The sequence below is a fragment of the Drosophila grimshawi genome, unplaced genomic scaffold (genome assembly GCF_018153295.1).
Source record: "Drosophila grimshawi isolate 15287-2541.00 unplaced genomic scaffold, ASM1815329v1 contig_1377, whole genome shotgun sequence".
Classification (NCBI taxonomy): Eukaryota; Metazoa; Arthropoda; class Insecta; order Diptera; family Drosophilidae; genus Drosophila; species Drosophila grimshawi.
The window spans coordinates 8,434,778-8,506,866 of record NW_025062900.1 but is presented as its reverse complement, the minus strand read 5'-3'; the positions used below and the strand labels follow the sequence as shown (position 1 = coordinate 8,506,866).

Sequence of the window (72,089 nt, the reverse complement as noted above, 5' to 3'; positions counted from 1 at the left end):
TCCGATCCGGCATTTTGTAACCGCTGCAGCATGATACATGTATATGATTAATGGGGTGCATGAAATCCTTATATTTAGTAACAATATTTTAGCCATGCCTGTAAATATGGTTATAAACAAGGATTCAAGCTCAACATAAGCCAAAGAAGCTTATTGACGAACAAGCTTTTAGGTAGCTTTTACCGTTTCAAAACGTTTGAGCTTAAAGCTTAGCACGGTTAGGAAGTACCAAAAACAAGCAATTGATGGCACTTAAAAACGACCATTCAAAAGTTGAAGACATTTACAAGAAGGAAAAATTACATTTACAGCAAGTGCACCTGCGAAATTTAACAATGACGGGACTATTTAATAATATTAATTAATTAAAAAGCCGAACTTTCACATGTAATGAAAATGCAATGAGCAAATGTACCTGGAACAGCAAAAACAAAAGCGCATTATTCATCAAATATATCTCAATTAAATTGTCCTCGATGGGTGTAAAGATGGGTGTATGAGTGTGTATGTGCACTTATATACGTGTAATTGTAGTTCACATATATTCATATCAAATATTCGATTATTTCTCATTAAAGCAGCATTATTGATATAAATTAAACTCTTGGTATGCGTAATTAAATTGCTCTTTACAAGTGTGCGCTTCGCAAGCATATTAAAAGTAATTTATTGGCCGTTAAATCCATTATAATAAGATCCGTAATACGCATACACTGTTAATACCATATTTCAGTTAAATCAAGTAAAGGTTCGGCTTAAGCTCGTTGCGCCGTTAAAAATGTGGTTTAAAATTTGATTGATTTGGATTTAAATTGTATGGTGCCAGTCAGCATTAAGTCCCACGACAATTGCATTGGAGCGCACAATCATATTCATCATAAATTCCAACAATAGTCCTAAGGAAGCAAAATATTTTATAATAATAAACAACATTTTTTGCAAAAGAATTCAGAGCATGCAACACGTACTAAAGAAAATGCCATTGACGTTGGCCAGCGCACAACAATCAGCCAAAGTAGTCAGCCAGTTGGACAGGCCATAACAGACGAGTCAAGACCAAAACCAGTTCAGACAGTGCCCCGTCACTGAATGCACTCGAGTCATGGAGCGACAGACCCCAGCGATTATCTTCTATTTACAGGCGAATGCAGCCACGTACACACCGATACTACACACACATAAGCATAGTAAAAACTCATGGAATTCTACTAAGAAATGGCAACTGGACATACAGAACTTTTGGATTGGCAAAGAAGCGAGACGGAACATTTTTTGTGGTTTAAAAATTATTTATAATGAAGTTAATTGACATAGTCGTACAATTAATTCAATTAGAATTAGAATTTATCTCTAATCTCTACACTTAGAAATATAATGGAAATAGTTGTGAGCACAAAAAGTCAATTATTTCGTACTGCCTGGTAAAGATTTAGAAAATTATAATCGAAAGTCTATAAGAGAAATTAGGAAATCATCCAAATTTATTTTCCCGATAAACTTAATATTCGTTTTGCCGTCTGAAGTATATTGGCCATTTTATAACCACATTATAATATCATTTGTAAGGGTATACACAGGCAGCATACACACACACAGCCATTTGTGCCAACTTTGAGTTAAATAATTCTGTTGCATTTTCGAAATGAAATTCACATTTAAATTTGAAGTTTTTTTGATTTAACTACTTGAGAAGGGATTGTCTTATGTAGATATCATATATATCTTAACATACATAAATCAATTAAATATTAACCTCTTTTAAAACGTATATTACTCTTAAGCTTGCTTAACCAAAACTGCTAGATTCATAAGCATCAAATCATTTAACTATTTACTGGATTTAAATTATATTTGATATATTGTAACTAAAATTCATGGAACACGAAATTCTATTAAAGAAGTTAATTTATTTATGGAGCAAGAGTTGTATTGAAAAGGTTAATTTAATGCCATAACATTGTTGAAAAAATTCTATGGTGGTCAGCATTTAGCAGTGAGGAATTTCAGCAAGTCACGTAGGCGTTCTGACTATTTTATTGCAGCCAGACGCATGCGAACGGTGCAAGCCAATGCGACTGAAGCTCATTTGGCAAACTTTTTGGCATATATTTTAGCAATTTAATGCAGCTGATAGTAAAATTGTGGGCTGCAAAAATTGTGTGGGTGTTTTTGGTAATTTTTGCCTTTTTTTTATACTTTAGGAAGAAATATATATATATATTTTTGCAATGCAAATTATTCATAGGCCTAGGAGCGTTTGGTATAGAGTTGGTGTGGGCTAATAAGTCCAGTATGTGCATGGAGTGTGTGTGTGTGAAAGTGACATAAATGCGATCAAAAACTGTTGCAAATTGTAGTCGCAGGCACAGGCACAGGACATTTAAGGACATGCTTGCCGGCAACTCCTTACCGGGAACCAGCCTGGCGAGCTCAAATTTATGTGGCTTGCGTGACCTTCGTGCGCTTTTGCGTGATAAATCAATTTCATTGCAATTCGTAATTGTGTAAAATGTATTTTCAATTTGCGAGCAATGGAGACGGCACGAGAGTGGGAGAGGGAGACAGCAAGCGAGCGCATGGTAGATTCCTTTGCGGAAATGCATGATTTTGGTCACATTTCCAATTGTCAATGAGATTTCAAATGTGCTGAGATTTATGCGTGTGTTGTCCGAGCTGCACGCACACAATAACATTTTGTCCCGTTATGTCAAGCAATTTCTATGCCCATTATAAATGTTCAATTTTCATGCCCATGAGTAAGTATACATGTAGTTGTGTGCGTGAGTGCGTGTGTGTGTTTGTGTTTGTAAATTTCAGCTTTTGGTTTCATGATTTATGCATGCTACCAATGCCGCCAAAAGCCATAACGAACGAGCACTTCGTCTCTCAAGCAGTGTGGGGACAAAGCTAATTGCATTTGGTCATATCTGACTTGAGAAATTCATTCGATTTCAATTAAACAGTTGATGCATATGCACTAATCCTTAATTAAAGAGCCATTAAGCTAAATAATAAACAATTTTGGCATTGATTTTTCCATTGCATTTCTAATACAGTGCAGCTAAAGTGCATAACATATAAAAGTATATAATTTAAATACAATTTCTGGATGTGTGCAAGCAAAATCACTGAGAGTATTGTATCAAATTAAATGTATCCCAATTTGGTGAGCTGTTTTTTTTTTAGTATACTTTGGGAAATAAAACGATTTTTTTTTATAACTGAACTTTCTTATATACTTTTTAGTTCGGAACACAATCGAATTTCCTCCAGAATAAGTTGGACATACATTTATTTCAAAGAATTACACAACAGCTTTAATTAAAACTCAAATTTCATAAAATTTATCCACCATAAAAACACAATACCTTCGCATTTTTGTGCTTTACACAACATTAAATTAACGTTGTCTCATAAAAGCAGCTGTATAAATATTTTAAAGCCTTTTTTCGCCTCAGACAGGAGCAAGTGTAAGTCATTTAAACAGATATAACAAGACAAAAACACGTTTATTTTATGATTACATATTATTATGCTATTTCCATTTTACTTATACATTTAATTTGTTGACAGCCAGACAATTGAGAGAAATGTTCAATTATTTGAACTTAATTCAACATTAGATGTGAAATGCGCTCATTCCGCTAGTTAATTTTGTTTATGGCAATTATTTATTTGTGTGGTCCACAACAAACAGGCATTGCATTAATAGAACTGCCCATAAATTACCAAATAGCTATAGTTCAAACGAAATTATAGCGTTTCATTTAATCTGCATAAGTTATCAAAGGGCAAGTGCCTTAATTGTACAATATGATTGCATTCGAATCCAGGCAAACCCAGAGCAAAAGGTAATTTTATCTATGGCCATATGCATTTTGCAAAATAAAACAACCATGTATATGTGCTTATAAGCGGCCTAAATATATTAAATACCTGTTATTCGAGTAAATAAACAAAAGCTGACGCTAGTTGCACCTGATGTACACTAAATTACTCAACTCTAATTTACAACTTTTTGTGCACGCGATTGTCCTTTTTCCATCAAATGAGTTTTGCACCAAATATAAACAATTAAAATAATTATACATGGGCATAGGCTCATTCCATTTATAAATAGTAATTTGTGGCATAAAAAGACTGAAAATTGCAATGATTCGCAAATGGTAAAGTTTGATGAAATTTTAAATTAAATTTTGTAACATTTGTGCTAAGGTTTTTTGTAATTACTTAAAGCCTGATTCCACTATTAACATTACTTACATTCTCAAATGTGTATGGAATGTAAAGTTGTTGGTATAATATAAAGCATTCTATACTTTCCACATTCGTAAAGTATGTGGCGAATTTTAGAAGTTTGCTTCAAGTATTTAGATTTGTAGAATTTTGTAACGATTATGTGAAAAGTATGGCAATATTAATATAAAGATAATTTTATTTATTTATTATAATTTAATTTGAGCTTATGAGTGTAAAGAGTTGTTTGCGTTAAATATATATCATATATTTTATTTAATTGATTAATTAAAAATGTTGTTAAGCCGATCCGCTCTATTGTATTATTTAAGCGGCAATTTTGTCACTTAATGTTAACATTATGGAATTCCAAAATCGAACATATATAATATGAATTTAGTAATTGTTGGACATTGTGGATGAGTTATTTTAGTTTTGCTGAATCAATTGCTGTGTAATTCGCCTCGACTGCCTTTTTGATATATCTTCTTTTAAAAATATAATAGCCTCATAAATTATCAGCACTGAGAAGCTTAAATCGTCAACTAGTTGAAAAATGTTCACGTATACAGCCAACTATTTAAGAACATGCACACACCAGAAAGTATACCTCTTTTTCTTTTTTTTTCAAAGAAAAAGACAAATTGCAGTCTGGTTCAGGGTCGACAATGCCTGCGAGTAGATAAACTGCTTTCAAATACCTTTCAGGGCTACCAGGCACTGGCCGCGGCTAGCAAGAAAGACAAAAATGTCAATTGAGATGGTGCACACGAATATATAACATTACGTATACGTAGTTGGCTGTTGCTTGGTGACCTTTTGCATTGTGTGTGCTGCACAAAAATGTTTCGAAGCTGCAGTTCAGTGTCGAGTATCTGACATTGACGAGCGTCAAACTTTCAGTTCTGGGAAAAAGCAGAAACTCTTATGTAACAAAGAGTACCCAATTTGGGACCTCAACGCTTATACTTGAAATTATGTATAGCTTGAAACTTGATGTATAAATTTTAGTATATTTACTTGCTCCTTTAGTATAATTTGTCTGTTCATTATTTTTATGCATATCCATACATTTTAAATGCATTTAATAAATAAAGAAAAAGTGAACAAATTTTGTAGCAAATTTTACTGATGATTGCTGCAGTAAAATTTTGCTGCTAACATCAAATAAAAATTTTTAAGAAAACATTTCAAAAATATTTGCATAAGTGCTAATTTACTAACAAAAATTTCAAAAAGTAAATGCAAATCAACTGCCCAACAGAGAGAATGAATTTGGCAAAACTGGAGTGTGATTGCGTGTATACGATAAGGCTGCCAAGTAAAGTCAGTAGGAGTTGGGTAGATTTATGCCTGACTGGAATTCAATTTGCATAATTAAAATGAAATGCATTTGCAGCGTATTAAATATATATGTAGTACAACACACACTCAAACATAAACAAAGATCACACAGATACACGGCTATTGAAAGACAGCTGTATTTAGTTTACCAAAAAAGCATGTCGAAAATATAAAAGCTCGTTATGCTAAAATTATGCGATTGCTTGTAGACAGAATGAAAATCTATGGAAAATTCAATTTCATTGTCATAAGCCAAGTAAAAAATTATCTTCAATTGATAATTGATTCAGCACAGATATCATTGCGTATGTAAAATATTTCTTGTGCATCTGCTGCCGGTGCTAGCTTGTCCGTCTATCTATAGTTATTAGCTTTATAGTCTTCATAATGGGGTATCCCCTGCTATTAATATACTACGTGTCTTCCTTCATTTTTGGTTTGCTTGTCATAAACTTGTGCCATGTGTTGTTACCGGCCATCTCTGATTAAAACTTGGCACGTTTCGTGTCCCCAGCAGAAGTCATAAAAGAGTTATTAGTTTTAATGAGCCAGTGGATAAAGTGGGAACAGCAAAAAAAAAATGAGAGTGAAAGTACAAACACTTATAAAGCTTCTCCTACAGGTTTTTCAAAGTATCTCTGGAATGAATGAACAGATAAAGGGGTAAGCGATTGAGCTTATCGTTTATTAATAATTTGTATTATTTTTTAAAGCAAATAAATATATTAACGTCTTGAAAATACTGTGCAAACTGAAAACTTCTGTAAAGTTTAAATACTTTAAAATTATATCAATGTTGTGGTCAAGTCTATTCACGCAGAATCAGTAAATTAATTTAGTGGAAATCCATTGAAAATAAGAAATTAAATCAATATCGGATTAGCTAACGAAACCCATTAGCTATTAGTAAACAGTTCAGATATAAAAGCTGTCTAATTTGATTTTACGGTTAAGTAATGAAATCGATTTGTTAATGTGTGGAAACTACTTACTAAAAGATAGTTAGTTGAGAGCGTTATACTTTAATTAAATTTCTGGCAGAGACGATTGCATCGAGACATTTGATTTTCACAATATGATTTGTGTGTGTTGCATGTGGGTCGAATCAATAACTAAATCGGCAAAAGCAAGTAAAACCGATTTTACATGCTATCAAAGACTAGTAAATAAGATAAGCAATAAATACGATAATAAAATGCTTAAAAAAAAAATTAAATAAAAAAAATGAAATACAACATAAAATGGTTCACAAGAATAAGCACGTCTACAATGAACCCGCATCAAAACGAAACCAATGAGCCAAACAGGACCAGGACTTGTTTTTACTATGCGATTATGATAAAATGGCTTTAGATGAGAGAAAAGCAAGAGGCTAGTTGTGCTGGTTGGGGCTTGGGGGCCAGTTTATACCATACGAACAATTCAAAATAATAATCGTGCGCATAAATAAAACATTTCGAAATCAAGTGGTTTTCTCATACGAAACAAGCACACAAATCTAATGGAAAGGAAAGAAATGGAGAGGCAAGTAAAGAGAATCGAAGGCCAAGTAGAAATTGAAAGTCAGGGCATGAAATATTTATGTTGTTTGCTCTATGTGAGGTGTGTTGTGGGTGCGTTGCTTTCTTGGCATGTTTGCCATTTGTGGTTTATATGGCAATAAATAAAAAACCTTTGCCAGCAGTCGACAACAAATTTTAAAGTGTGTCCGTTTACAGGAACTAAGACAAACCCGAGACCCAAAAATCTCCAACTCTTATTCTAAAACAAAACCCTTGAGCAACTGCTTTAGCCAAACTACAGCTCCTAAATGACCAATACACACAATCACCCACACACTCAAGCACACACACACACACACATCTTAATCGTTAGCTGAACTTTGCTCTGTCCTGTTTCTGTTGATTGAGATGTTGGTTTTTGGGGTCTGCCTGGTCTACTTCCCGTTGGCTACGTATCCTTAGCTTAGCCCCAAAGTCCGCAAACTATTTGCACTTGGTTTTGGCTATAAAATTGCATAATAAATGTATAAACAGCTCTTTTCTTTTTGCTCCGCAGCGACCATAGAGCTGTAAATTATTTTGGCATTGTTGGTATGGTTTTTTTTTTGGAACAGTTTTGGTGTACTGTGGAAATTGAGTGTGACTTAAGCCATTGACAATATTTCGGATTTTGATTGAATTGGTTGATTCATTTTTGATAAAGATGGTTATATATCGTAGGAAATTAGCTACTTGACAAAAACAAATAGATTTATGAGATATTTAAATACTAGAAATCAATTGCAGCAATTTGTAAGATTCGTTGATTTGAAGTAATATACATTTTTTATTATTTTGAATAATCTTAAAATTAATTTCCTTTAGCTGAAGTCATTTACAGCAGCAATAAACTTACCAATCCCACAGTACTGTCTGCTAACCTTCTCGAACTACAAAGAGGACACGCTAAGAACTTAATGAGTAGCCTCCCTATTCATTCAAGGCGGTGCCAGGCGCCAGTTACAGTCAGATGCTAGACTGCTTGGACTCTCCTTTTACTCCCTGTTGACTTCTCTTTGGACTCTCCCCATCAAGTCTAGTGCTGCTCTTGGCAAACATTGCTGGCTTTTATTTCCATGCAGCACAGCCTAGTGGAATGTCCTCTTTTTGGCCACCGTTCAAGATCGACCGACAAGTTATTTAATTTATTATAAAACATTGAAATATGTATTATGTTTATTCATACCCCATAGCTCGCCATCCCCCCACTTATTATACAAATGAAACAAACGGCCCGTGGCATCGGGAAGGAAATGGGAAAGTTTAAGGCGCAGCTGCTTTTCAGGCACCCCGACCACATTCCTCCGTTGCCTGTTCTTTGAATTTTCACTTAGGCATTTTGCATAATCAAGATAAACGATAAGTAAATTTATCTTTATTAACAAATCTTCAACGTGCCAGGGTAATATATTTGTGGCTTGCCCTCTACTCTGCACTTGCCTGACGGGCCATTTACATGCCACATGAAATTGGCCTTTGGAGAGGACTGGGCACTAAGCTAAAATGCCCTGTGTAAGGTCAAAGTACGTTCAGGTGTGTAAATACTTATCGTTCTTTCACTTCCATAGTAATTGAGTATGTGTGGAGTAAGTTGTAAAATTTGCTTATTTTTTAGCATCGGTAAATAACCAATAATCTAAAGAGATTGGATTGGTTAATCGATGAACTTTCATTTTATTTTAGCTCACTGTCTTGATCATAGAAGTTTCAGATCCTTAAATATTTAATTTTATCGATTCTTAAATACCTTATTGGCTGTCATCCGTGTTTCATACAATTTTGTTTTTATTTTAATTGCATACATTAATACAGAATCGCTTTGAAAATCATTTGTATCTTCCTAAACCTTTGCCTTACATAAATTTTGCATTTCTCCAAGAAGTTTAAACATTGTGTCCGCAAAAAAAAGTCTTAAATTGTTTCTCATTTCTTAAGGTATTTTGCAAAATGTTGTCAGCAGCAAACACGTTTCGCGGAAACAATCATGCTTGCACTAACTTCCTGTCTGATTGTAAAGCTATTATCCCAATATTTATATGTATGTATGTGTGTATGTATGGGATGGTTAAAATAAGTTTAAGCGGCGGGTTTCTGGAAATTTCATTGCTCCTGTTGAGCGCATAAGGGATGTGCAACCGGCATACATGACTTCCGTTTGAATGGAAAATAAAGAAAACGAATTGAGTGCAGGACGTTGCAGGACTCGCACCGAAGAATGCCACTGATTAAAGTCGGAGCATCGGAGCAGGGAGCGGGCGAAAAGAATTGCAGCGGAGGTAAACGACTAAAATAGCTTTGGTATTGGTTTACTTTGCCTTACCTATAAAGTAAATAAGGAATTCGAGATGCTGTAAACTCAGCTGCATCTTCACTTGCAGTATCAGCACCAGCAGCAGTAGCAGCAGGAACAGGAACAGCTAAAAGGCATTAAAGGATTACTTAGTTTGGAATTTACTATATTATGGTCATTGCTAGATACTTTTGTTTGTCATGCTGTGTAGAATGTATAAAATAAGTCCACAGCGATTTATATATATAGAAAAAATGGGGGACACAACAAAAAAAAAAAATGAAGAAAAATCCGCAGCGCTTGTAAAATATGATATATATCTTGTAGGTAACAGTTGGCAAAATCGGAACAAGCTTTAAAATATAAAAAATAAATTTTATACGAATTAATAGCAATCGCAATTACTTATTATTTTTTGCATAAATTACCAGAATGTGGAGAGGTGATTCAAAACAACAATGTGTAGTAGTTAATATTCATATTTATGCAATGTTGCTTATGAAAACAATTAAAATTGATTAAAATGACCTACAAATTTATTATGCTAATTAGCGCAATTATCCATCAGAATTCTAATTGATTGATATCAATAATAATTATACAATAATTAAACTAAGAATTTCAATTAATTGCTTGCTGATAGCCACGTCAAAATAAACCATATTAATACTAATGCCTTTCCAACTTTTTAATGTACTTAATTCCACTTAATTTATGAAATTGGCTCTTTACTGCCAAAAAAAAAACAACATTTTTATAACCATCACATTTGGCAAACTTTTCTCGAGCACGTTAACAATCAATCTATTTGATACGTATGAAAGCCACTTTTATATTGGTACAAGCTGCTGCTGTTGTGACTCTGCAACACACACAAGCACAGACACAGACGCCAAATTCAATCATCCCATAAAACTTCAATTAATTGAGTCTGGTAAAACTAAAGCACACAATTCATATGAGAAACGTGTGTCCTGAAATGTTTTCATCGTCGTCATGCAGGCCATGGTCTCAATTGGCAAGCCCCAATCACTCAACATGGGCAGCTGGATAACAATGTATAAAAGTGATAAGACACAGAGAGACTGAGAGAGAGAGAGAGAGAGACACACACATGACAAAGGAACACGAAAACAAGCCATATAAAACTTTTATCCACACACACACACACAAACACAGACACACACACACAGCAACAAAGGAGCGAATCAGTTCCGGCCTGGGTACGTTTTTATTTGGCCGCAGCTAATTGTTTTTCGTTACGCAACGCATACCAATGCATTTAGCATTGAGCAGAGACCAGGACACATAACTCTCGAGTGTTTTATGGCCTCACGCACGGCAGGCCAATATCTTACCGCCAGATATCCTTGTCCAGGCACACATGTGCGTGGTAAGCTGAGGCAGTCATAAAATAAACCATGTACATGAATTCAAACACTTGGAAATTTATTAATGCGCCCTACAACCTACCATCTGCCAAGATGGAGTTTGAGTAATACCCACACTACTTAAATACACATTTAACGCATCTTCTGCGTTGGCTTTTGGGGACCTCATAAATTTCATTGACTATTTAATTGTCAGCAAAATAAATATTTTTATTAATCAAAAATTAATTTATTGGACAAGCTGCAAATATATTGCGCACAAGGCAGACTTTGTAGTCGCCTAAGACTTAAGTACAAAATACAATACGCATGTGTGTGTCTGTGTGTGTGTGTGTTTGTGGGTGTGTGTGAGTGTGTATGTGTATGTGCTTAAGCTGCATGGCTCGTTGCATTCTCTGATTACCCGTTGCCTTTATTTTACCAGCGATTTGTGTGAAATGAGCCATATTAAGCTCTTGGCTTTATTTTCTCTTGTTCTTACAGTCTCTTCATATTTCTATTACTTGGCAATTTTGTAGGTTGCATTAAGCTGACATCTAGCTTAAGTATTGGTTGGGCTGTGTAAGATACTCGTATATGTATTTAAATTACAAATTAGTACAATTTATTTCAGATATTTTTATTTACCATTTCATAGGTAAAAATATTAATAAGAATTAAATATTAATACAGAAGGTCCTAGATTAGCTCTCTTTCTAACTTCAGACATTGTTTTTTAATGTATTATACACAATATACTAAAAGCTTCGCTTTCCTCCAACTTAAGATGGTTTTTATGACAAACAAATATTAATCCATAATATACATTGATTTATTTTGGCTTTAGTTGCCTTTTTCCCTCTGCAGACACTTGGTCACGTTGGAATCCCTTAAATGTTTGCGCATAAAGTTTATTGCAACGTTAATTGTGCAAATTAAGCTGAACCAAAAAAAAGCGGAAACACAAACTGGTCAACAACAAAAACCACATGCCAACACTTAATGCTCACCAGGAGGCGACGGCCGACTGCTGTTTAGGACGAGGCTTAGTTATAAGCAAAATTCATAAGGGAAGCACGCTGCTGGCCGAAAAGGGGGATTCGGCAGTCTGTGGTCTCTGAGCTGGACAGACTCTGCGCTCTGCTCTGTGCTTTCGGCTTTTACTATGCACATGCCTGCAGTAAAACAACACACAATACACACACACACACATGAGCAGATACACATACACACTTAGCAGGGACAGGCAATGCGTGCAAAAGTTGAACGCAGCGAAAAGTTTTTGACCAGCTCTGCTGCTCTGTGTCAAAACAAGCCGGCAACAATAACAACTCTTGCATTGCAACAATAATAATAACAAGAAGCAGAAGCACTTTTGGCATGCCTTCGACGTGGCTGGCCGTAAGCTAAAGTTTTGCCGCTTCAGTTTTGTCGCCTTGCTTATCGACATTATAGTACAGCCCACAAAGCAAACACAAAAATGCTATTAATGCTGCGAAAGACATGCCACATTTGCAATGCATATATGTAACTGCATATATATGTATGTACATACATATATACCATATATATTTATAGAGTTGTTTGCATGTCGCAACATTAAAGTTCATTACCAAACATGCTGAAGAATTCCATGGAAATATACATATACTTTCGCACACACATATATCAAAGTTTAGTTTTCTATGCTCTACTGAATCCCTCCTCCTTTTCAGGAGTGCAGACAAAGAGACAGGGTTCGAGCATGACTCAACACACTGCTGATGTCGGAGATTTATTATTTATCAGTGCAGATTTTTGCAGCTACTCTGGAACGCTGACTCCGAATCCTTCCAGTGCACTTATGTGTTTAGTATAAAATTCTCTCACACACACGCACCCAATCGTGTCTTTGCCTTGGCGTATCCTTTCGTAATGCTATATTCATTGTCTATGTCTCTGTCGCTGTCGCCGTCTCCGTCTCCGTCTCAGAATGCAGATTGTTTACTGATGTTTTATGTTATTTTTCAACTAGCTCGCTATGCTTTACATTTGATATGCAATTTCATTGATTTTATGTTACAAGAAATAACTGTGGCATTGAATGGCATATTTATTAACACGAGGTTTCTTCCAGCTAGCGATTGCTACATATTTTCTAAATGTATCTTAATAAAGTTTAAGTAAGCACTTTTAAATTTTTCTCTTATTATCAGATCATTTAAAAAGTCTATAGTCTCTACAATTTTTTGATTTTTTTTTGCGAAACCATAAAAAGCATATCAAATAATTAAATAAATCTGATAAATTGTTATGCGAGAGAATTCTGTTAGCGAAGAAATTAATATGGCAAGCAAGTGTGAACATAACAAGAAGTTAGTTTAACCTTTTGCACACCTCAGCTGGCAAAAATAATATACATATATGAGGTTAAAAATATTCTTGGCACACAGGGCTTTAATTTTACTCCATTAACATTATCGCCTCTTATTAGCTGGCAGAATTGTGTGTGTGTGTGTGTGTCAGCTGCTACACACTCTGTCTACAATTTTCCTTCACATTCCCCTCTTGGGAGTTCCTTACATTGCATTGTTTTGCGGCGTTTTGCTGCTTTGGTTTCATTTGGTTGCCGTTCGCTGTTTGCCGCTTGCCAACTTCAGTTGTTAGTCCTAATTAATTATTGTAATTAGTTAAATGCAGGGCAGCGTGGAATGCAGCTACTGAGATAGGGCTGAGACCACTGAGGCCTAGATAACAACAGCTGACTGCGGCAAAAATGAATTTTCTGCTTCCATTTGCACGAAATGTTCAAATAATTTTCAGCTCCCTGCCTGTCTGCGTGTTTTGATTTCAGTTTCAATGTGTTTGTTTTGCTTGCCAATTTGTACTTGTATTTAAACTTCTCTGTCTTGCTGGACTTGCCATTCCTGTAATTGAATTGTATAGGAGCGCCTTTGCTAGGATAAGGTCACTTTTTGCTTGCTGTTTCTTGTATTTGTTTCTTTCTGTGGTTCACAAAACCATGAAATGAAATGCACAGATACACATATGCTTATGTACACACATATGTATATGTATTTAAAATTGGTTTATGTAATTAATAATAAATATACAAAATCAACTGAGTTAACAGTCTGACATACAGCAATTGTTTATGTTTGGCTTTTGATCTAATTGCTTTTCTTAACACACACAGATTATGAGCAGCAGAAATGTTTTAAATGCTAAGTCTTGGATTAGGTAGTAGATCTTAAATGGTAAATAAAAAAACACAGAGCATTTTGAATTAATTAAATAGATAAATATCGTTTTGCTTTAGCTTTATGATGTTTAACAAATTCATTTAGATATTTGATTTGATAAATATTATAAAGGATTGCAATAATAAAATTAATAGATAGATCATAATAGACACTGCATTAGACAATGACTAGTCGTGCGAAAGTAGTACAAAATAATGTTATAAACATTAATTATTAATGCTTTTTCTTTTATTTGCGCTGTCTATTTAATATTTGCATTTTTTACTCTTCGTACTATTCCCTCCACTCAATATTACTGTTCGAAATTAATTTAAAATCATTAATTAATCATTTTTGATATTCGCCGATCAGGCATATATAATCAAATGAAGTATAACGCAGTTCATGCATGAAAAATCTCAATTTGCTTACGCAATGCCGCTCAGGTGTTTGTTTGTTTGTTTATTTTTTTTTGCAGTCGCGTGGGGATTGGTGGATGGAACCCCTTTGGTCTTTTTTGCATAATAAAGTGACGACAACGAGAGAATGTCCCGTTGCAATTTATTTAATAAAATGTGTGAACTCAGCTAAGGACGCTGCCATGAGGACCCACGCAATCGAAACTTTTTCAACCGCAAAACACTAAAGCATACTTCTAGGCAATAACGTAATTCAAATGCCACGCTTCTTGCTTGCCAAACACCCCCTTGACTCTGTCGACACCCGCAAACTTTGCACATTTTTCGAAAAACAAAAAACTGAAATCTGGGGCTGGGCAGCGCCAAAAAAAAACTTTTCCAAAAATTGTGTAAATTGTCGGGTTCGCTGTGAGAACCCTTTTACACCATACCATCCCTCCGCATGGCCAACAAAGCTGGCCGCTGCTAGGTGTCCAAGTGCGGGGCCGGAGAATGAAGTCAAAGTCAAAGCGCGACGTTTACTAAAATATTCATGGCTTGCTGCGTCGAGTGTCACAGCCTGTTGAGGATGGGGAGTTGAAAGTTAAGTGCGGAGTGCTCGGTGTGGTGTGGAGTGGTGCGGGATGGGAAAAGGCAGCTGTGTGAAACTGGGCTTTGAGCAGTGCTGCACTCTTTTCGACTCTGATCTGTCCATTTTCCTCGGCTAGTTTGCGCTTTTTGTTTGCGGCATGAGAATCAGTAAAAGTTGTTGATATTTGTTGATTACTTGCTGGCTGTGATTGCGGTAGGACGCCATTGCCGAAACTGTTGACATGGTCAAGTGTACTTTTAAATTCATTTCTGCTTTTGACATTTATATATTTGAAAGATATCTTAATATTTATTTGCATTTCTGACTTCCAGCAAAAAAGGCCTTAAGAAGGGCAAAGCAGTTGACATTTTTACAATAAACGAAATTTACGCCTGAAATTGTATACCATTTGTGTATTCTTAAGCGCAATGAAAATTCAGTATTACATTTGAAGATATGCTGGCCAAATAGAACTAGCATGCTTCCAATCAATTTCCAAACTAAGTATTCTCAGTTTTGTTGGTGGTTTGTATATTTAAGGGAAGTCTTAAAGCCATTCAAGACAAAATACAAGCACTTTATACAACATTATGCAATGAAAACATTGTGTTCCAGTTGTGAAAAGCGAATATTTTGATTTGTGTTTGAAATGTTTTGGAAGGAAAAGTGCGAATATTAAGTTGAGGCTACTTTAAACCTAGAATTTAAAACTTTCGTAGCCCATGCAACCCTTTTATTTTTTTATTATTCGTTTATAGTTCGACTTTAATCTCCAGAATGCTTTTTCTGGATATGCATAATAAAATGTGTTGCGTGTTTGGGCTTAGCGAAAGTACTTCCACGTGTTGCACACGTGGCCGAAAAATGTGCTAATGGCAGACAGTACTCAGATTTTGTCCAATGTATATAAGCTAATCTGATAATTGAGTTGCAGAGAATAGATTTAATAAATATAATTAAATAATAATAACAAACAGGCTATGTTCTTTATTATGAAGTTTTTAGATATCTGACAGGCTGTGAAATCTAACTTGTTAGTCTGGTTATAATGCTCGTTACAGTTTGATTCTACTCTATATATCAAATGGCTCCCATAGGAAAATTGCCTGGTTTGCCTAAATTTGCCCACAGAAATTTAGATTCGGTCTGTCTAAGAAAACTATTCGTCGTTGAATTCAATTGTACTATTTTCTGGAGTTAAATTTGTCTGGACTATCCTTTCTCTTTCAAGGATAACTGTAGCTTCTTTTAGTCGAAATCTTTAGTATTTTGTGCACATTTCTCAATAAGAAATCGCTTGACAAATCCAATTTGTTCACCTGCTGGCAGCATAACCGGTCACCTAAGAATGTGCAATAACAATAGATAGTATTACGTAGTCATCGGCAACAGCAGCAGAAGGAGAACCACGCGCAAGGTACAGAAACAGCTTGAATAGCAGGGACACAAGAGGTCAGAGAAGATGGAGAGCTATATTTAACCCATTGCTTAACCAGGTAGTCAAGGCAACAAAATGGCTGTCAATTTCAGCTGTTGCTGTTGTAGATGGTATAATCTTTCTCTCTCGCATCGGATCGATTTGACATTTTTGATTGATTATTTTGCGAGATAAATATATATATGTAACCTGAGCGAAGAGTTAAATTTTCATAACTTGTCGAAAATTAAGATGCAAATTGATTGACTCAAACCCCAACACGCAAACACGTAGTGAAAATGGCGGCCGGAAATGGGTGCAAATAAAAATGGAAAAGCTACATAAATGTGCGCAGACATTTTGGCCATGAAAATGGACCAGGCCTTATTGTTATGCATTTATGTTTGCAATTGTTGTAATCGTTATTGTTTTTGTATTTTTATTGACTGGCGCGTCCACGGTCGACTGGCAGCTCGGACCGTTGATTACAATTCACTTCCGGCGGTCATTAATTTTTATTTAGCAAATTTTCGCAGCAGCAAACAAAAAAAATAAATAAAAGCCGCTCGTTGCTCTGAGGTAGGAAAATTGGCCCAAGGACAGACGGGGGAATATGAATAAATTATATCAGAGTGTGCATGTGTGTGCATTGCTCTCGTGAGTGTGTATTAGTGTGTGTGTCTGTGCCGTAGCGAAAGCGGAAAGTGTGTTAATTTCCGACAGCAAAATATTTACCCCCATGATGGACGTGAACTGCAATTGATTTCAATGTATGACCGAAATACTAAAAGGCATTGGGTGTAGTCGGGGCGTGGACGTGAACAGTGGCTATGAAACTGAAAATTCTGAACAAGGTTTATAAACAGTAATAAAAATAATTTGATGGAATTACCAAGTATTTAGATTGAGCTATATTTGCGTGCGATTAGGGTTATGAGGCCTATAAAAAAATATACTTTGCAGCAGAAATAATGTTCGTAATTTGTACTGCAATAAAAACCTGTGTATTTTAGCATGTTTTAATATGTATTTTATATTACATAGACTAATAATATATATACTCGTAATGTTCTTATATTCATTTATTTTGTTACATTTAAGGTACTTTTATTAATTGGCTTGGAGTTTTTTGTTTTATTTGTATTGTGAGATGATCCTACTTTTACGTAAAATTCAGTTACTAATAATAGGTTAAAATACTTTTCAAATTGTAGTAACATTCTCATTTATATAAGCGTACGTCAAGTATGCTCCTCTTTAAAAAATTATAATTTAAGCCTTTATCTCAATTTGAAAAAAAAATTGTTGTGGGTGTGACGTATTCAGCCTGAATGCATTTTACATGTTGAGTGAAAGAACAAAAGCAAAGTAAAATGGGCGGATAGCATCGAAGGCGTGATGACCATGCCGTAGGATAATAAAGGAATGTAAAGCACAAACCGATGTATCAAGGAAAAAATGAATAAAAAACGATGAAAAAACAAGAACTGAGAAACATATGCAAATGAAGTTCAACGATAAACGTGGACATGTGAAGTATTGTTGTAGCTGTTGGTGTTGTCTTTCTTATTGTCATTACGATGTGAAAACGATGTCCCTTTTCTTGTTTGTATGCTGTGGGCTACAATAAAGCTGCCAATGATACGGTTAAAGGATGTAATAGTTGATTTAAAGACAAACTTATTTTTAATAACTTACTTATCCCATATAACTAGCCTATGGTATTATTTAGAAATGACATGCAGTTCTTTATAAAATAACTATCTGCAAGAAAGCATATTGAGGCTTGAACTTTGATTTTTACTCACATATGAAAATTATTTTAAAAGTGTCAATTTCTTCTTAATGAATACTTATTTCATGGAATCAGCACTTTGGCAGTTCTTTACCACAATTTGGTTTGTTTTCAGTTTTGTTAACTAATTAGTTATTCACTTACATTTCGGGTCTCATTTACGACCTCTAATTGTGTGTAACAATAGCAAAGCAGCCACAACAACAACAACAACAACAACAACAGGTGGATGAGGATAAAGCGTATATAACAAAATAAATTGTGTAGTTCGTCCACCTCCCTCATAACTGCCATGTGCTCTTACCGGAGCTCTTACATTTTACGAGCACGACAGTACACTCACACACATGCACATGTACGCACTCAGTCCGCTGTTTCCGTTTCCGCTCGGTAAATGTTTCATTTCGTTTTTGGTAGGGCAAGAGAGGGCGTGCGTGTGTGTGTGCGTGTGCATGTGTGTGAGTGGGTGGGCAACGGCTTGTCACTCAGTAAATGCGCCGTGTGTGGCCAAAGTTAATGCACCACACGCGTGTCCATATGCCAGTTAGTTGACTGGCCAACTTCATATATATATATCTGTGAATGTGTGTGTGTATGTGTGTGTAGGCCATGTGTTAGCTTTCGAGACAAAATGGCTTAAGTAGTCACTTTTTGTGCTTATGGTTGGACTTTGGTTTAATTAATTACAAGATTAATGCGACTGTATGTGCGTCTGGCAACTGCTGCCCAACGTTCAACGTTCAACATTCTGCCGAGCAGTCAGTGTGCGATATCGTCTCTGGACATACGACAACATGAAAGTAATTACATTCACACCACACAAATTTGTCGGCAACGATGTGTGGTCAAAGACGGTTTGATGCACAAGAAAATTGTTTTATATGTACTTAAGTTATCAAAGTAATGAACAGATTAACAAGCTAAATAGCATGGCAATTTTGTTGACTATAAATATTTAGAAAGTAAAGTGCAATATTACAATTAATCTGATAAATAAGGGCTGGATGGAAATATCTTAAGCTAAACATAGGATTGTCAATCCATTATTATAATATAAGGTTTTTAATTGGAATATATGTATATATATATACTTTTTTTTTAATATTGTACACAATTTATTTATTTTATTAAATACCATATATAAAATGATCTGTGCCTCGCACAATAAACTTGCGATTTATAATGACATTTTTTATAGTTATGCAAATTTCTGTGTCGGGTGTTACATCACTGAGACCAATATATAAAAAGCCTTTAGCATTTCTTCATAAAGTTGTTTGGGTTATTTTATATATATATTTTTTTTTGTGTAATATGTCAACATTTTAATTAATGCTTCAACGCTCAATTTGATTTCGTAGCGTTGCGGTTTTTTGTAGGTGTTTGGCATGCTAACAACAATACCTCCACGCATACCTACAAACAGATAATACCCATCCAGTTCTTGTCAACTGCCAACACTCATTAGCTCAGTGCGGCAGTTTTTTTGGTGATTGATGTGTCTGTTATTCAAATGTGTGTGTGTGTGGGTGAGGAGTTCTCATATACATAGAAAGCTTTAAAAATTCGCTTACATGTGAAACTTTTCACATTTTATCAAACTGAAGAGTATGTATATATATATGCCATGTTCTCAGGTTTATTTTGCATTCAAATGGTATGGCAGCTACCTCTCGCCATTCTCCTCCATAGCTTTTACCCTCTATCCTTGGTACGTTTTTTTTTATAAGCCCCTTTCAACTTTCGATATGTAATCCTTTGATTGATGCGCCCAGCATCAGAGCATGCATATACAGTACACGTACACACACACACACACACACACACACAACACCTAGAGTAAGGTTTGTGCGTGTCCTTCGTCCTTGTGCCACATCGACAGAGGCAGCAGCCAAAATCAACGCCTATGCAGATTCACAGGCTTCAGCCTGATGGGTTTTTGGGGGTGTTAGACATATGATGACAAAGACGATTTGAGCATTTTTGCTTTTTGATTAGCCCAGACAGCAGCAGCAGTAGCAGCAGCGATGTCGAAGATGGAGCAAGTAGCAATGTGCAGCATCCGGAGATGGGGCAAAACCAAAGGCAGTGTTTGCCTGATTTTAGGCCGTAGCAAGTGAAATATCAGCTTACTTTGGTTTAGTTGAGGTAACCGTAACCGTAAACAGTGCCACAAAGCAAAGCATTTGATTAGACAGGCACACAAGGACTACGCAAGGATGTTGTCAGAAACAAAGCTGTCAATTTGCTTGCCATTTTGGTCAGATGTCGAGCAGCTGCCACAAGTTCCTGCAATCGACACACTATTGTGTTAACTATGCAGTTTGGCTGATTTTTAAGTCATATTAATGCTGCTTCTAACTTGTATCAGGGGTTAAATTTCATTCATTAAGTCTTTGGCTGATTGTGTTAGGTTTGTATAGGTTAGCTGCTAATTGATTAATTTGTTTCAAAGGTTTTGAATAAATTGCTGTAATTCTGCAAAACGAATCTAATATTAATCCAACTTGTTTTCTTGATATAGTACTCGACAATTTGTAAGTTCACAATCTACTTAAAATTAGTAAATAAGGGCATATTTGACTCCATTTTTATATTAAATTGCTATGAAAATATTTTCTTTCTATATTATTTTCCTTCTGATTTATTAATTTAAAATTGATTGGTCTAACACATGTGGAAACAAAAGTACATATGTATATCGATGCGTGCATCGGATACTTCTGATAATTCTGATTATACCATAAATTATTACAAATAATTTGTGCTTAATGATAACTACACAATAATTTATTACAATAGATGTTGTATAATTGAAGACAACAATCTTTTGAAATCAATGATGATTGAGTGATATACAAAGAGTAGTATATGATTTTAGACTGAAAGCACAATTATTCAAATTGAAATCACATTGGTTACGATATATTATATGCACTCGAAAACAGTCAATAAAAACTTAAGAGTGATTATAACTTTTTTGTAAATCAATCACATTTTCTTAGTATTGACAAATAATCTTGTAAATCCACATTCGATTGGAAAGAAATCATCAGGTTCGAAATCACCTTAAATTCATATTGCAGCACAATTCAATCGCTGTAGGCGCGAAGCTCTTGAATTCCTCAATTGATAGGTAATAACAATTTAAAGCGGCTCATTTGGCCAAGCGCCATTTTGTTGACCTCAAGCGTTAAACCCGCAAAGAGCCATTGAGTCAAAAGGCTTATGCGCGAAATCGCCGAAAAACCACAATTTCATATATATACAAAACCACAGAGGCTACCCAAAAGTGCCCCGACTCAGCAATTGAAATCAATTAGCTAATTATGGCACAAAATGCAGCCGCAAAGTGACACATAAATTGCCAAAAATTTTCAATCAGAAATTTAATGAATATTTAAGAGCAAGTCCAACCTTAGCCCGTAGCACATCCAAAAGGGCAATAAGATTGGTTAGCTAATAATTGAATGCGTTAATACAAACCAATTGTGGTTGGCGCAGTAAAGTGCAAATTTGGCTATAAGCTTCTCTTAACTTGGCCAATGAGCCGAGCGGTAATTTGTGCGCACTCCTTTGCATGCCATAGGCAAAATTCGAATAGCATTGTATAATTGAAAGCCTGCACTGCGCTGGCCAAGGGGCTTAAGTTCGAGGGGTGGGTGGTGGTGCGTATTTGGAGTACTCATTCAGGTGGAGGCGGTAGGCGGATGGCGGCGTACGTCTGGCATCTGGCGAATGGCGGATGGCGGATGGCGGTGGGCGGATGGCGGCAGGTGCTGGAACTAACTCAAACTTTGCACTCGGGCAATAATATTATTGAAGGATTAAAGTTTAAACTTTTAAGTGCAAAAACACTTCAATTCAATTGAATTGTGTGCAAGGCCACACAATACTTTCCTCCAGAGCAACGATGCTTTACCACATTTTGAGTCAAGAGGGCTAAAAAGTTTTTGTTGCGGTTATTGTGGGCATAAAACCAGCTACAAAGTTTCTGCCAGCTACAATTGCAATACAGTTGCAATGTTTATCGGGCAAGCTGAGGTGTGAGAGAGAGATTTTCCATTTTGTACAATCCTAATGCGATCAATCAGGGAATGACAACCTGAACCTCTATATAATTGAAATTCAGCAGAGTATTAAAACATTAAAAATTGTGCAAAGAGCGCAACGAAGCGAGAAGAGGCCAACGAAATTAATAGAAATGTGAGATTATGCTTATTTTGTATTTTTTTTTTATTATACCCGTTGTGCTATTAATGATATCATAATTAAAGTTTATAGAAAAAAAATCAAAAATTTCAATTAATAAATTATTAAATATTAGTTTTATAAATACACTTTGGAGTGGCATCAAAAGGCTAAAAAGTTATGTTTAATTATTTCGAAATACGATATTACAAATTTGTAACATGTAAAATCAGTAACTATTTTTGATTACAGTCTAAAGTCATAGAACAAGATGAATAATTCTACACACACAATAAAAATGCTTCAAATTAAATAAGCAATTCATACATTAAGAGTATGATGATAGGCAAATAAAAATGCGAAAATGCGAAAAGCGCATTAGAATTGAAATGAAAGTAGAAAGTAGAAAAAAATGGCGGCAAAAACTCAACACAATAGGTTGTCGAGAGCGGCATCTCTCTGAGCCCATTGACAAGTGGCCTTTAAATGAAGTGTAGCTATCCAATGCACAGAAAGAAAGACAGAGAGAAAGAGAGAAAAAGATAGAGATGAGGGAGAAAACGTAGACTGGGCATGTCCTTGACTGTAAGTTGTCATGTCCTAAGGATGCCCATGAAGCTATCTTTTAACAGTGGGCGTAGCTGTTCATTTTTATTTTAACACGCTTACAACGATTTAGTGGGGAATTTTATTTTATTTCATTTTCTTTTATATATATATTTTTTGTTCTCCCTCTTTATTTTCAAAAATTTCTTTTCAACTTGTTCGCTTCTCGCGAGGCTCTCACTTGACTGCATCCTTGTGCTTCCTGTTTGCAGTAGCTGAAACAGCGTTTAACTGATAATCCTGACTTGTGCTGCAAATAATTTGCTAAACTGTTGCCGGGCTCTCCTACCCGCGCAACTTTTTTTTTTGACTTAGACTTACCGCCCACGGTATCCTTAAGTTCCATGACAAAGTTTTCTCGACTTAATTCTTTTATTTCGCTGCGCTGTCAGTCGCAGCATTAAATTGGTAGTATATATTTGCATGTAATATGATATAGACACGCATTGGCTTCCAGAAATGTCGTTGCCGTTGAAATGCCGCAAATACTTTTGCATGCCAAACCACAGGTCCTGGGCATTTCTCTTCCTTTCACTTTCTCTTTTCCTTATGCAACTCAACTCAGTCAAGTACAAACGTTGTGCACGTTTATTGTGAATTGATTTGCTAGCGACTTGGGTGCAGGTTTCTGTACTCCACATTTATAATGAATAATTTCCGCACGACTTGAATTCAATGGCCAAAATGGTTTGCCGGTTGAATGTTTGCCTAATGGCCAATATTATTATTATTATTAGGATTATTATGATCACGATTACAACTGGCGCGCCTTTCAGACTGCGAAGCCCATTATACTTATCATTGACTCAGGTTCAGTTTATTCGCAGAGTAGTTTTCCTACTTGAATAATTTCATGTGCAGCAAGAAATTTGTATGGCATTCAATGATTTATTGCGTTTTTAACTATCAAAGAATTAGATAGACAGTAGTAAAAGAGTAGTCTGTACTTTAATTCGCATGAGAAGTAGCCGAATTACTATTTGAATAAATTAAGGGGAAAGTTAAATAAAGTTCGCGACTTGAAGAAATCTATATTTACTATTTTCCTTTAGGTAAGTGAAAAGGTTGCCTTAAATGACATAAATAACCTACAAAGGGAGCTTTAATTCTCAAATATAATTCCAATTAGTTAATTAAAAACAAAAGTTAAAAACTAGAGTTAGAAATAATAAAACGTAATCCATAATTCGGTTAGCTTGACTGCTTTTCCGAGTGCACACAATAAGCGTTAGTGATAAATTTAATGTACTTTATTAATATTATAAATATTTTTTGCCACTAGCAAAGCAATGGGAAATCTGGCACTTTGGTGTATCGTTAAATTAAAATAACTGAATAAAAACACTTTGATATCGTTGCTCAGCAGTGCAAATTGGTTTAAAGCAAATTGAAAACATGCAGAGACATTAATTGGAAATGCCACAAACCAATAATTTTGTAATGGGTGCAAAATAAAAATGAATATATATATATATAAAATATAATAATTAAAATTGATAATACTCAATAGTTGTGCTTAAAGGTATACTCCAAACAATTCGTCCATTAATTGGCAAAAAAAAAAAAAAACAAAGCGCACAAAAAACGACCAGCCACCATTTCAATTTTAAATGCGTATTATAAAAATGCAAAAAACTATTTCCAAAAGCCTCAACTAAAAAGCTTTTATGTGCTCAATAAAAATTTGCAAAACAAGTCAGAAAAGTAAACATCGAAATTACATACAAACAGCAACCAAAAAACGCACAAAAACCAATGAACAATAAAAAGAATCGTATTTGTGCAATAATAACTGTATTTGTCCATTGATTGTTATTGCATTAGTTTGTTGCAAAAAACAATCCCAAAAACCAAATACAAAATAACATCGCTTGAAGCAGAAACCTTTTCACAGAATGACAATTGCATTATCATTGTGTCAATGCATATGTGTTTTTGTGTGTTCTTGCGTGCGTTGCTTAAAGTGGGGCTACTTTTTGCAGACGTGCTTAAATGTTGTTATCAGAAGATACCAATTCGAAAAAAAACTTGGTTAACTGCAATTCAAAGTGGCTTAGTTATACTTAATTTGGTTTAAATCGAAATATGTAAGAAAACAATGTCTGATGAGGACATAATATTTCCTATTATGTGTTGTGCTCTTAAGGAAATCCTTTTGTATCTATAGATAATTAATAGATACAATCAGTTAATTTATTTAGTGGCACATGTTAAATTTGGAATGCGTTTTAATTTAATAGCTCAACTGAAACCAACCAGCAATTATTGTAATTATATCATACATACACAGATACACAATATTCTCAGAACGAAAATAAACACATGAATTTTAATGCAGTCAACAACAGAGTCAAGTCACGCAGCAGACAACCAAACAAAACACAAATATGAGCAACAATAAACCAAAACAGCAAAAAACCATAAAGAATTAATAAAGAAAAATAAATGCTGGCTAAGCGCGAAACAATATATAAACAAAAAATATGTAGTATTATATAAGAGCATATATAATAGCAATACAAAAATGGAAGAATCAGAAACAATTTTGAATGAATTTTTTATTCGCATACTGCTGTTATAATTTCGTATATATTGCGGATTGTTGCACTGACTTGTGGCAGCCTCCGAGATTCGTTATTACCTCCTTTTGGGAGCTGCGTAATATGCACGGGGTCACGAAGTGCATAACGCATTGAGCAAATACAAATGTTGACCAACAATGCGACTCGAATCGGTTTTATGCTCACTCTATGCGCATGTTTGCTCATCGAGGGGATTGTGGTGGGTGAACTTAGCACATCTCCACCCCTGAAATGAGGTCAAACTGCATTTTCCCCACTGGCAAGCAACAAGTGTTTGCCGCTAGCACTAAGCAGACAATACGTGTATGTATGTCGCTAGTCTTGTAGGGGTGGCATTGTGGTGGGTTGCTCAAACTGCTTTGCCATAGAATATTGGTTAATAAGAGGGGAAGTTATAAGGCAACTGCTTAGCCGACAATTTGCTCCCCTTAAAAAGTAAGTTGAATTCGGAGCAGAAGGGTGAATATTTCAAAGAGATAATGGCTACAATTATTTAGATTTAAAAAATAAAAAAATTAAGAGATTTTGATTTAGAATTAATATATAGATTAAACTGTGATTTCAAAGTTAAACGTCTCCTGACAGCTTTAACAATGTTATATTGCTTAATTAGCGAGAGCAATATCAATTTTAACTTAAAGTCTATTAAAAAATAATAAATGTAATTAGTTATATATTTTTTAAGTATATAAAACTGATTGATTTTGGCCATTTAAAAATTTGGCTGCCAGCGATTATTAAATAATTGCCTAGCTCATATTGTTACGGGGCTTTAAGTCTTTTTTTTCAGGAGTCGATTACAAATCAGCGTGATAACAATACCGCAAACGTAACGTGACAAATCCTTTGGAAAACCTTTGGCGAGCCAACCACGTGAAATGGAAACTCGCATAAGAAATAAATAAAACGAAGAAGTAGGTGAAAAGGCAAAGAAACACTTTTCGGTTGTCACGGGGAAAAAGTCAAAGTTGCGTGTAAACTTTTTGCAAATGCTGGCACACATAATTGCATAAAGAGGACTTGAGAAAACTTGTTGCATACGACAAGTCGTGGGGCAATTGTAACTGTGATTGCGTGGCAAGTACTATGTTGTAAATGGATCGTTTTTGAGCAGCTCTGTCAGCAGACTTGCAAGGGAAATAGATGCTTGTGAGTCTGAGTAAATACTTATTGCTTATTATTTTTCGATGTATTGAATTGATTTTTAATCTTGATAAAATCATAAATATTTCTACGAATGCAAATTAGAGAAAGTATTTTCTTTTTTGTTATAGAAAAGTCTTAAATCAATATCTCTGAGTTGTGTTATCATTTTCTGATCTTAAATTCCTTGATTTGGAGAGTCTTTTAAGCTCTGCTGATCAGCAACAGATAATTAGTTGTGTGAACAAACATATTGTATGCATATTTCATAGATGACCAGATTGCCGTTGCGACGAAAATGCAAATATATTTATTGCCACAACAATTTCTAATCTAATTTAACATGGCCAAACCAGCCCTTGACCAGCCAACCCGTCCAACAAAACACAAACACATATATGCAAAATAGACAAACAAAACTGAAACGAAAACAAACCATACGGAAACGAGGGCTGCAACTTTTGTCATGAATAGTTTCCATAAATATTTAAGCACAAGCGACATGCAAATTCCTTTGCGCCCCCAAGCCGCGTTTATATTTTGGACATGCAGCTGAGCGTTTACGAAAATTGTTCATTGGACAACAACTGTGCAGCCAAAAATGACAACTAATTATGTCAGACAATTCCAAAGTGTTTGACACACATTCGTGTTGTCAATCAACCGTTAATAAATTGTTCAGTTAGGTATAACCAAATAATTAAATCATTTTAATTTACAAGCAAATTGGAAAATCTTGTGCTCACACACCTTCCGAAAATTGCTCTTTTGTGCTTATAATAATAATAATAATAATAATAATAATAATAATCATTATAATGAGTTGTTGTTTTGTGCAACGTTTCATATTAGTAAATATATATATAAGTACGTGAATTATGTATGTAAGTCAAAAGCCAAATCAACTCTCAGCCATTGCCAGGTTGGAATTTTCCGAGGCAATTGCTTGAAATTCCAAACTTTCAATGCTCTTTAGAATGTCAATTAAGATACCAGACATTTGCATTAAGAGCTCTTCGTTGAAGATACGAGTGTATTTAACAATATGACAGGAAGGATGAACTTTGGCTAAAATATGAGCAGTTTGAACTTTGTGCCGGTGCGAGAGCTATGTATATAAGAAAGAGACCGATGATGAGCAGAGATAGTGTGTGAGACGACATGCATGAATTTGAAAGCATGGCAACAGTTGCAAGTGCATCCTGGCAGCTCATCTTGACTGTCTCAGCAGGAAGCACTTAATAAATTCAAAACTACAATTGTCTGTGTCCTTTTCGACGAACATGTCAACAAAAGGCAACTGCTTCTTTTGTCCAACACCACAGCGCAATAGAAATCAGCCATCCTCTAAAGAGTCAATGAACCCCATGCCACAACATCAAAATGCACCATAATTATACACCACTAGAAGAGTCGGATGCGCTTTTGTTTTGTGCCAGTTTCTCGGCTTCAAAATCAAATTTCGTGTTTTCCAAATTGCGCAGCAAAATTACAACTGTCCAGCAAAACAGGAAAATGAAACCAACTTTCCAGCATTGCGTTGATTATGATGAGTGGAAAATAGCCGTGTGTGTCCTTGTTAGACTCGCTGACCTGTCTGGCCACAGACATGTTTGTAATTAGTATATCAGCATGGTGCCCACTGCGGCTTGGCTGACATTGGCTTTGGCTCTACTATTTTCTGTTTGCCTCTAATACAGCGAAAACACATTTTTCAGTTTTTAGCACTCCCGTCCTAGATTCCTCTATTAGATCTTCGTATATTCGTGTCCAAAAATGTACTGAGTGCAAAAATTTGACAGTTTTGCGCGGATGGATATGAACGCGTGACAAAATCAACACGCAAATTAGTTTATAATTTTGACAGACATGCAAGCGCAACAAAAAATGTGTGTTTATGCATATGTTGCAAGCGAGTGTCTGATGATTGTGTGGCAAAGTGAAGTAAGGTTTGCAGATAGCAAATCTATATTACTTGCACAAAAAAACGCAATGAATTAATCTCCTGCTTTTACGCTTACTAGTAAAAACATAGGATTTGATTTCAGAATATTACTTTTCCAAATACAATCTCTTAAATCGTAATACAGAAAGAAAAAGTTATAGATGCTAAGACGGAACATCTATCTAAAAAGTTTCCAGAAGTTAAAATAGGCTTGATAGGCAGACCCAAGTCTAATTGCTGACATTTCAATTAGATTATTCTTTCAAGTTTACTTTTCAAAAATAATAATAATGCTTAAAGCAAAACTTGAAGTTGCTTGTTATGATTAATAGAGTAATGTACTTCAATGCAATGGTAATTTTCCATCATATAATTCTCAGTTTAGCAGTTCAGTTTAATATTTCAGATTTTAGCATTTATTTTGCGACATTTTCATGTCAACTTACGCATAACGACTCTTTGAGAGATGCTTTCAAATCTGATTACCCACATACATATACATATACCAACTCGGAGGGCATGCAAGCGAGGCAAGAAAAAAAGGAAAAAGAAAATGTAATTTGCTTTTAGCTTTGATTTTCTGCAATATTAACTAAAACTGTAGTTCTTTTTTTCAGCTAAAAGTAACCGGAAGCCAAAGCAAATCAAGAAAAAAGTCCAAGTCTGAGCAAAAATGTTGAGATTTACTGAACAAGTAAAGGAAATGAGTGGGCGGTGAGCGAAAAGGCGCAGTTCTGGGGGCGTGAGTGTACGATTAAGTCAATGCAAATGCAAATTTCTGCAATGGCTCTAACTGAAAGTGCATTAAATCTATTAGAAATCCCCTCAACAGGCAGCCATAAACATGATTATCTCTCATTGAGCATATACTCTGCTTCTATGTATAATTGCAAAGGAGTATATAAAATTTTGATTTCTTATTTATGGTAAAAAATGCTTGTTTTCGGAACACTTTTAATATTATTTATAGCCGTGTGTGAATAAAGAACATTTTTCGTAGTTCGATATTAAGTGTAAAGAATTTTAAATGAATGTCTAATAAGGTCTGTTACTAAAAAATAATATTATGTTTAAGTTTTATTATCATGAATTATTTTTTTATAACTTTGGCTATAAGACAAAAACGTAGTTTATTATAACAGCGCTGATTGCTGAGTTATTATGCCACCATATTAAAACACTTTAGATAGGGAAACTCCCGGTTCAGCAATTTCTCTCTTATATTTTGTGCAACATCTAATATTATTTGTTGCTAAGCGACAAATTTACTTATCGCCGCCTCAAAGATGATTTCAATCAAAGTGCAGCAGCATTTTACAACGCACTTCAAAAGTGACAAACAGTCGCAAGGAAATTCACATCAACGTGGCATTAATATGACAGTCAACGAGCTGTTGTTGGTAATGTTGGCGCAGGAATCAGATCTAGGAACTGACGATGGAGAAACGTGGACAGGCGATACGCTGAACGAATCACTTTTAAATACATTTGCCATCGTTCATATTTTTGCCATTTTACCCACCGTCACTGACGACTTGCATCATTCTTTTTCATTTCGTCTGAGCACATAGATGAATGAATGACTGAATGACTGGATGCGTTGGATGGTTGCTTGAATTGTTCGCTGACTAGCTGGCTTCCTGGCTTCGCTTCGCTTCACTGACTGACTGTCTGTCTGCCAGTCCGGCTGTCTGGTGGTTACTCCTCACCATAGTTGGCTGCCAGTTAAAGCGGATTTGTGTTCTCTTGGTCCATGCTTTTGCTGCAGTTGAAGACGTGTTGCCGTTCTGGCGTCAAGAGCTTGCTTTATTTATTTAGTTTTGTTTTATTCATTTGCAGTTACTATGGCTACGGCTTTTAGCTTATCTTTTTATATATATGGAGAATAAAGTGCTTATATAATAAATTCAATGCCATTTTTGTTTACTAAAAAATAGTCCACAACTGTTTAAATATACACAAGAGAGTCATCGTAACAGGTATCTAATTTTTTCGATAAAGAAAAACTATTTTGACTTTGGGTAAGATGAGACTATCTTTTTAATTATAAGAAATCTTTTTTTTTTTTGTTTACATGGAGACTAGGTGTTCTATGAGTTGGCTAAGGCAATTAAATGGTTCATTTATTGTAAGCTCAACAGAACTTTACTTAATCAAGGTAACAAAATTTTCAAGCATTTTAATTGCCATTAAAAATATTATTAGCAAGTGTTTTATATATTTTTCTGGCCCTTGCACCTTACGATAAATAACCAAAACAATAATAACCTTATGTAAATTGATTTCTACATCAAAAATAACAGACTTATGGCTCGTGAATACAAAAGAGCAAATGGCTTCATTGTAAGTTGATTCAATTCAGTGTTTAATCTGAATTTGGATGAAATCTCGAATTGTTTGTATGTTATGTGTTCCACTACTCAGTAAGCGGAATGCTATTGCCAATTTGGTCAGCACAGCTCGCATTACTTTGATTAAAAGAAAGCAGCCTTGTTTTTTAATAAAGGGCACTCGAAATCACAAAGTAAGTTTCAGCACTGCCTGGGTAGCGACCACCAGCGGTGCGCTACCATTTGCCATTCTTATACACATTTATTTATTCATATTTTTTTTTTGTGTCTCATCCTGTGCGCTCATCACATTGCTGTTGTTATTTTTTTTTATTTATTTTGTTTTCTGCTTTTTTTTTATTATTTGTTTGTCGGGCAGGATATTACACCTCGGTTTTTGTCGCTGTCTTTCACTTTCACATGCTGTGACATATTTCTATAGCGAATCTTGAGAGTGAAGGGAGTTGGGAAACTTGAGTGAAAAGTCTGCTGGCGCGCAGTCAGCCAGACATTTTAGCGGCGGTTTCGTTCTTTTTAATCTTATAAACAATGTCAGCATGAGCTCTGCTTCCCGTTCTGCTCACTGCTCTGCTCTGCTGGTGTCGTCTCCAAAAAGTTGCATATGGCTTTCAAGCGCCCAAAAGCATTTTATGGCTTTAATATGTTAAATCGCATTTGCTTATCACTTTTTTTTTTTGTGTCACAAAATGTTTCTTAAATGACAAAGTGACTGAATAAATTGTAGGGCGGAGTTAACACTAGTTTTAAAATTTAAATAAACGTGTAGAGTTGAGCTTGGGCTGGTTTTAATGATTGAACACATAAACTTCAAGTAATTAACAAAAAGGCTTAAGCAAATTTATTTTTTCTTTTAAAGAGTAGTTATTAAATTTAGAAAAATACAGTTTTCATATTAGAATAGTTACCAACATTTTCTAACAGCAATCAGCCCAGCTATTCACAACCTCAAAGGGCAAACAATTATGCAAAGCATAAAAGAAAAATTGCTGGCTTTTCTGTGCAGCTATTCAAAACGAGTTACGTTACTCATATTAAATGATACATTTTTAATAATCCTTTGGGCCAGCTTTCTGAACGAGTAGTAACAAAAATAGCAGACTCCAAGGGTTTAACATTAAAATTTATTGGCTGCTTAAACTGTTGAATAACTATGACAAAGAAAAATGTTCATTGAAGCTTTATTCAACTAAATTTTTTTTCTTTTTTTTTAAATCAGAGTTTTTATTTTTTTGTAATAGTATTAAATGAACTTTCGCGTTTATTTAATTGTTTAAACTACGCTTTGTTAATTTTACTTTCTATTAGTAAAATTATGGTCGGTCGTTTAAGAACACTTTCTCTGTGGCCATTTTGGTGAATGTAATTAATACATTAACTCAATCTTCTAGCGCATTTTCATTTACATATTTGTTCTATTGTTCTACCTGCGGCAATATTTTCTACTCAGTGCTGAATTAGCTCGTTTGTGGCAGCATACAAATGCGAGCTACTCCGTGAGTTGAATCCCTCCAAATGTCTGGCTGATAAAAGTACAAAAGATAATGCCGGCGGCAAGTGTGCACAAATTTTTAGGACTCGAATGGGGCAGTGGGGTAATGTGTGCACGAATGTGTTTACATGCCATGCATCACTTTGCCTTGATTTTGAGAAAAAATTATCTGTTAACACCCTTACAAAGGATGAATGAATCAGGTCAAGAATCGAGCTTCGAATTTTAATATCATTGAAAGACGAATTTTCAGATCGAATGACTATTATTATCTGTTATTGCTTATAAAAAAGATTATGTTTGGTTTTAATATGAATGCGTGCATAATTATTATAAAAATAAGGGCATTTAATATTCAGTATTGTATAAAAAGAATACATTTTTATTTGTATTTTTCCTTTGTGGTTGTGTGTTTTTAGTTATGCTCTACGTGCGGTTAATCGCAAATGAGCAACGCAATTCCTGTACACATAATGAGGCCAATTAGGCCTGCGGCAAAAACTAAATGCCGTGTGCAGCTTGTTTAATGGCCCGCTTAACTATGACTATCTGCCATCTCGCAAGCCTTTTGCACAGTACCCAAAAAATAAACCCAACTGGCTGTTGGCATTTTCTTCGGGCCACGCGAAATTACTCGTCTGTTAACGGGTTTATGTTTACATCTACTGATTGCGAATCAGCTTTAAATCTTCCCGCAGCGGCAGACAAACTGACAGCATTTGCTCGATTACCAACATCAACTACTTGTGGTTAACAGCGGAAGTCTTCAGTTACTTTTTTATGTTACCATTCGATAGCAAGTTCCCATTAATAGTTTTTTATGACTTGTCTGGGTCCACAGCCAGCGCGAAATAAAGCATAATACTAGTATTTTCTGTGAAACATCAGACTTGAAGGCAGATATTGAAGAATCTTAAGAAAATAGACATCCAACAATTTAAATAATTTCAATTAGCTTTAGTTGTTGTTTATCATTTGTCAGTTTCTTGAACTCAATGGGATTTGAAGCACTTTGAATAGTAAAAATGAATCGTAGCTAAATTCAACACAAACTCAAGTTATAAAAATTTTCATTTTCATTTTTTGCCACACGAATCGAAATTTTCATTTCAAATGACAGGCATGCCTACTCCAACATTTAACAAAACTATTAATTCAATTCAAGTTGGCAGCACGATTGTATAAATATATAAAAAATAAATGTAGCGTAAACCACAAAGCCGAACCTCTAACTGTGCCAGTTACTTGATCAAATACTCAAGGGGTTTCAGAACCATGCAGCCCACACACACACACACACACACACACACACACACACACACACACACACACACACACAGACACCGCATACATACACACGCTAAATATTTGCACAGAATGCATTAGACTTTACATGGAAGCATGTGAAATATTTATGGAGGAGCATTGTAGACGTCAGATGATTAGTTGCATGTTCTATGTGCAGTCAGGGCTCCCCGAGCTGTCGATGATTTTGACCGAGCAAATATTTAATCTTAGAATATATTTACCCCTCTTTGGACGTGCTGGACGTCTTTGGAAATCTCAGTTGTGCTCCAAACAGCAGCAGCAGAAACTGTTCGCAGCTCGACTCGTATTAGCCCAAGTCAAACAAAGACATCGGCAAAATTGCAACGTGCAGAGAGGTCAAAAGAGAAACGAAGCAAACAGAGAAAAGAAAGGAAAAAATGAAAAGGAAAAGTGTTGTTAAGAAAATGCACAAGACAGAAAATCGATGTGAGCTGTGTGTTGCTTTTACGGTTGACTCTACAAATTTTATGGTTGGAGTGGGTGTCACTAAATCCTCGGTGTGACAGATTAACACGTGCTGGTCAAGCTATAAGCGAACTGCTGCCAACAGCAGAAGGCTAAACTCGAGTTGCAAACAAATAAATGGTGAAAATATGTATTTAAAATAGGGCATACCAAATACAAAAAATAAATTTCTGTAAATAAATAAACCGTGATGTAAAATACCAACAACTGCCAAAATCGATGAAAAGTTCAAGCGAAATCAATTTGCACTTTTTTAATTAAACTTTCTGGTACAACTTTGTTCCCCCAATCCACCACTTTACCTGCTCGTCTTCTGCATGCCTTATGATGAGTGCAACTGTTGCTACTTGTTTGATTCCCCTTAACGCATTTGTATGCTGTTAATTAAGTTTTTTTATTTGTATTTTTTTAATAATTACAAGCAGCTAGTGGCGTTTTGAGCGCATTAATATGTAATTAAAATAGTTCCTGGCTTGGGCGAACAATATAATTAAATAGTTCAATAATATCAAATTATCAAAAATTGGTTTTCAATAAAGGAAACTACAGACATGTTTATCTCCTATTGATAGTAAAGTGTATAAAAAATATATTATAACACAAAACTGAAAGCATACCGTATGATTGTAAAATCGTTTGTTATTGGACGATTTTCGTTTAACCATTTATTTTGTGTTCGGTGACTTCTGTTTTTATAATTTAAGTAGGTATTGGCTTGCTCCTTGCGAAATACCAATTTAATATTTTTCTATGTATTTACCAAAATACTGTGTCAATTCAATTTGTAGTTTCTATTGGGTAGGTATTATTGCAATTATGTCTGTTCGTTTCTTTTCGATTTTTGTTCCTCAGTTTGAAGCATTTTTGATGAAACCCAGGACTCTTTCAGGTGTATTAAGTATATGTATATGCCAGAAACGGCCAGATTTGAGCACTAATACTTAATTGATACCTTTCATATTTGCTAATATTTCGTAAGTAAATTCTCTTGTAATCAAAAATCGCCCCGCTACTCAATCATAAATAATAAATCATTTAATTTAAATTTTTTAATTTGATCATTTATTTTTATAAAATCAATCATAACAATTCATTATTCAGTTTGGGCGTTCATTCATTGAAATCATTAGTTATTTGTTTTTGCTTTGTTGTTTTCGTTTTAATATTTTGGTTTACATTTTTACATATTAAACAATTCCATATTTGTATGCTTTATTTACGCAATTATCAAATACTTAAAAAATAAAATGCGTCTAAATTGAAATACGTACATCGTATGTATGTAAGTGCAATAGATGCGTGTTGATGTACTTATTATGATGAATTACTTTATTGTTATATTTAATTATTGGTGATTATAGTAACTAATCAATTAGGTTGTATGTTTTTTTTCCGTTATCAGTTTTTAAAAAATATATTTGTTCATATACAATATGTTGTGTGTTTGTGTGTCATTGTTATTATAATAATTATTTTAAGTTTTTCATCTCTTTTTTTAATTTTTTGGTTGTTTATAAAGGACGATAAACCATCATAGACGTTATCAAAAAGGCAAACCATTAATTATATAAGTAAGTACATACAATGCTTTTTACAAGATTTACAAATCTTTCTCATATTCTCATATATTTCTCAAGTTGTTGCTAAGAGCATATTTGACTTGATTAATCTATAACTAGTGTTGTTTTTTCTTTGCTAAAAATGATACAAAAAAATGTTCATAAATGTTACATTTAAAATTCCATCAAGAAGACATTTTGCATGTATGGACTACAATTTGTATGCTATGAGGAGGCAGGGTTACCTTGACCACCGGCCAAGTTGCGCTGTGGTGATTGTTGTTGTTGAGTGGGTGAAATAGTTCTTTGGCTAGTCGTAGGCATTACAGCATTATTTCTACTATTTATATTATTATTAGTATTATTTTGGCTAAATTGAGACTTAGTATTATTAGTGGTCGTTACTGTGGCAACTCGTCTAAGACGATTATCTGGTATCGGTGGTGATTGTAAAGTGCCCGAACCCTGATGTTGAGGTGAGAAAGATGATGGCCCGCTGGCGCTGCCACCAAATGCACCAGCAATGCTGCTGCTGCCACCGCCACCACCACCACCACCGACGGCACTACCACCAAAGATGCTGCCATTGCTGCTGCTAATCAGGCTCAACGAATGATCATTGGACAGTATCTGATGGGCAGCCAAATTCATCTCCTCGGGCGTCATATCGAGCGCCTCACGCATCTCCCGAGCAGCTGTGCCCACAAACTCGGAATCACAATATTTTCCTAGACCCTCAGCGGCGAGTACCTAAAAGAAACCGAATATTTATGTTGGCATATAATTGATTAATATGAGAATAGTCTCACCCCTCCAATCAATGATTCGGCTAGGCCATTCATTTCAGATGAAGTTGGTAAACGACGCTGATCGTAAGGACTAGCTGGTGTCGATTGGATCATGCGTTCGTGGCCAGGAATAGCACCATTGGGTGCGTAGACTATATAATTGCATAAAATATGAAATACAAGTTGGTTTATTATCTATTATTGGAAGAAATTATTGTTTCCAAAACATTTCTTTAAAAATTTGTACACCGCTTGATGATCATATTTAAATTTGTCATACTTGTCAGTCTACCTAGGCTTTGAAGTATTACCTGTCTTTATAAATAAGTAAAATATCACATGTTAAGCAATCTACATTTATCCCATTTAAGAAATTATTATTTTGTATATTTACTTATTTATCGAACACTTGACTTACGTAAAATTATTTGAACGAGTTATGACATAATTTAAGATGGTTGTAAATGTATTTGAAAGTCCCGCAATTATAATTTTATAACACGTTTATTTTAAAATTATGTTTTACAATATCACTATCAGAAAAAAGACTTTTCTTTGTTTCTTCTGCTTCTGAATTGTGAATTTTAGCAACTTCTCTGAGATTGAGCAGTCATTTTAATTAAAAGAAAATTATAAATTATTCATTTAAACTATCAAACGACCGTTTCCCATCAACCAATATGATCATCAAGCATTTACTTAATAAGACAACTTAAATTATAGTTGACTGTTAGTTAAGCATTCAATAATACAGGCTATATTAATATTTTAGATGTTATTGTACAGCTTTATGTAAATGAAATAAGCATATTCTAGAGAAATAAAAAGTTAATTAACTATAAACTAAAGCAAGCAACGATCGCTATTGAGGCATATACAAACAATATATGATATTTATTTATCCTTGAAGGCAATGCAGACATGTCCTTAAGGCGGGCTCTACAAAGGCGTTACTAAGGCAATTTCTAAGGCATGGGCAGCGTTTTATTAACGAAGCAGGCGGATCAGCTCAAGCCAATCAAAAACCAAGCAATATCTTTCAATGTGTGTGTGAGTGTGTGTATGTGTGTATGCTCTAAGTATTCACAGAGTGTATTTTGTATTGGATTCTCTGGATTTCATATCTATAGGGCACCCCCACATAAAACATAAGAAGCGACGATAAGACAACATTAATACAACAGTTAACGAACATTTTGTTTTGTTGAAGATTTGGCATATATAAATAATAATTGAATATACGAGTATCGTTGACATGGGTATATAATAATTATTAGATTATAAGTATTTGATGGACGCAAGGCACACTTTGATGGGTATACGCTCAGTCGGCCAGGCCAGCTTATGAGTACATATGGGCACAACAACACTGGTATATAAGTATATAGACACCGATATCATTTGGATTAAGATTTGTAAGAAATACTTTGATTATGGTAACCTTTTTCAATTCGATTCGTTCTTTGTTGCGTGTTAAACGGTTGTTCTTGTTGTTGTTCAGTTGTTGTTGGTTGTTGTTGTTGTTTTTGGTGTTATGTTTTACTCCACGCAGGTCTAAGCAGTTACATAAAACTCTTTTTATTTATATTTTTTTTTACAATACTTAGGGAATGGTTTGTTGCACAAAAACAAAAACAAACAAATTGGTATATTTAATACAAAATGATAAATTATGAAACAAACATAAAATTTTCTTTGCCCATTTGGCCGTAATGAGAGCTACATATGTGGTTCGAACTCTCTGGGACTCATCCAGGAAGTTATTCAGTGTTCGAAACTCAGCACTCGGTTGTTTTTAAACTCGAATCACTTAAGCTATAATAAAGATGTTTATAAAAAAGAGTTATACAAAAACAAATTACTTTAACAACACAATTTTGCATAGAATTCAGTTTAAAATTTAGATTGGACCTTAAAAGTATTACACAATTTTTAGGTTTGACAATTGGTTGCTTATTAATCAATTACAAATTAAGCTTGAATCAATCTCAATTTGTTAGTTTGTAATCAACAAAAGGAGCCATGTGCATTTGGTTAGAGCACAACGCTTATAAGCTGAAAGAGTTGTAGATATTTTATTCAATACGTATATCGTTTTTGAGAATACTTCAAAGTTATCATAATGGAACCCCAATCAATAACTTTTTACTTAGTCATCAACTACTAGTTATCGATTTATTTTAATCAATAACTAGTAAAATAGTACTAATTTAAATATCCAATTAAATCATTTTAAATTAGTGATAATTAAAGCTAAACAAATAGAACTCCCTCATGCTAAAATATATTTCTAGCAAAGAAATAACTTCAATTTGTAAATATTTTTTAAAAACTACACTGTTCATTATTCAAAGCAAAAGTCTTGCTTTCATTATTATATCAGTTTATGTATGGGTTTAATTTTAGTTTAATATCCATTTGATTTATATGCTTTGTTTAATTGTTGTTTTGTGTGTCTATATAATCTACTGAGGCTGAGTATATAATATGTATATATATATATTTTAGTATGTATAAGAGGCAGCAAAAAGCGTTTCTAGAGTAGCCCAACTAAACTACTAAATTCTACGATTAAGTGTACACTATATATATAAATATATACGATATTGTATTATTAAAAACTGCGCATAGAGCTAATGCAATGTTTACTACGAGTCGAAATTAATTTCCATTCTGTTGAGTGTTTTGAGTGTCATCATTTCTGTAACGCCGCGCTTCACAAACAGCCAAAAACACATTGAAACCATAGCGATTTTCGTTTATTTTGTGGTTTAAATTGCGCTTATTAGTCAGTTATTTAATAATATTATTTCGATATTGTGATTTTTGTTTTTTTTTTGGGCATGCCGCAGGCAAAATTTAGAACTCACAACTCAGAATTTTAGTGGCGATTACGAAAAAATGTACAATAATAATAATGATGCTGCGCTACAAATGTTATATGTATATACCGAAAAATGATAATTCGATAATTAATTAATTAGTATGCGCAAAACAAAAAGAATTAGAGAACTGAGGCGTTAGTTGAAGAAATCAGAGGTTTTCGGTGGATGTTGTGTGTGGGAGCCAAAGAAAACTCAAATATAAAATGCCACAACAAACAAATGTTTTTTTGTTTTTCGGGTTAACTCGAGAAATTATAATAAACAATTAAATAAATTTTTTTTTGTGCAATTGCTTTTTGCTGTTGTTGCAGTAGTTGTTGCAATTGCAGCATTTTTGCGCTTACCATTATTATATGGATGCAATAAAATACCACGATTGCGGTTGCTGAAATTAATGTTCGGGGATTGAGTAAATTTGTTGTTGTTCGGTTCTCAGTGAATGTTGGTTGGTATTTTTCTTTGTATCGAGTTTATAAACACGCTAACACGCATAAATATAAGTATGATATATAATTATATTATTTTTCTTAATTAAAGTCAGGTTGTTTTTTTTTGCTGGTGATTTTTCAACTAATTTTCTAATTTTGCAACTAAATTGATGGCCAAGAACAATAATCTGTGGCCCGGGCTCCTTTTGTCCATTACAAACGTTAAAGGCGCACTAAATAAAGAACAAAATGCCATACAAACGTGGCCAAAATGATGAGACAAAATATAACTCACTAAACAGCAAGCCATAATAACAAGAAGTATATATGGAATGGAAACTCAAGAATTGACAGATTTCGTGTGCGTCTAGACTCTAGAGAATTAATAAAATGACCAACTCCCGCGCGGCATCGAGTTTTCATTTCCCCTCTTTCGCAGAACGTAGCCTCAAAACTTCCCCCAATACTCACTCATAAGATATCGCATTGGCCTCCGGCGGCAAAGTGCCGGCCACAGTGGCTGCACCGACTCCGCCACCATTCTTCGCCAGCGGACGCATCGAGATGCTCTCGCCAAAGGTACGCAACTCGCCACCGCTGCTCGCATGCAGCTCATCGTGCAGCTTGCCACTGGCCGCCATCCTGGCCTGCATTATGTTGCGGGTGATGTGATTGACACCATCGGCGACGCTCCGATTGAGATTATCGTAAAGGTAATCGACGCCACCGCTGTCTGCGCTGCCCAGCACCAAACTGCTGCCGCCCACGCCCGCAGCGGCCAGCGAGGAGCCGCCAATGGTCAGTGCCCCATTGCTCTGTGAGGCCTTGGCACTGCGACGGAAAGTGCCATTGCCATGACGACGTATCGAAGACCAAACACTGCCAAACAGCGTATGATGGCGCTGTGGGCAAAGAGCATAAATCAAATTCATTAAGGTTGTGAAATTAGATTCACAGTTTTCAATTTATTTTGTCACCAAACCAATAACCACTATTAAATAACATTTAGGTGGGAGTCTTTCAAAAAGACACAAGACAGAGTAGCATATTTTCAGGTTGTATTCCACACCAGAAATTAATCTTTAATATATAGATATAGAGTGATATGCGCATGGTATACGAGAACTTGTAGACAGATGGTGCGAGGGACAGACAGACGGACATGGCTAAATCAACTCGGCTGTTGATCTATATATGAGGTCGGAGATGCTTTCTTCTGGCTTTTACTTAATGTTGGACAAAATCCTTATACTTTTCTTACCAATCTCGAATGTGTGCAGGGTATACAAAATATTGCAACAATGATTTTATAGAAAAACCTCTTCAAGTTTGGCTTGGAGACTTTAAGAACTTTGTTATTGACTTACGCGATGCATGGGCTCTGGTTCCTCGGCCAGCTCATCCAGATTTCCTGAGATGGCGCGCTTCAGCGCTGGCGACACTTCGTGCAGCGTGCGTAGACCCGCTTGCAGTGTAACCGTATTGCTATCGGGATGTCCCTCCTTGCCCTCCTGTTCCTTGCGTTTCTTGAAGCGACGGAAATAGTCCTGTATCAGATACGTGGCATAGAACTTGCCCACTGTGACTTCATCATCGTTGCCCGGTGGCGGCACCACTTGATCCAGTAGCTTTGCATTGGTGCGTTTCCAGATTTGCTTAATTGTGGCGCGCAATTCAGCATTGCAATCATCGATGTTGCCCTCAGTTTTTATACTCAGCGAGGTACGCACAACCGCGAAAAGGGTGGCATTGAAGAGCACCGTTCCGTCGGAATTAAGGGGCATGTTCATGGAGACCAGTCGCTTACAGGCCATGCGATGCGGACACAGCTTGCCAAAGCCCAATGGCGGTGATATCTTCCTTAGCAAGGTGACCACGTCGAGATGCTTGATGCGCCCTTTAGCGTCCGGATCGTATTCGCTCCACAGGCGAATAAACTCGTCCAAATGATGTGGACCCAGGATGGACCAATCGCGCGTTAGATAATCAAAGTTATCCATGATGACGGCCACAAACAAGTTAATGATCTGAAAATGGAAATGGTTTGAAGCTATATAATTAACTGGATTTCATAATATTGTAGTCAATTCTGATTCATTTTTTAGCCTTCTGTTTCATTATGATCTAATAAATCAAAATAATGAAAATATATAGAAATACAGAAAATTTTCTTCCAATAATTATTTTGAATTCATTAATGTTATGAATTTAAATGCAATATTTAGAAAAATCGTTCTTAAATTGAATTTGAGAAACTTAAAAAGTGTAATGAACAGTGAAAATATAGATAGATTGTGTAATACCCACCAAAAATGAGCACAGCACATAGAAGGATATAAAATAGGGATAGGCTATGGATGAACCGCACTGATCGCCCGGCGTATCCGAGTTCATATCACAATGCACATCCGGTTGCGCTGAGCAGGCCATCATAATATCCTGCCACGCCTCACCGGTGGCTGAGCGAAACAGCACCAGCACTGCCTGCTGAAATGTTTGGAAATTGTTGTTCCTAGTTATGGCATTGCCACCATCCAGCGCTATCTTGCCAAAGACCTGTAGGATTATCAAGTTTAATATCGTATGGATATATGGTATCTTTCAAAGAGAGTCACCTGCATGCCCACAACTGCGTAGATGAAGAAGAGCAACACTATGAGCAGAGCCACATAGGGTAGAGCCTGAAATGATTTGATGAAGGTCCAGAGGAGCGTACGGATACCCTCACCCTTGCTGAGTAGCTTGACGAGACGCATAACACGGAACAGTCGAAAGAAATTTATGGAAATTAAATTCGAGCCAGCCTGCAGGTAAATAGAAGCTGTGAGAAAAGTTTTCATTTGTTAGGTTATTAAAGACATACCGCCTTAGTCTTGGCTTTACAGCCCTCGACAATATCACACGCGGCCTGTGTGTCCTTGCTCTGTATTAGCAAGACAAAAATTTGTTAAATATATTCTGGATAATGTAGAGAAACATTCAAACCTTAATTTCGGAATAAACAATATCTATAAAGCTGCCAAGCACAATAATGAAATCGAAAACGTTCCACGCATCACCGAAATAGTTCTATGAAAAATAAATATAAATTAATACTTTAAAGTATTATAAATTAAACTAAGTTCTACGCTCACTTTGAATCGAAAAGCAGCCAGTTTAAAGACAAATTCCAAGGCAAATACTGCTGTGAATATCATATTGAGTGCATCCAGCAGTTCCGTATACCATAAGGGTTGCTGATAGAACTTCATAGCAAGTGTGACCGTGTTTATCATAATCAGTATAAATATTGTATACTCAAACGATGATGATGTCACAAACCACCAGACTTTATACTGTATGCCATGTTTCGGTATATATCGACGAACCGGTTTCGCTTTCAGGGCAAACTCAATGCAATTTCGCTGGTTCTTATCCAGATCACAATTTTTGTACTCCTGTTCACCCTCATTTTGGAAAGTGACAATAACGAAACCGACGAAGATGTTGACCATGAAGAAGGCAATTATGATAATATAGATTATATAGTAGGCAGCGACTATAGGACGGAAGTTGTGTATTGGACCGCCATTTTCCTGATTTGAATCAATAGAGACATAGAGGAGCCTATAGAGGAAGTAAAAATCAATTATTAACCAACTGAAAACTGGAAATGTGTGCATTACTTACGCTGGCCAGCCCTCAAAGGTGGAAACGGTAAAAAGTGTTAGCATGCCTTTGGCTACATCGTCGAAATGGAAACCGTTATTGCTCCATGCGCGCTCCTTAAGACGTGGCTTGTTCATATCCCCACCCTCGTAAACTAGATAGGTGCCGCTAAAAAATAAAATAGATATATTACCTATTATACTGAGTAAAAAAAGGTCATCAGATACTTACTAGCATTCCTCTCTCACCATTTTAGAACCATCGGTGCATGAGAAAAATTTACCCTATATGTTGGATTGATGATTTACGGACCCAGAACAGATATGTAGATGTTTATTAATGAAATTGTTGAAGAAATCATTCGAGATAAACTTATGAAAAATGCTCTTAACTTCTGGGTACACAGCAGTTAAGGGCATTTAACTACAACTTCTCGATAGTACTATCGACTAATGCCTAATTATACGTATTATGCAGCGATACTATAGACTAAGCTAGTCTATATTTACATCGATATACAGGGTGTCTCATTTGCAAACAAATTTACATACACATAGGATTTTTGTTTTCTTAATTGATTGCTTTTTCGGAACGGACACAAGATTTGAATTGGACATCACATTATATTTACAGACGGGACTAAAACAATACAATACACAAGTTGTTACAAACATTTCAGGATTGGGTTTCAAAGTGTTAATATAGGTAAATACATATATAATACAAATTGTTAGCGAGCAGCTTAACTGGCTGTAAATAATCAGCTAGGAAGTATGTAGCTAATAGGGAACAGAACTCATTGGTATAAGTTGAAAATGTTTTGGGATTAGGCTGTAAAGCTAAATAACAGCTGGCGAGGCGTTGAAAGCTTTTTTAAGCTAATTGGAAAGTGTAATATTCGCAACGATATCATGAATTTGTATATAATTAATGAGCTTAGAGCATAATTTAATTAAGTTTACCAATATCATTTCATGAAGTAAAATTCATTCTGTAAAGCTAAGAAAAATCAAAAGATTTCACACATCATAAGAGATCAGAGTTCATAGTTAAAGCCTATCATAACAAATGCCCCCAAAGTACACATATTTAAGTTCATTCTCCAATTAAGTTTCATATATCTATCCAATCGAAAATTGACAGTAGATCGGAGTACATTAAAAATTCAAAGCACACATATTAAGCAGCGAGTAAATTGAATTCTTTCATAAAAGCGCACACATAAAGCCGATTCTAGTTACCCTTTACCAATTTAAATTTTCATTTAGTTTTTTTTTGTTTATATAATTGAAAAAAAATTACCTTAAAGAGTTGCACTCCAATAACGGCAAACATGAATTGCAATAAATATGTAACCAACATAATATTACCAATGGTTTTAATTGCGACAACGACGCACTTGACCACATACTGTGTATTTTTTTTGCAGAGTGGCCCAATATTTGTTTTTGTGTTTTAGTCGAATGTGTGGAATAGCAAAAGAATTGACAGGCGTGTATGATGTGTATTTTTTGTTTTTGTTTTTGTTTTTTTTTTAATTTTATTTTTTTTATGCGATGTGTGTGGGTGTGTGTTTATGTAGCATCAATCAGCGGGAATTTTTGTTATTGTGGCCACATTTTTGGAATAGTTTCAATTAAATCAAAATTTTTTTTGCCAAAGCAAATGGTACACAATGCAATTGTTTGTGTGTGGCAAAATATTCGAAAACCGAAACGATAAAAGAGAGAAAAAGAGGAAAATTCATTTGTAGGGGTTTAATTCTGAAAGTTGTTTTGTATGCTAAAAATAAATTAATGTTTGTGTGTGTACTTTTTACAATTAAAACGAGGTTAATGACACTAAATATCAGTGGAAAATGAGAATAATGTTGATTTTTTTTTTTTAAATAAAAATTGTTAAAAAGAAATGAATAATTATAATAAAATGTGAAGTATGAATTAGTATCTATGTTTTATGACCAAGTGGTTTGTTACAACAACAAATAGATCTACCAACATAAAGTTAACTAGATGTTTTGTACACAATTTGATTTTTTTTTAATTCTCTTCGGTTTTGCTGTTTGGTTTGCCTTGATGCTAGGGTGCAAGGTTGGTCGCTGCATGATGTTTAAATATTGGAATAGTTCAATATGCGTGTGCTTTAACATTATATTATGTGTGTGTTTTTGCGGCATGTGATATTGTGGGAATTCAATGTGACACTTATTTCTTATATTTGTTTCTCTGGGATAGACGCATACAACGCAGAAAATGGGTGTGGAATATCAGAATTGACAAGTTTATATGGTTTAATTTGTGTGAGTAATGTTAGGTCTGTATGGGTGGGTTTTATTTCTCCCAAGTGCTGAAAAACAATATTTGGGTGTATACTTAAAGTCAGACTAATATGTAATATCGGTTGGCTTAATTATAGTCAGAATAAATTAGTTTATTACAATGCCCCACTATGTAGTACCTCAGTAATCCTTATTTTCTTCATACAAAACTCCTATTGAAAGATGCTCTCACTAAAAATGTTGCCACAGTTATTATGCTGAGCATTAATAAGCAATACTATGCAGCATATTGGATATTATTTACAATTGTACAATTTGTGCCGTTTTTAGCTATTAGTCATACAAAATTAATAAAGATCAATTGAAATAATATCAAAAACAATATTGTATAGCTTAAAGAAAGGTTATTGTTTAAATGTTAAGGATAGCAATTCAAACATTTAACAATTTGGAACAACAACAAAATGTTAATATTATTAAAAGTTGCATGTTTGTGCAATTATAGTATATGTACGAGTACCTATACAATTTACAAATAAAGGACTATTGATTAGCTAAAGGAATTCTTGAAATATCCATTAGTTTACACGAAAAAATAAACTTTAATCATAAGCAATTTTTTATGATTAAAAGTAACTAGAAAATTGAATATATATGCTCTCTAGAATTATTATACTTAAATATCGCTCGGCTTTTATACAGTTCTTCTTTTTTTTATTTTTATTTTGATTACTTAACGAAAACGAAAAAAGAGTAAGCACTTAAAAACAAAATCATACCTTAAACAATTGGACTCCTATAACGGCAAACATGAATTGCAGTAGGCATGTGACGAGCACAATATTTCCGATAGTCTTAACAGCGACTATGACACATTGAACAACATGCTGTATATGATACGACGATATATGTATAGTTATAATACGATATTTAAGATATACTCTATATATGTATGTATAAAATAGCTCAAGATTTAATTGGTGTTAAAATTGCGTTTCGGTTTTAGTATCAACATGTATGGCACATAGTTTGACTATGCCTAAGCCACGCCCATAGCATTTATTCCACGCCCATTTTCGTTAGGTGTTAAAAGTTCAACTCAAAATTAAACAGTTGTTGAATTTAAATAGATATATTTATATACTATATTTTGTAGTGTATAATTCAGCCAATAGAGCTTTTCGTGGTGCACCCTACACCCAGCATTTCAAGGTTTTTGATTTCAATTGGTTTTCATCATTTGGAAACTACGCATTTAAGTTTTTTTTTCTGCACTTCGTATTGGGGTTATTGCAAAAAGACAAGATTTGATTATTAGCTCGCAAAAAAAATAAAATAAAAAAACTAAAATTAAAAATTATTGTTGTAGTGTAGCGTTTGTCTAAATAATAAGAACAAACGTAAACTTAAAACGTCAAAGAAATTAAACGATTTTAATAGAAGCAGGTGAATAAAATCGATAATAATAATAAACGATAACTGTGAAATCATAGAAATGTGGCTTACCTTCAGACCCTTGGCTCGATTAATGGCGCGCAGTGGCCTTAAAACTCGGAGAACGCGAAGAATTTTCACGACTGAAATCGCATTCGAACTGCAGTTGAAATCGACGTTATAATTATATTCCAGAAGTAAGTTTATCAACTACTGGGTTAGAGTAGTCTTTATTGTGTTTACCTGGATACTAGAGATATCAATGAGACGCAGACCACAAGTAAATCTAGTAGATTAAATGCGGATCTGCAAAAGGCTCCGTCGTGTAACACGAAGCCATATGAAATCAATTTCAGAATCAGTTCTATTGTGAAAACTGCCGTGAAAAAATAATCAAATTTATTGAGTACCTGCAAAATTGAACGGGGTGACAACATGAAAATTTATTTGACAATTGACAAATATTTAAATACAAATACAAATCTACGAACACTCTTCTGAAGCAGACCCATTCACAACTTACGAAATATTGAGTTGCCCGTCTGTTTTCGATTCGGTTCGGGAGCTACTTACTTTATTTAAATCATCGTTGGCCCTTAGTGGATTCTCAGCTGCCAGCATGGCCGATGAGAACATAATGCAACAGAGGATAATGTTGCTGAAATTGCTGTGGTTGCAGAGCCAGTGGCAAAAGACACGAAATCTGTGAAGAAATAAAATGTTCTAAATAAATGCCCAAAACTGAGGGTAAACTAAAAAAAAAAAACAAAAATAACAGCAAAACCAATTATAAACGTGCATTTCAAGTTAATATAATAATTATTCAAATATTATTAAATGTTATGGAAAAAAAGCAATTGCTAAGAGAACGTTTGGCATATCAAATTTTCAGTTTGAAGAACTCTAATAACTAAGGGACAATAACAACTGTATTGGTCTGGTGATACAAAAGATTTTCGATTCGCTAAAACGACAAAACAAATGTAAATCTAAACATCTAGACACAGGTACACATAATACATAAATATTGTTAAACAAAAGACAATTACAATATTATAATATTACATTCATAGGAATACATCACATCACACACACAAAACACACGCACACACACAAAAAGTAATGGAATTTATAACAAAGTATAGGAAGTATGAACACTCTTGGTTATTACCCAAGCCATATATATATAATTGGTATGATTAACTAAAACATAAAAACCTGTTTGTTTGGGAGAAAAGAAAGAATGATGTGCCCGGTGGTATAGGTAGAATTTTCGTAGCCGTATTAACCTCAGACATACGTCGTGGGCGTGCTGTTATCATGCCTTCTTCATCCACTATATGCAATAAATTTTTTATACATCATTTGCCAATGTGGAAAAAATAATAAACACATATTGATTCATGTAGAAAAACAGGGATGCTTAAATTAAGAAATATATGTATATATATATAAATAATAATAAATAGCTTATAGTAATTAAAAACTTATGTACAAAAAGTGACAAAAAAAATTCTTAAGTTCTAAGTATATTTTTGTCTTAAAAAGAAATGAAAAGTCAAATTTCAAATTGTGTTTGGGTTCGAAGTGGGGTAAAACCTTTAAAAGGAAACTGGTTTATGGTTAAAATATGGGTATCTGTGTGTAGTTCTTGAAACTTCTAATTTACTAACTGCTTTACTAAATGCAAATTAAAGCGATGATTAATTTTCAATGCAAATGACTTTCAGTCTTAGATGCTTGTCAAAATGTGGTTCATTAACTGAAAATCAAAATTAAGCTGCAATTAACTTTATGTACAGTGCATAAGCTACAGCTTGACATCAAATGATCAAGTATCGTTTTTTATTTTCAAATATTTCGTATAACCTATGTAAAATGCAATCATGCAAAAAATAGCCGTACAAAACCAGTGTGCAAGAAAACATTCAACAAAATGTTTAAAGAAATTGCCAAAAAGACTCGTGAATAATACAAGTGTCAATATTGTATTTTTGTTGTTGTAGTTGTTGTTGTTGTTCTGAATGTTTTGATGTTGTTGTTGAATTACCTGTTTGTGTAACTGAAAATGAAAAATGCACTGCCTCGTGGTATGGGCTTTTTAGTCTTCTTCATGCTGACTTCAGATAAACGTCGGGGTCGTGCAGTAACACGTGCTGATACTTCAGAATGGGAATCTTTTGATTAAAACAAAATTGATAGTTGTGTGTTTGTGTGTTTTCCAAGGCAGCAAATGAAAGCGTCAGCAGCATGAATATCAATCAATCAAATTTTCGACTATGGTTTAGTAAGTGTCTAATCCGAGTGTATATATTAATGATTTGTATGTATGTAAGTGTGCTTAACTTACTATACTTATTTTCTAAGTACTTTTCAGATACATAACTTATAGATTAGTTAAGTTCAGCTAAGAGCTCAAAGCTAATATGCAACTCACCCTCTTCTTCTTCTTCATCTTCGCACATTTCACGCACTTCCTCATCAGATAAGGTCTCATGATCCCTAAAAATATATAAAGGTATTAAAGATCCGTCTTATAATGTTGGCAAATACTACACAACTTCTCATCATCCATCTCTTGATGTTCCAAATCAATATCAATGCTCATATGTTCATCATCCAAGCCGTCTATGGTGGGCGTGGGACTGTGCGATCTTTTCATAGCACCCTCGTCTTGCTGTAAGTGAATAAATAAATCATAATATTCCGATTGTGTAAAAGAAAGATACTTGCCGGCTCCTCTTCCTTTTCCACCTCCGACAGGGAGTCAGCATCGGCCAAATTATCCACAGCAATGGCCAAGAACACATTTAACAGTATATAATTGCCGCATATGAATAATATTATAAAGTATATACAAGCCAAGGCACCGTATGAGGAGACGCCGCCATAAGCATTAATGCCCACATACATGACAGCATTCCAATCCTCACCAGTCATGATCTATAATATAATTGTTGTATATCAATACAAAATCTACTATTTTCTATATATATATTCTCACCTGGAATACTGTAAGCAGGCTCTGCCAGAAGCAATCGAAATTCATGCGATACTTCTCCTCCTCATTATAATTAAATCTACCACCAAAAACCTGCATGCCCAGCAATGCAAATATCACAATAAATAGGAAGAGCAGTAACAATAGCGAAGCAATTGATTGTATTGAATTCAATAGGGAAGCAACTAGATTCGATAGAGATCGCCAGTATCTAAAACAAGTGCATGTGTTGATTACAAGATTTTTTTTTAGATAATTCCACAACTCACTTGGTGACCTTGAAGACACGCAACAGGCGCACACAACGCAACACTGAGACGCCCAATGGAGGCATCATTCCCGTTTTTGTCAGCAGCGTCTCGGAAATGCTGCCAATCACAACGAAACAGTCGAAGCGATTGAATAGCGACACAAAGTAGCCCTGGAAGCCTAAGCTGTACATTTTCAGCAACATTTCGCACGTGAAAAGCCCAATAAAGACCATGTTTGTATATTCTGCAATGCGAAAGATCAAATAATTGCAATATAAAAGTAAATATTCAATAAATTTTTTGTTTAATGAAATTATGAATATCAATAAATGAAAGTTTAGGAAACGTATTATTGCATTGATGTACACCCACCCTGAAAATCATCCAGCCAATACACCTGGCGATAGTGCTCGGTAGCAAGGACGCCAGTGTTCAGAAACACCAGCACAATGATCAGCCAATAGAATGCCTGCGACTTGACTGCCTTGCGACAGGCTCGACGCATTCGTCGATTGACCCGATCGAAGTCCTTCTTCAATTTGCGCCAACGCGATTCGGTGATTTGCATTTCGGGCATCTCTTCCCCCATATTTTCGGTAGAGTCCATTTCGTTCTGTTGCTTACCCTTGCCATCGGGCATTAGGCCGCCCGTTGCATCTGGCTCAATATCCTCGGCCTGGGTTATCCAGTCGAGGTATCCGCGCAAATCCTCCTCGATTTGTTGCTTCTCGCGCAGCTTCTGAAAGTCGCCGCGATTCTTGGCCTTGTTACGCTCTTTGGAGAACTCACCGGACAACACACCAAGAATCAGATTCATAACGAAAAATGCGCCCAAAATGACCATGGAAATAAAGTAAATCCATTGCCAGTCGCTGCCCATCGCGTCTTGTATCTGTGAGGGGGAGTGGAAATTTCTCATCATAAATGCTTCTTTACAAATACACTTGTAAAAGTTCTGTCTATCCGTCTGTATTCTGAACCCGACAACAGCTTTTTTACTACCAAGCAACTTACATAATACAAAACATCTGTCCAGCCCTCGAGTGTGACACACTGGAAGACCGTCAACATGGCCAGTCCAAAGTTGTCAAAGTTCGTAATACCGTAATTGGGTCCTACCCAATTGCCGTAGCACTTCATGCCGTCAGGGCAAGCGTAGCCTACGCCGCAGGGTCTCATATCATCCTCGTATTCACCTAGATTCCGAGTTATTTGTTTGGGATTGTTTTTTTTTTTTGATTTTTTTTTTTTTTTTTTTTTAGTTTTCATGCATTAGTGATGAGATGTACTATGAGATGAGATATGATAATTGGGATGATAATGATTGTGATTCTGTGTTTTTGTCTTTGGGGTGAGCTTGTTTGAGTTTATAATTTTGTTGCGGAATATGCCGCCCATTTGTCCCATTTACTTAAAATTTCAACTAGCTCTATTAAGTAGAAGATTAGTTTAAATGCTCGGTGAAAATTGGACAGTATTTGTAATTTGTAGTGTGTTTTCTTTTATTTTTCGGAGGATGGTGTCTTTTTCGCATATTTTTTTCTTTTTTTTTGTTTTGTATGGATGTGTGGAAACTGTGTGTGTAGAGCGTTTATGCCTTATTGAATTGTGTTGGATTGTGTTGCTGCCCGCAAAATCGTGCACTAATCTACTAATAATAGAGCTACAGGACGTTGAATTTTAGTGCGACATATCTGGTAGCATTCAAGACATTGAATGATATTCGTACAACGTATAAATATTGTACTGTTGTTTAGATGTTGTTGGTTTTGTTTGTTTGTGCTTACCTGTTACCTCATCACGACACGTCTTATGCAATTTACCAGAGAACAACTCTAGGCCAATTATGGCATAGATAATGATTACGAATATGACCAAGAGTGCAATGTGAAACAGTGGCACCATGGCCTTTAAAATTGAATTAAGCACAACCTGTAGACCTGCGGAAAGCGTATGGATAGCCAATATATAAATGTAGATATAGTTTAAAGTGGAGTATGATTTACAATACATCAAGTGCGGTTTACACTGCGGTACACAACAAAAGCTTGTCACACTACACAGAAATTGATACTGAGTAAGAGTTACTTTTTAAAACTTTTAGGAAATTTTGGAAATGTTCTTTTTATTGAAGCAATATTTTTAACCTATATTCGAAAGTATTTTGTGTTTTCTTAATCTTCTCAATGAACATCATACAAAATTAATTATTATTAAATATTTTAAAATGCAATACTATTTAACCATACTCAAAATAGGTTGAATATATATTTTTGTGCGATTTAAACGGACAATAAAAGAAATACAAAATATATAATTGAAAATTTTTTTGTTTTGCATAAGTAGTTCCATGTTTGTTTGCTTTTCTTATACGGCATTAAGGACTAGTTGAAAGTTGCAATAAATAATTGACAGTTAAGTTTAGAATAGTTATCTAGCTACTTTTAAAAGCACTCTTTAAATATACTTTTGAACTCCTCTCTTTCTGTGTAGCATAATAACTACGATGTAGACCGTAGTTGTTTTTTCTGGTTTTGCTCTACAGGGACACTGTTAATTTTTAGTACACTTTTGTTTTTGTCACATTTGTGGTGCAGAAAGCTCTTACTTGGTACACCCGATACAAGTCGCAGTGGACGCAGTACACGAAAGGCACGCAGCGCTTTCACATCGAAGGCATCCTTCATCAAATGGGACAGTGCTGTACTTATCGCTCTGTAAATTATTATAGGGCAGACAATTTCATACGTGTCTCAGTTTTGATTGAATTGGATATAAGGTAACATAGAAAATGGTTAAAATGAGGCCGGAATGGGGCCTGGGCGCTTAACGCTTTTAACTGGCATATTTTATATGCTTACCCTATAACTACAATTGTAAAATCTAATAAATTCCATCCATTTCTTAGATATGCACCATTATGTAACACAAAACCGTATGCTAATATCTTCATAACACATTCCGCTGTGAATATAACTAGGAATATATATTCAACTTTTTCCTAATTTGTGTGTATTACGAAATGATTTGTTTGAATGAATGGATTATGGATATTGGGGTGCAAATGAATGACAAGTGAATGGTGATCACGTTGGTGGTATGCATAAAAGACAGATGAGAGAAATATAAATACGATTAATAAACCACAATATCAGCAATTATAATATATATTATATAGCAAACGCCTCTGCAAAAGGGCCTCGACAAACTTACCAAGGTTTGATTCGTCACATTCGAATCGCTGCCCGGATAAGGCGTGTAAACGGCCAAGGCAATACAATTGGCAAATATGGTTAACAAAATAAGGAACTCAAATGGTCTAGCGGAAGTTAAGTTTCAGAGTTAAGGATTAGCAAAGTGGTTTTCATCTTTCTTCAATAATAAATAATAAGATTCGCGTTTGTATGAACCATTGATTCAGGCGGATTTTAGTGGGTATCTGTTAGTTATCTGTTAAATATTTAAAGTCACGCTAATGAGTTCTTAAGTATATAGATTTTTAAAATCAGCTAACAACTTCAATTCAAGCCTATTCGACAGATGGAAAAATTTTACATTTGGAATATATGAATGTTCCAAAGTCGATTCTTAGTCTGTTGAGTCAGTTCAAAAAAGTTGTATTTTTTTTTTATAATGATTAAATGATTATACCTAACCTAACCTAATATGATTATAAAGTATTTGATTTACTATAGCTTTCCTATTTGTATAATCTCTTGGCCGATAAGTAAAATTATTCTTGGCTGGTTATTAATAGTAAAAAAACTAAAAGAAAGGGCAACAGGATTTTAGTTGTGTCCTACTGAATCAGTTTATACTGTAGAGCATTATATGTAAATAAGAGTCTATCAGCAAAAAGGATACTTCCATTCGACGATGCGAATGCAGAGCGCTCGTATGGGATTCTTGAGGCCCAGGCAGAAAAGGGCGCGCTGTGGTCGATCCGGCTGAGGTTTTCCGCGTCGCTGCGGTCGCTTTTGGCCGGCAGCAGCACCCGCTTTTTGGCCACCGGCGCCACTCGGTCCAATTGTGGTGCCGTTCATTGTTTCCGGAATGTTTGCAATGCCCATGGCATCGATGCCTATGTGTGGGGTAAAATATTTTCAGCAGCTAACAGATATTCAATTATGTATTTGAACTCACCCATAATGTTGGTGCCGCCGCCCATATCCGTTTGCGGATTGTTGGACGGATCGCCGCCGAGGCCAGCACCACCGTTGCCATTGGGTGTGAAGGTGCCGCCGCCAGCGGCACCTCGCTCAAAGTCCATAATGTTAAAATATTTGCCGGCACCGCCGCCAAAGTTATCAATCAGCTCCGCGGAGCTGGAGTAGAAGGGTGAGAATGCTTGTGTTTCGTCCTCCTCCTCTTCGTAATACTCGTCCACCTCCCCGTCGTCGTCGTCGTCGTCTTCAGCGGCGTTCTCTTCCTCGTCGTCGTCGTCCTGTTCGTTATAGTCGTAATGCTGTGCCAGCTGCTCCTGCTCGTCAATATCAATAGTTGTGCCCTCGGGCTCGTCTTCCTCTTCGTCGTACTCGTCGTCGTAGTCAGCGTCGCCGTCGCCCTCGCCGTCGTCGTCCTCCTCAGTGATTCTACATGTCCTCCGTATGGAGGGCCGTTTATTTCGCGTATTCCTTCTTACAATGACATCGGCATTGTCGTCCACATCACCAACATCTTCGAGCGAATCGTTGCCACTAAACGTTGCTCCTGCAATAATTCGAATCTCATCATCATCCGCATCCTGGCGTCGCTCACTGATGCTCTCGCAGTCGGTGTTGCCGGCGCCCGCTGCTGCAGCTGCTGCCTGCTCCTTAGCTGCCGCTGCAACGGCTGCAACAATTGCCGCTGTGCGTAAGGTTTGTGAGCTAAGATCGTCGGGGTTATCAGGATCGTCGTCGTCGCCGTGCTCACAGTCGTCGTCGCCAATAAAGCTGCTCACATCCCCAACGCCAAAACCATGCAACGTGCTGTTGTCGCCGGTAATGTCACAGTTGCAACTGTTGCTGCTGCTGCTGTCGCCGCCAATGGCGCTGTAGCTGCTGTCGTCGTCTCTGGGACCGCTGCTATAGCTACTATTGGTGCTGCCAGCGCTGGTCACACTATTCTGGGGCTGCTGTTGCCACGCCGACTGCGCTGTCCCTGTCAAGACCTCCTCGGGCGTCAGACGTTGACTAACGCTGCCTGCCCCGCCTCCGCCGTTGCCGCCGCACGAGGTGCAACTTGATTTGCGACGCTGACGTTTACTGCCACCGTTGCCGGCGCTCACTGACTCGCTGCCGTTGTTATTGTTTTTGTGTCGGCGCTGCTTAAAGTCGAGCTTGTAGGTGCTGTTGTTTACAATTTGACTGGTGACGGTGCTGAGAGCAAGCTCAGTGTTTGCTCCACGTATCCTTGTCGAGCTACCCGCTGTAGTATCGTCGCTGCTGGCGATTGTCTCGAGCGGACAACTGTTGGTGACATTGGGGGAGGGATTGGAAATAGAAGACAAAACTTTAGTTATTTGATTTTTATTATTATTAATTTATACTCAGACTACATACTCTTGGGATGCATTTGCCAAAAATAAATCATTTTTACAACGATGCTGTGGATACGAATTATATATATAAACTGTAATCGGATCAGTTGGTACTGACTACAACATAGTCTAATCCCATTTTGTTGCTTACCAAGATTTCTGGTCGAATTCTTTAGTAATGCATTTTGCGATGTTGGTAACTTTTGGCAAAAAAAATCATTAAATTATTCATTATTGACTCCATTATTTTTGGAGGTCACAAATAAGCCCAAAATAATTGTAAAAACTTGGAAATGGCGTATCCCACTGCCCTTTTCTTTATTACTATTAATTTAGTATTATTTGAGTTATTTTAAGTTGCAAAAAGGTGTGTTCGTTATTTCTCTTTGGCTTAAATTTTTATATCATTAAATTCGAGTCTGGTATATTCTACTGGCGATAAGTTAAGAGATGGAGCAGATTTCAGGGTTGCATTAAAAAAAAATTAAAAAAAAAAAAGCTGACATAATAAAAGAGCCAATCAATCAATAAAGATTACAGGCTGATTTTTGAATGGAGACTAGTATTTATATTATGCCAAAGTATTGACTAGATTTCGTATCTAGTTTAACCGACTTAAAAATGGAATATATCCCCTAATAGGTTAGGGATTAACCTAACCTATCCCCTAATAGTTATATGAGTTTTCTCTCAATTGACTTTAAACTAGAGGCAACATGCTTTAGAACTGCAACAGTCATGCCCTATAATATAACATCATAATTACTATTACATGCTTCATTATACTCTTACACACGCAAATAGACACACACACACATACAGAGAGACTTACACAGTGAGACGAACAGCGATTTACAACACATAGTTACGATAGTTAGTTTACAATAGTTAGATATGGTTAATATGGGAGTGTCGTTGGCTAACTTACTATGCCCTAGAATTCCTAGAATTCCTAGAATTCGTATGTTCCAAATAATCAAACTCTTGCATTGCATTGTAAATGAATTTCTTTTCGTGCTCCTGCTGGAGTTGCAAATACCTTTGTTGTAGCACCGTTTGACCCGTTGTTGTTGCTGTTGCTGTTGCTGCTGTTGCTGCTACCGCTGATGGTGATGTAGTTGCGGCTGTGGATATGGGCACTGGTATCGTTATCGTCGGCGATCGATGCTGATGGTGATGCTCCGGCCTGACAACGATCACCTCAAGATCACTTTTCGCTGTGCTCGCCTTCCGATTATATTTACGACTGCCCCGCGCCTGCGTCTCAGCCTTCAAATAGCGTCGTGATGTTGCTGGCGATGTGGGCGATGGCTTGCGCTCAATCACCAGTGTATTATCATCATAGGCTATGCAATTCACCAGCTCCCCACCACCCATTGTTGTTGTTGTTGTTGTCGTTGCTGTTGTTGTTAGTGGTGGTGGTACTGCTGCTGCTGTTGTTGCTGTTGGCTCATCGCTGGGGTCATAAAGTTTCGCCTCCCTTTGCCGCTGAAATTGAAGCTGGCGGCGACGCTGGGAGGAAGATGTTGTTGCTCCATTGCGGGAACTGTGTGGCTCGTTGCCAAGTGATTGCTGTTGTTGTGGGTGTTTGGTCAGGCATGATTCATCAATTGTTGTGGGCGAGAAATCTGTGGTTGTTTCCCTCTGCCTAGCTTTATCCTTATCCTTAGCCTTATTGTTACTGTTTTTATGATTTAATTTATTATTGGTACTAGAACTATCCAAGGCATCGTATTTGTTAATTTGCTGTTGCTTTTGCTGCTTATGTTGTTGTTGCTGTTGTGCCTGCTGCTGCTGCTGCTGCAGTTGTTGCTGTTGCTGTTGTTGTTCCTGTTGCTTTTGCTGTTCTTGGGCTGTTGGTGATTTTTCTTTATGCTGCGCTGACGTTGCATGCTCCTTATGTTCTCCTAGTTTAATAATTTATGATTTGTGTTATTTGGCGAGTTGTTATTTATTAAAGCATTAATGGTAAGTGCATATTTGTACAGCAGAGGTCAGAAAGTGCGGAGTAAATCTTTTATATTTAAAATGGTTTGTGATTGAAGATGATACATTTCAAACTGAATTCAAAATTCCTAAAATAAATCTATAAACTTTGTTTTTTTTTTGTACTACAAAAATATACATCAAAATAATATGCATTTTTGAAATTGTACTTAATTTTAATAATTTAAAATTAGGCAAAAAATATATAATAAATGATAATGGGTCATTTTTCGAAAGAAACTACTTCATTTTAAAACGTATACTTTTTCAATTTAAAGTTTGTAATTCCTTATATATAAGGTTGGTTGACCACTATTTTGTAATTTATGGAGTTATACATTAGTATTTCAATTTCAATATCTCATTTATAATTTCTAAGCAACAGACGACTCAAATGAGTTGTACTGTTAATAGGTTTTTTTTTCTTATATTAACTAAAATGCGAAAAAATATATGATAAATGATATTTAAAGTGTAGCGCTGACAAGTTTGATGCATGACATTATTATTATAACGATGTGCAAATGTGAATATTACGCATACGCCATAAGTACGCCATTTGGTACCTGTATTCATATTTGAAGTTTCCTTCCCACGACTAAATTGATTTCTGCTTTCATTCACAGCACTTTCGAGAACTGCTCTATAAACGCGGTGCCATTAAATGCGGTCAACGTCAGCCAGTCCAACAGGTGAGCTGTGTCCCAGTCTTCCCTTCACACACATTCCCATGCAAATTGTGCTTGCTCACTTTCTCACTCACTCATTCACACTATTTCTCTCTCTCTCTCTCTCACCGCTTGACATGGCCTGCTAAGAGCTTTTTTTTTATGGTTGTTGTTTGCCACAGATAAATTGAGGGGGTTTGTTTTTTGTGTTTTTATTATTATGTTAGACGGTGGTGCAATTGTTGCTCTTTGGACGTTTAAATGACGGTTTGTGATGTGCTCCTTGTTAATTGTCTAATAAAACATTTAAAATTTGGCATTTGTTTAAGTCTGGTGTAACTTTTGGTTCTATTGTTATAGATTTTTGTGGCTTATGTCTTATCAGCCTTTTCTTTTTCAATTATTGAATTTCGCTTATTTCCAGGCGGCTGCACTACACAGAATTGCCATTAGTGCTGATAACTTATCATTGATTGGCGCGCTATATATAAATCCATACCATTTACACACACACACACACACACACATGCTAAGCGCATGTGTCTCTATGTGTGTGAGTGAGCCTGTGTCTATGTGTGTGTGTGTGCGTGCGCATCAAAACAAAAACATACGCAATGTTTACATTTTCTTTGTTGTCGCAACATTTTTTTTTTTCGGCCAGCAGAAACTGTCAAATGGGTAATCAACTCTGGTGCTCGCTCTCTATATGTCTCTCCATCCTTAGCTCATTCTCTCTCTCTCTCTCACTGTCCTCTCTCATCTCTCTCTTTTGGTTTGCAGCAAAGCACATTTGGCTTTGCAGCAGCCAAAAAAGTTTCGAGCCAAGTGTCAAAAAAGCCTTTTTGCTTTCACTGAATTTCAGCTACTGCTGTGCTCTCAAACCCCGCCCTGCCTCATCCCGCGGGGACCCACAGTCGCATTCGTCACTGATTAAAGTTTGTAAAGTGCTAACCACAAGTATGGTGGGAATGGTTTGGTTGGATGCCTGGCATTTAGTCGTATTGGGGTCAAGTGCGCGCGTCTAAAAACTAATTTGCGCGTTTATTTTATGAGTCGCTTGGGGAAAATGCAAAGCATACTTTTTAGCGCCCGCAAACATTTTCCTGCAACAGTAAATGCTGACCGATTGACCTACCCAGGCATATGTAATAAGCACAAACTCACACACACGTACACACCACTAGAACATGCACATGCACAACACACATACACACATACACACACACACACACACACACACACGTGTGAAAAATTTCAGACGCAGTACGTAGAAAAGCGAAAGCGTTTTTTTCTTTCACAGCAGCCACGAAAATTGGCCTTAAGAACACGTATTTCACAGGCGTTTTCAGTTTTCAATTGTGTTAGATTTCATAAGTTTTACATTGGCGTTAGTTATTTGTAATATTATTATTTCTTTTTCTTTGTGGTTTCTCCACGCAGGCCAACTGGACCATTAGCAACGTGAACGCGTTAAAGGAATCAGACACAAAAGCACACTGTGCAGGAATTGTTAGCTTTTCGCGTGGCAACCGTGAAAATGTTGACATACAACGATAACAGCTTTTCCCCCGCAAGCTTTACAGTTAAAAGCTGGCCTTATCGATTGTTGTTGTGCTGCTGATGGGGCCAGCTTGGTTGTGACAATGGGTCAAGAGGTTTGTGTATTAAATAAAGAGTTTCTTGGTAGAATTTCAAAATGCAATTTGTAATAAAAGTAATCAAATATTGGAAAAGATGAAGAAGACGAGTTTAAATAAATTCTATTTGTTTACCAGCTATCGGTAACATTGAAAAGTAGACAAAGTTCAACGTATTTGGCAAGTATTTATTTGGAAAAGCAATTATCTGCAAAAATTAAAACCTACTATTAACTATGCTTATTTGAAAGAAAACAATTTTAGGATATCATAAATCATAAATCGAAACTCTAATAATAACACAATTCAGATATTTCTCGATCTTTAATCTAAATATCAAAAGAATTTAATTCACATAATTAAATTTGTTTACAAACAAATATAAATACCATTAAAAATGCAGACATTTTAATGATTGTTTCATTTTCGTTTTGATTCCAACAACTTTTGAAAAAAAACTCTTGTGAATAAAATGAATCTATTTCTGATATTTGTGGCTCTTGCTCGCACTTGCATTTGTTGTCAGACGCTCAGCAAACAGCTGTTGGAAAATAACGCATGCGCTGAAGACTTTATGTTTCATTTTGACAGTTGCACGGTGTGAGAACGCAAGAGAGAGTACACAGAGGGAGAGAGAGAGAAAGAGAGAGAGAGAGAGAGAGAGAGTGGTAGTCTACTCAAAATTCATTGTCAAATTCAGTTTGACACTTTTACGGATTAGAAATCATTTGCTTTGCTATTTTCTCCTAATTTTCTTTCTGTTATGTGTTACAGCTGACTCATCGCCGCAATTTCTTTGCATTGACCAATAAATACCAAGAAAAAAAAATACTTTGATATATTGCTCATGTGTTTTCACATTTCATGAGCTCTCTACAGTCGGCTAATGAGCTACATCCGGCTGGAAATAAGCAATAATGAGGTAGACTTTTGTATTATTTCGAAAAATGAAAACAAATGTTCACAAATTGTCCGAACTGTTTCAACTTAAGTTAACCCATTAATTTTATCATTCTTGAGGTGGGTAATGACTCAGATTGTATATTCTGTAGTTGTAGATACGAAAAGCGTTGCCAATTAATACTTTTTAAGGGGATCTGAATTCAAACCGATACAAATTATTATCTGATTGAGTGTTTGTTAAATGGAATATCTGAGCATTTGACAATGATTTTTTTACTTTACTTTGAAAGAAAAACCTGAAGAAATTACAGCCTTTAAGATCAGACGTACTATATAACTGTTTGATTTATTAATTTATCACTTCCCTCTATACTTATTTATTATTCTTATCACATTAAATCTATGTCTTGCTTTTAACTGAGAGTTCCTTGATGTTACTGGTAGCCTCCTTTAAGAACCGATAGCAAATTTATATGGCCACGCCCACACCTACACCCATAATCGCCAATGCCCTTATTTCGGAAAGTGTAAATCCATAAATCCGCATATCTCCCACAATTTTTAAGATAGAGTGACCAAATTTGAAAAGTATATTGTTAGTTACACATTTAAAAAATACAAAATCTCTCTTTTATTTATATATTTATGAATATCTCATCATGTTGGTCATCAATTTTTTAAGCAACTTACTAATATTTGTTGATTATTCATTAAAAAAGTATTCGCAAAATTGTACAATTTGTTTAACTTGAAATTGAATGACTTTTTATTTGTATGCAGACTTTGATCAGTAGTGAAGGCTGCAAGGCACATGAGATACATATTTTCTTGTAAATCAAATTTCATATCACCGATTCAACGTAAATGCCGATTTTGTTTAGCTGCATTTTGGCTAAGTAACTATGTACACATATATATAAAAAAAAAAAATATATATATATATATATTATATGTTTAAGAAAAGAGTGTGCTATTGTGTGCGTGACGCTTTGGTTGTTTGAATGAAAAATGTGTTGCTAAATATTATTGAAAACAACAGAGAAACGCCAGAGCTGCCAAATAGTAGGCACCGCAACGTCAGGCCAAATAGAGGAGATGGGGGCAGGGAGAGGAATAGGGGTAGTTGGGGGGCAGGTTCGTCGGTCATTTGGTTGCTTGGGCATAATACTCTTTCCTTGCCCGCACTTCTATTTATAGACCAAGCACACGTAGTTGGATCTGTCGATGCGATTGTGGTGTTGTTGTTGCTGTTGCTGTTGTTGTTCATGTTGCTGTTGTTAGCCCCAATTTTCAGTAGCCAGCAGACAATGAAATTAAATTTAGCTTAATTGAATTGCCTTTAGACCAAAAACTATTAGGATACGCCCGAGAAATTCATAAATACAATGCAAGCAAACATTACTCAAAACTATTAGCTAAATGCAGAGCACACACATAGATGTAGCGCCAACTTACCATATAAGTCAATATAGATATATATTATATACGTACAGTAATTTGCACTTGCTTGTTCTACATTTTACTTACAAGATATCAATTCATTCCCTCGTGGCAACAATAAAACAACAAAAGAAATACAGGCAGCAATTTTTATGTGTCCGTCGTACGTAGAAATCCGTGCCAAAGGCAGTGGCGCAGCATACGTGGCGTTGATATTTTTAACTCTACGAATTCGTTTTTTTTTGTATATATTTTTTTTTCAACTAAGAAAATTTGCTTTTGTTACTGCATATTAAGCCGAACAAAATTATACTTTTATTAGAACTTTAACAAACTAGGTATTAACATTTATTAATTTTGCTTGCCAACATATTTTCAATTTGGTCAAGCATATATGATTATGACAGCGCACTGTATGCTTATTATAGATATAATATAACTACATATATATATATACAAATATGTATGATTTCTTTTTAGGTACACTATGAACTTTCTTTATATTATATCTTTTGTAGCACTTTATCAGATTTATTAAACAATTGTTAAATAAGTTTCTTAGCAATTTAACTCTAATTTGCTTTGGAAAATCTTGAGTAGTGGCTATCAAATAATTTTCTTCACCCGCACAGAAAATATAATTTGTGTGTGTAGCTTAAAAATAAATCTGAACACACACGAGCGCGTTGCACGGCGATTGGAAGAACGCAAATGCGCCGAGCAGACCAAATAACGCCAACGATCAGCCGAGAACTGTCAGTTTGATGGTGAGATCTTGAAATTTGGCTCCTCTCTGGTATTTTTACGTATTTTTTCTTATTTTTTGTATTATTTAGGTAGTTTTTCATATATTTTTTGTTGGTTGGTTCTGCATTAAATTTCGAACTCAAAACAAAACTTAAAAATTAAAAATATAAGTTTTAGATGTCAGCTCTTCTTTCTTGTTCTTTCTTGCTTAATATCATTGTGTTCTATTGAAATAAAATAATTCTTAAAACAGTTGGATTATTTCTAGTGTTGCTACAAATTTGTGAGTGAATTACTTACATAACTAAATATGTTGATCTCTCACGTCCTCTAACTTCTTCTCTCTACTGGCCCCTCTTCAGATTTTGAAACCAACAAATTTAGTCCTTACTGAATTAGGAAGCTTACATATACTTCGCGGAAAGGGTATAGAATTTGTAATTCAAAGCTTTTAAAGCATAGAACACAACCGCTAGAAAAAAGCTATTCGGCTGGATGTTATTATCAAAACTTTGTTAAGCTTTTTGTGTTCAGCTTTTTAGCAAACATTCATGATTAATAATTATATTTAACTAATTTTTAAGCGAAACAAATGTCACATTTAATATTTTTATTAATTTAAAGCAGTACTTATACTAGATTTAAATGGAATTCACTTATATCAATATAAATAGACAATAATTTATTTAATTAAAATATTTAACAGCTCAAAATTTTGGTTTATATCTGCAAATACCTGTCCTCAAAGTGCCAGGGGATAACCTATATAAATCTGTGTAACATGCACAAAAACTTTCATAATTACCAACTGAAACAAAAACAGCGGTGAAAAATCTTAATGGCAATACGTACAAAAACACACATTCATGCACAACAAACGCACACACATACAACATATAAACATAATATTTATGTATGATTTTGTCGGTAGAATGCCGACTCTGAGCAAGACCAACTTTTGTCTGCCTGTCTGGTTCTCTTTCTCTCTTGGTGAGTGTGTGGCTTATTTACAGGAGTGGAATTTGTAAGCAGTACTAGTAACAACAACAAGAACAACAATAAATTAGGGCAACAGGAAACGACTCACAGATTGTCTTTGTACCGCCGACAAGCCACTTGGCATCTGGTTGCATATAATTATGCACATGCTAATGATATAACAAAAAACAACTATGAAGAACTGGTAAGTCTGGCCTTGCGAAGTTTGTATACTCTTTAATAATGATATACATGCGTAAATACTGAAACAGCTTGTATGAATCCATTTATTTAGTATATTCATTGAAACATTCATTTTCTTAATCAATTTACATACCAAGAAATATTTGTCATGCCCTAAATTTGATATATATCTGTGATTGTATTAATTAACAATATGTATATATATGTATTATTAATATAATTTATAGCTATAATTTTATAATTCGCCTCAACTACCAATACAACATTTTCATAGCCCGTGGCAGAGTATTATGACTGAAGTGAATATAGAAATTCATGTTATGAATATGTTTTGAATATTTCAAGAGACATTGAGTGCCTCACAGCGACCTCATATTGACTCTTGGATTCAAAGCTGAGTATGCGCGTTGTTAACTGTTAGTTAATTAAAACTTTTTGCCTTGCATTAGCCGCAGAAAGCTCTTGAAACAAAATTCGATTTGTTTTTTGGTTAGAAGCATATTTGCGGGCAATTGTTAAGCAAATTGCATTAAAATAACTGACAAGCGGGACAAACACGCACAGACAAACGCACGGACATTGCATGTCCTGGCGGACTTCATTATAAGTTGCAAGTTACGGCAACAAAATGTTAAAGTTGATAATTTTCTGGACATTTAAACTGCAAACTGGCATTTTATACTTGGACCTTTGGCATTGCTGGATGGGGTGTGAAGAGGGCGGAACGGAGACAGCTACTGCAACAATATACATAAACGTTACTGCTGCAGTGGCAGCGGCAGCAGCAGCAGTTACTGCAACTGTTTGGCCAGGACTCTCGATAAAGTTGCGCAAAAGGCAATTCCCCATGGAAATTAATTTCTATAGCGCTGAGTAAATGGAACTCAAGTTGATTTCTACTGTTTATGTCAGTATTTTGCAGTGTTAAATGTGAATACTTTGGCTATTTGAATTGTCTTGCAGCGTAGTCTATATGAGATGTTTTACTGTCGAGAATTTTCTTAAGCCCAACTCCCTTTTGTTTGCATTCCCATCTCATAATATTCGTATTCCTCTTCTTCTAGAGTCTGGTTTATATTTGGCACTTAAGCTTCAAAATTTGATTTTTTTTACATTATCAGTTTTGCTATACAATTTCTCTAATATTTCATATTTTCCATTTTCTCTTTGTCCAAAGCCCATATTTACATTTGGCTCTGTGATTCCTTCTATGAGCAGATGTATGGTCAAGCGGGTGTTGTTTTACCACCCACAGTTTAAGCTATTGAATTTTTGTTTTTTATTAAAAGCTCAAAACATGCCAGAGAGACAAACAAAAGTTGGACTCGACGGTGGGTAGAATTACGTGGAGTGCGAACCAACATTGAACCCAAAACTCGTTGTGTCCAGACATTTAAATTGCGTTCATTTAACCACCCCGACGCGAACCCTCTTTAACCTACTAGCCGCTTTTATATGTTGCAAAAAAGTGCGGTGCTTTCAGTCTGATTGAGCAAATAAAAATGTATAGATATTTTTGTTATTCGTAGCTATAGTTTTTAATTAAATTCGCATAAATGGCAAATGCGTCAAATGGATTATTTAGATAACGAATACTTTTTATGTTTTGTGTCTTTCATTTAAAATAAGCTATGCATTTATATTGCTCTGTTAGTTGTCAGCTGCCAATTGTTTTCATTTGTTTTTTAGTTATTGATTTTAGTATTGGATTTTCTCATAGTTCTACTTATAATTTTAATTTTTATTTGGTTTTTTTTTTTAATTAGTTAGTTGACAATATTATTAACTTTTGGGAACAATTTTTTATATATATATTTTTTTAAATAAAACCACAATATGTAAATTATAAATAAAAATCAACAAGGATATTCGGGCATTTAAAAAATAAAAATCTTTGCATTGCAACTTTGGTTATTTTATCCCCAACACCATTTTCAACTATGTGCATACAAGAAATGCTGCCAATAGCCTAAAGTGGACAACTCACTGAATGTACGAGTACAAGAATATTTGAATTTGTTCGAGTATATCTTTTGCTACTCAGCTGCTCTGTGGTAGTTGTAGATGCAGCTGCATGTTAAACAAAACAATCAGGCCACGCATGGCGAAGGCATCGATTCATTTCGACGCTGTATGTGGTCAGTCAATAAAACTGTTTCCAAAAGGGAATTAACACGCATTCACTCTCACAGCACACCCCGCTCTCAGATTGCGGCTTTTGTTCCTGCGATATAGTCACAAAACACTTTGTCTCACTTAATTTTTCTCTGGGCAACTGGCATTTTTTTCCTCCGATTATTTCTCCAGCCGAATATTTCCTTCTTTTTTTTCTTCTTTTTATCCTGCTATGCGGCAAACAATTTCAATTTAAATTGCCAGCTTTGCTTACCTTTTGCAGTGCCCTGGGTACACTTATCAGTGTCAATAAAAGTCCAAGGGGACTTGCAACACAGCACAAAAAAAATAATAAAAAAAAAATTGAATCGACCCGAGAATGTTGCGAAGCATACGAGTCATAGCAGAGGAAACAAAATTCAGGCACAAAAAATTCTAGATAAATGGCAACTCTTCTCTGACGACGGCTGGACACATAAATGTCCTGTCTAACTCGAGCTTAAAGCGACATGTGATTTGCGAGCGTAACGCCTTCCGCATTGGGCGTGGCTTAATTAAGCATTAAGGGAGCAAAAAGAAAACATTTAAGAAAATCATTTATGAAGGAAGTGCGCAGCAGGCGAGGCGTGAGTCCAAAGCCACATACACTGATAAAAACATTTGACAAACAAAAATATTTTACTATTTTATTAAAAAGAATCTTGCAATTTGTCGGTGTGCTGAATGTTTGCTAAAAATATTGATTTATTTGTACTTGTTAATAAGTGTAAATATCATTTTTTCCATTGCAAATTTTATTGTTTTTCAATTCACTGTTAAAATAACTGTTCTACTGACAAAAATAGTAATACAATGTAAAATAAATCAAATTGGACAGAAAATAAATGCGAACATCAAATCCGAAATTCGAAATTTTTCAATAAAAATGAAAGCGCTTAAGGTACTACATATTTGAAAGAGTTTGTGATATGATGTTTTTGGTTGAAGTTTTTTTTGTTGCGTGTACAATAAGCAGAGCTGAGCCGTTGTAGAGCAAATGAAGTCACGGTAATAGTCACAGCAACAGTTCCACACAAGCAAGGCGCAGCTTGTGTTAATTTCACGCTGCTTGTTTTTGTGGCAATGAAATAAAAACCTTTATTATAGTGTGGCTAATAATTGTGAAGACAAAAGGCAGTAACTGAAGTCTGCCAATGTGTGAGTATGTATGTGTATCTACACTTCCATGAGAGACTGTATGTGTGCGTCTGAATGGGTGTGTGTGTGTGTCTGTGTGTGTGCAGCCATCGTCGCTGCCATTTACGCCGCATGGCGCCGCTTAATTAAGCAATGGGCAACGCTCGAGTAGCTGCCAGAGCGTTTCGACTGTTGGTTTGCTACTGGGAGCAGGTCCACGCAGCTTGAGTGTTGCAATTATGCTTATGATTAATGTGTCGGGATGTGTGTGTGTATATGTGCGAGTATGATTTCGAATTTCGGCTAACATAGGGCCATTGAATAGCATGTGAGATGCATTTACCTAGATAGCTCAACAGCTTTTTAACACATCTTACACTGGCTTTGGCTTAAGTCTGTTTAAGAGCCGCTTAACGGCGTGATTCAAATTCTAAGTGCTTTGATAGAGCTGTCTGATTTAATTATTTAACAATGCATTCTTAAGAACATAATCGTTTTATTATTGCCACTTTTTTAGGAATTACTCACGAAGGAGAAGCAGTTAATCCTATCCCTTAATAGAAATATAACATACTTACTTAAATAATATATAATAAGTATTAATCTATTTACGAATGGGTCTTCAATTTGCCGTTGCTTTAAGGGTCACATTTTACAGGGAATTTATGTTTTGTAAGCAGAACTTTTACAAATACACAATGCACATTGCCACCTTGCACCACACGCCCAATGCCACCCATTCGAAAGTTCGAGTACGAAATAATATCGTACACATCGCATTTTTAGCTGAAGTTTGCAAGAAAGCAAAATGGCGTGCAAAGCGGAAGTGCACATTAGTTGTATGCAAAAGTTTGCACTTTGCCGAAGGTATGAAAAAGTAGCAGCAGAAGAAATACACCACTAGGTTGCGGGAAACTACCGGTAAGCTGGGGTCTGTGCTCAACTTATGTACAGCAGCCCAACAAATAGAAATTTGTGGATCATGCTTGACTGTCAGCTGGCCCCGGGAACTGTAGCCCAGTAGCAAAACTCAGAATAAGAACTGAGAGCCGCCCGCAAAGTGGTGCGAAAATTTGTGCACACCTGTGCGAAAAATGCTTTCAAAAACTTCGCTACATTTTCTTTTCTTTTATGCCCTGCTTGCGAAAGACAAAAATGGGTATACGGAGTATAGTTAGAAATTTCACATTTCTCGCATGTTGTTAACCCAAAAGTCTTAACAAAATTTAATATTTTTCTGACTCTATAAATTAAAAATATTTGTGTAATCAAGCCAGAATTCCCATCTCTTTTCAGTACTCATTTGACTTAAACAGAGTATTGCTCTGCGGATCATTTCTATCCGACATAGTGTTGTATGTTTGTATTTGTTATTAATAATTTTTCGACAATGGAAGTTTTTGAATAGTTTGACAAAGTGGCGTATTCGTTGTTGCATGCATTTCAATTTGCACACTTTTTTGTTAAATTTTCTGGTAGATAAGCAAAGTTTAAAATATGCATGTAAATTGGCAAAAGCTATTGTAGACCAGTCACGAGTCTAAAGTAGAACAGTATCTAATATTCAGCCTGTCTGGCAGGTTGTTGTCTGTCTGTCTGGCACTCCTTAAACAGTTGGGTAATGGTAGACAGATAGAGAGAGTGAGGCATCGATATTTATTATTCAGCTGCAAAGGGGCAGTGCGACTGCCACATGATGCTACTTTTGGGAACGAATTGGGCTAAAGAATTGCATGGGAACTGAAACATTCTGCAATATGTGAAAACAATTCGCTCCATTTTATTTTGATTAATTTGTTTGATTTCAGTTATTTTAATTTTATTATTTGCGTGAAGGGGGGAATATGAAAATGAGAATTTTATGAATTTATTAATTTCAGGAATGAAATATATTTTTATCATTTTGCATTAATTTTTTTTTAAGAACAATACTACTTATGGTAATTGCAATTAAAACATTTGACGAAAAAATAACTCATAACATTTAATATTTAACATTTATTCATAAATATGTATTTATTAAATATGCGAAAATGAATTTTCGATTGACTAATTTTGATAAAAATGATTTAAGTCATTTTATCAAAACCAAACACGAATATAAGTGCAGAATCTAGGTATTAATTATTAAATATATTGTATATCCACAATGGAACAAACATAAAAAGACACAGTAAGCTGATTATCTAGAAAAGCAAGAAAAACACTTAATCTTTATTTAGCGAAATTCAATTTTAATAATTGAACTTAAAATTATTTACATAAAGTATTTTGTCATAAATAATAAACTGTGGGTATATTAACTGTCACATGCAAATAGTCCATTTCTAAAATAAAGTTCTATTCTTTTGAATTGCTTAATCTAAATGCATCGTCCATCCATTATAAACATTTTTCTGAACCGAAATGAGATAAAAATCATTTATTTGTTTAGCCACGCCTATGCAACAGTTGCTGCTGACATTGCCGCCCGCACATCTGGAAACCTAATAAAATTTATGGACGAGCACACAATCAGCACAAACAGTTCACAGTTTCGTTGGGTGCCTTCTCAACCTAACAATTTGCCAGCCGTTGCGGCTGCTTCGAGTGGAAACCAATAAATTTCATGTTTGCTGCAAAATGGGCGAGCGTCTGTCATTAAATTAACGCTAATTTGTTTAGTGGTGTCTTGGGAGACATTGAAAATAGAAAAGTGTCAACGAAAGTGGGCCCCAAAGTCAACAAGCACCACGTGGCGTACACTTAATATGAGGCCAGTCTCTCTGATTTATATGGTATTTTGAACAGCGACAGACATTTTTAAATGAAATTAAAGAACAGCACTAGCTCAACTGCAATGATTATCCCAAGTTTCTACTGCTGTTGAATGAATCATTCAAATCATTCGAATCAAGTGCTTAATGCAATGCGCATTGTTACCTCAGGAAGCAATAATTACGTACGATATGTAATCTAATATGCGTCTAATGTGAGCAGCCACACATAGGCTCACATATACACACACACACGCAGATACACACACACACACACGCATCACATCACACATATCACATCACAGCACACAGACTGCATTCAGACGTTGCTAGCTGTCTTCTCCTGCTAGCCGTATCTCAGCCTTGTCACAGTAAACGACTTGCCTTTATATATTTGTATGACATAAATTGTCATTGTTAAAGTGCTAATGAATTTTTGGCATTCAAATCTCGCATGGGACGTGTGCATTGGATCGCGACTCCAGGCTGGATCGGAGGGGTTTAAATAGCAGTCAATTTAGATTCATGGTAATGATACTGATTTATTTAATAACTTACAGAGGATGCATTTCAATTTATATCCAGTTCCATTTAAACTAAATAAAATGTAAATTATTTAATTGAATGTGATGGAAAATTAAATTGTAATTAAAAAACACCTTCAGTTGAAACTCGATTGATTTGCGGATCGGACTAGAATTTACTTGGCATAATAAATGAAATCTATTGTAGTTAAGCTTTTAGATATTTATTCGATTCAAAATTCATAAATATAAGGCGAAGTATTTATATTTCTTATAAAATTATAATATACATTTAAAAATGACACTATTCTAGTAAAATTTAGAGTAAGTACATTATTATTATATAATTATTATTACATATTGCAGATATGTCCTTCAGGGCTTTCATATTTCATTAATTAAAATAGGTCATCAATACATTTTTTATAAATATTCTTTACATCTGTTTAATAATATTTGTTAAATCGCAAATTACTCTACACCAAAATACATATAAATTATAATTAAAATATAATAATATATTATAGGTATGCCACAATTTGACTAAATACTTAAATTTCAGTCACCACAGTGGTATAATCTAGCAATTTATGTGACTTTAATTGCAGCTGTGTCTAGCAGCACTTTACTCGAAAAATTGTTTATTTTATTGTTATTTAATATGAGGCAATGCTCGTTTTTTACACTGGTCGTACGCCTAGCTGTGCCATATAGTAGCTGTCATTTAGTATAACCATATATAAAGCAACGTTTTCTATATAAAATTGCGATTTATGCTCTGTACAAAACAATTTCCAACAATAACAAAGATAGCAAAGATTTTTGGCTGCCCAAAAAGACATTGAATGAAAATTTAT

General features: G+C 35.3%; 1 protein-coding gene and 1 long non-coding RNA gene across 10 annotated transcripts; both read right to left on the bottom strand.

Annotated features, from left to right (window-relative positions):
• Positions 1-35,344: 35,344 nt before the first annotated feature.
• Positions 35,345-57,519, bottom strand: LOC6562508 (voltage-dependent calcium channel type D subunit alpha-1). 8 transcript variants are annotated; one of them, XM_043214699.1, is made up of 31 exons: positions 57,138-57,518; positions 54,721-56,027; positions 54,442-54,658; positions 53,791-53,896; positions 53,439-53,578; positions 53,186-53,292; positions 52,365-52,517; positions 51,592-51,773; positions 50,950-51,469; positions 50,596-50,821; positions 50,330-50,537; positions 50,059-50,268; positions 49,887-50,002; positions 49,763-49,827; positions 49,376-49,502; positions 47,899-48,028; positions 47,569-47,735; positions 47,398-47,485; positions 44,916-45,023; positions 43,845-43,897; positions 43,635-43,781; positions 43,100-43,571; positions 42,951-43,034; positions 42,829-42,888; positions 42,581-42,769; positions 42,273-42,521; positions 41,333-41,992; positions 40,437-40,867; positions 39,882-39,922; positions 36,674-36,804; positions 35,345-36,614 (listed from the first exon to the last, which is right to left on the bottom strand). In XM_043214699.1, the coding sequence occupies exons 1-31, from the start codon at positions 57,473-57,475 to the stop codon at positions 36,090-36,092; spliced, it is 7,557 nt and encodes a 2,518-aa protein (XP_043070634.1). In that variant the 5' UTR covers positions 57,476-57,518; the 3' UTR covers positions 35,345-36,089. The 8 variants fall into 8 exon arrangements, with proteins under 8 accessions (XP_043070634.1, XP_043070635.1, XP_043070639.1 ...); XM_043214700.1 differs by lacking the exon at positions 49,376-49,502 and adding an exon at positions 48,544-48,661; XM_043214701.1 differs by lacking the exons at positions 35,345-36,614; positions 39,882-39,922; positions 44,916-45,023 and adding an exon at positions 46,671-46,778 and having other exon boundaries at positions 36,684-36,804; positions 57,138-57,519.
• Positions 57,520-57,911: 392 nt separating this feature from the next.
• On the bottom strand, positions 57,912-60,392 carry LOC122322454. Of its 2 annotated transcripts, none has more exons than XR_006246616.1 (3): positions 60,134-60,392; positions 58,651-59,233; positions 57,912-58,005 (listed from the first exon to the last, which is right to left on the bottom strand). It is a non-coding gene; the product is annotated as an uncharacterized LOC122322454 (long non-coding RNA). The 2 variants fall into 2 exon arrangements; XR_006246617.1 differs by having other exon boundaries at positions 58,651-59,185.
• Positions 60,393-72,089: the final 11,697 nt, after the last annotated feature.

Coding starts and splice junctions, on each gene's coding strand:
- LOC6562508 (XM_043214699.1), bottom strand. CDS start 57,475: ATGGGTGGTGGGGAGCTGGTGAATTGCATAGCCTATGATGATAATACA. Junction 42,770..42,828: donor GTAAAGCCAAGACTAAGGCG/GTATGTCTTTAA, acceptor ATTTACCTGCAG/GCTGGCTCGAATTTAATTTC. Junction 36,805..39,881: donor ATTGCATCCATATAATAATG/GTAAGCGCAAAA, acceptor GCAATTATATAG/TCTACGCACCCAATGGTGCT.